A 72,089-nucleotide genomic window follows, 5' to 3' on the forward strand; every position below is an offset into this window, starting at 1 on the left:
ACTCATAATGAAACTGTCATGGTAACGTTAAGCGTGATGACCCTACGGGTTCGAGAACAATGTAGACATGACCGAGACACGTCTCTGGTCAATAACCAATAGCGGAACGTGGATGCTCATATTGGCTCCTACATATTCTACGAAGATCTTTATCGGTCAGACCGCATAACAACATACGTTGTTCCCTTTGTCATCGGTATGTTACTTGCCCGAGATTCGATCGTCGGTATCTTAATACCTAGTTCAATCTCGTTACCGGCAAGTCTCTTTACTCGTTCTGTAATACATCATCCCGCAACTAACTCATTAGCTGCAATGCGTGCAAGGCTTAAGTGATGTGCATTACCGAGAGGGCCCACAGATACCTCTCCGACAATCGGAGTGACAAATCCTAATCTCGAAATACGCCAACCCAACATGTACCTTTGGAGACACCTGTAGAGCACCTTTATAATCACCCAGTTACGTTGTGACATTTGGTAGCACACAAAGTCTTCCTCCGGTAAACGGGAGTTGCATAATCTCATAGTCATAGGAACATGTATAAGTCATGAAGAAAGAAATAGCAATAAACTAAACGATCAAGTGCTATGCTAACAGAATGGGTCAAGTCAATCACATAATTCTCCTAATGATGTGATCCCGTTAATCAAACGACAACTCATGTCTATGGCTAGGAAACATAACCATCTTTGATCAACGAGCTGGTCAAGTAGAGGCATACTAGTGACACTCTGTTTGTCTATGTATTCACACAAGTATTTTGTTTCCGGTTAATACAATTCTAGCATGAATAATAAACATTTATCATGATATAAGGAAATAAATAATAAATTTATTATTGCCTCTAGGGCATATTTCCTTCAGTCTCCCACTTGCACTAGAGTCACTAATCTAGATTACACAGTAATGATTCTAACACCCATGGAGCCCTGGTGCTGATCATGTATTGCTCGTGGAAGAGGCTTAGTCAGCGGGTCTGCAACATTCAGATCTGTATGTATCTTGCAAATTTCTATGTCTCCCACTTGGACTAAATCCCGAATGGAATTGAAGCGTCTCTTGATGTGCTTGGTTCTCTTGTGAAATCTGGATTCCTTCGCAAGGCAATTGCACCAGTATTGTCACAAAAGATTTTCATTGGACCCGATGCACTAGGTATGACACCTAGATCAGATATGAACTCCTTCATCTAGACACCTTCATTTGCTACTTCCGAAGAAGCTATGTATTCCGCTTCACATGTAGATCCCGCCACGACACTTTGTTTAGAACTGCACCAATTGACAGCTCCACCGTTTAATGTAAACACGTATCCGGTTTGCGATTTAGAATCGTCCGGATCAGTGTCAAATCTTGCATCAACGTAACCATTTGAGATGAGCTCCTTGTCACCTCCATATACGAGAAACATATCCTTAGTCCTTTTCAGGTACTTCAGGATGTTCTTGACCGCTGTCCAGTGATCCACTCCTGGATTACTTTGGTACCTCCCTGCTAGACTTATAGCAAGGCACACATCAGGTCTGGTACACAACATTGCATACATGATATAGCCTATGGCTGAAGCATAGGGAACTTCTTTCATTTTCTCTCTACCTTCTACGGTGGTCGGACATTGAGTTTTACTCAACTTTATACCTTGTAACACAGGCAAGAACCCTTTCTTTGCTTGATCCATTTTGAACTTCTTCAAAACTTTGTCAAGGTATGTGCTTTGTGAAAGTCCAATTAAGCGTCTTGATCTATCTCTATAGATCTTAATGCCCAATATGTAAGCAGCTTCACCGAGGTCTTTCATTGAAAAACTCTTATTCAAGTATCCCTTTATGCTATCCAGAAATTCTATATCATTTGCAATCAACAATATGTCATCCACATATAATATCAGAAATGCTACAGAGCTCCCACTCACTTTCTTGTAAATACAGGATTCTCCAAAAGTCTGTACAAAACCAAATGCTTTGATCACACTATCAAAGCGTTTATTCCAACTCCGAGAGGCTTGCACCAGTCCATAAATGGATCGCTGGAGCTTGCACACTTTGTTAGCTCCCTTTGGATCGATAAAACCTTTCGGTTGTATCATATACAACTCTTCTTCCAGAAGTCCATTCAGGAATGAAGTTTTTACATCCATCTGCCAAATTTCATAATCATAAAATGCGGCAATTGCTAACATGATTCGGACAGACTTAAGCATCGCTACGGGTGAGAAGGTCTCATCGTAGTAAATCCCTTGAACTTGTCGAAAACCTTTCGCAAGAAGTCAAACTTTGTAGACAGTAACTTTACCGCCATGTCAGTCTTCTTCTTAAAGATCCATTTTTTCTCAATTGCTTGCCGATCAACGGGCAAGTCAACCAAAGTCCACACTTTGTTCTCATACATGGATCCCATCCCAGATTTCATGGCTTCTAGCCATTTTGCGGAATCTGGGCTCACCATCGCTTCTTCATAGTTCGTAGGTTCATCATGATCTAGTAGCATGACTTCCAGAACAGGATTACTGTACCACTCTGGTGCGGATCTTACTCTGGTTGATCTACGAGGTTCGGTGGTAACTTGATCTGAAGTTTCATGATCATTATCATTAGCTTCCTCACTAATTGGTGTACGTGTCACATAAACCGGTTTCTGTGATGTACTACTTTCGATAAGGGAGCAGGTATAGTTACCTCATCAAGTTCTACTTTCCTCCCACTCACTTCTTTCGAGAGAAACTCCTTCTCTAGAAAGGATCCATTCTTAGCAACGAATGTCTTGCCTTCGGATCTGTGATAGAAGGTGTACCCAACAGTCTCCTTTGGGTATCCTATGAAGACACATTTCTCCGATTTGGGTTCGAGCTTATCAGGTTGAAGCATTTTCACATAAGCATCGCAGCCCCAAACTTTCAGAAACGACAACTTTGGTTTCTTCCCAAACCACAGTTCATAAGGCGTCGTCTCAACGGATTTTGATGGTGCCCTATTTAACGTGAATGCGGCCATCTCTAAAGCATAACCCCAAAACGATAGCGGTAAATCTGTAAGAGACATCATAGATCGCACCATATCTAGTAAAGTACGATTACGACGTTCGGACACACCATTACGCTGTGGTGTTCCGGGTGGCATGAGTTGCGAAACTATTCCGCATTGTTTCAAATGTAGACCAAACTCGTAACTCAAATATTCTCCTCCACGATCAGATCGTAGAAACTTTATTTTCTTGTTACGATGATTTTCAACTTCACTCTGAAATTCTTTGAACTTTTCAAATGTTTCAGACTGATTCTTCATTAAGTAGATATACCCATATCTGCTTAAATCATCTGTGAAGGTGAGAAAATAATGATATCCGCCACGAGCCTCAACATTCATCGGACCACATACATCTGTGTGTATGATTTCCAACAAATCTGTTGCTCTCTCCATAGTACCGGAGAACGTCGTTTTAGTCATCTTGCCCATGAGGCACGGTTCGCAAGTACCAAGTGATTCATTCCAAAAGTCCATCAGTATGGAGTTTCTCCATGCGCTTTACACCGATATGACCTAAACGGCAGTGCCACAAATAAGTTGCACTATCATTATCAACTCTGCATCTTTTGGTTTCAACATTATGAATATGTGTATCACTACTACCGAGATTCATCAAAAATAGACCACTCTTCAAGGGTGCATGGCCATAAAAGATATTACTCATATAAATAGAACAACCATTATTCTCTGATTTAAATGAATAACTGTCTCGCATCAAACAAGATCCAGATATAATGTTCATGCTCAACGCTGGCACCAAATAACAATTATTTATGTCTAATACTAACCCCGAAGGTAGATGTAGAGGTAGCGTGCCGACCGCGATCACATCAACTTTGGAACCATTTCCCACGCGCATCGTCACCTCGTCCTTTGCCAGTGTTCGCTTAATCCGTAGTCCCTGTTTCGAGTTGCAAATGTTAGCAACAGAACCAGTATCAAATACCCAGGTGCTACTGCGAGCTCTAGTAAGGTACACATCAATAACATGTATATCACATATACCTTTGTTCACCTTGCCATCCTTCTTATCCGCCAAATACTTGGGGCAGTTCCGCTTCCAGTGACCAGTCTGCTTGCAGTAGAAGCACTCAGTTTCAAGCTTAGGTCCAGATTTGGGTTTCTTCTCCTGAGCGGCAACTTGCTTGCTGTTCTTCTTGAAGTTCCCCTTCTTCTTCCCTTTGCCTTTTTTCTTGAAACTGGCGGTCTTATTGACCATCAAAACTTGATGCTCCTTCTTGATTTCTACCTCCGCGGCCTTTAGCATTGCGAAGAGCTCAGGAATCGTCTTATCCATCCCTTGCATGTTATAGTTCATCACGAAGCTCTTGTAGCTTGGTGGCAGTGATTGAAGAACTCTGTCAATGACACTATCAACAGGAAGATTAACTCCCAGTTGAGTCAAGTGATTATGATACCCAGACATTTTGAGTATATGTTCACTGACAAAACTATTCTCCTCCATCTTGCAGCTATAGAACTTATTGGAGACTTCATATCTCTCAATCCGGGCATTCGCTTGAAATATTAACTTCAACTCCTGGAACATCTCATATGCTCCATGACGTTCAAAACGTCGTTGAAGACCTGGTTCTAAGCCGTATAGCATGGCACACTGAACTATCGAGTAGTCATCAGCTTTGCTCTGCCAGACGTTCATAACATCTGGTGTTGCTCTAGCAGCAGGTGTCGGTGTCAAAACCGGCGGATCTCGGGTAGGGGGTCCCGAACTGTGCGTCTAGGCCGGATGGTAACAGGAGGCAGGGGACACAATGTTTTACCCAGGTTAGGGCCCTCTTGATGGAGGTAAAACCCTACATCCTGCTTGATTAATATTGATGATATGGGTAGTACAAGAGTAGATCTACCACGAGATCAGAGAGGCTAAACCCTAGAAGCTAGCCTATGGTATGATTGTATGTTGTGGTTGTTGTGTCCTACAAACTAAAACCCTCCGGTTTATATAGACACCGGAGAGGGTTAGGGTTACACAAGGTCGGTTACAAAGGAGGAGATATCGTATCCGTATTGCCTAGCTTGCCTTCCACGCCAAGTAGAGTCCCATCCGGACACAAGACGAAGTCTTCAATCTTGTATCTTCATAGCCCAACAGTCCGGCCAAAGGATATAGTCCGGCTGTCCGAAGACCCCCTAATCCGGGACTCCCTCAGTAGCCCCTGAACCAGGCTTCAATGACGATGAGTCTGGCACGCAGTATTGTCTTCGGCATTGCAAGGCGGGTTCCTCCTCTGAATACACCACGGAAGAATTTGAATACAAGGATAGTGTCGACCCTGCAAAATAAGTTCCACATACCACCGTAGAGAGAATAATATTTTCGCAAATCTAATTTGCTGACTTGTTTTGATAGCATGACGTTATGTCACGGCCCGGTGATTATTCGAACCGATTCCTTTAACTAGCCCCGCACATAACAAGAGGCGGTTTTTTGACACATCTTGTCAAAGCAGAGACCGTGTCCCCTTATTACGGGATTCTCATCAATATGGGCGTGGGTAACCCGCCATCGATTACGGCGCTTGGGGGATAAGCGAGTTTTACCAGGCTAGTGGGGGGCGCATAGTTTCTTCCACCCATATAAAGGGATAAGGATTCACCTTTTCATCCACGCCTTCTTCCTCCTTTGCTCATCCATTTTTGCACACTCGAGCTCTAGCGCCCAAGTCCGCACTTCCCACCTCAACCATCTCCAACCATGTTCGGAGCGGGAGGCACATGGATGGTCTCCTCCATCACGGAGGGAGACATCAAGAAGCTGCGCGGAGCCGGATACTTAGCCGCCAATATCACGCATCGGCTGCCCGCCGCGGGGCAGATCGTCCCTACCCCGGAACCTCATGAGAGGGTAGTTTTCCTCCACCACTTCCTCCACGGACTGGGGTTTCCCCTCCATCCATTCGTCCGTGGTCTCATGTTCTACTACGGGCTGGACTTTCATGATTTGGCCCCGAACTTTGTGCTCAACATTTCGTTGTTCATCGTCGTGTGTGAGGCTTTCCTCCGCATCCGACCCCACTTCGGCCTATGGTGAAAGACCTTCAATATCAAGCCGAAGGTGGTACGATGCCAACAAGCAGAATGCAGCGGAGCCATGGTGGGAAAGATGCCCAACATTATATGGCTTGAAGGCTCCTTCGTGGAGACAATAAAGGGATGGCAATCGGCGTGGTTCTACATCACCGAGCCGCGCGATGCCAAATGGGCGGCAGCCCCCGAGTTTCGATCCAGATTCCCTACACGGCTCACTTCTTGGAAAGAGAAGGGCTTGTCGTGGGGTTCATCGGTGGAGCTGGATGGACTCCACAAATGTATCTGGAGTATGGCAAGCAAGAAGCTCAAGCTTGTCAACATAGTCCAGGTTATGCTCATCTGCCAGATCCTCCCGTGTCAACAACGGGATTTTAACTTGTGGGAGTTCGACCCAGCCTGGCACCAAACTCTAAGCGAGCTCTTTGATACGACGCACAAGGACGTCTGGAATGTGCTGTTCAAGGGGGCCGAGGTCCCTCCTTCTCTCGCCAAGGACCGCGGACTAAGCGCAAAGCGCCTAGCGCGTTCGGTGAGTTCAATACGCCACGTAGGACATTTATTTCCCCTAACTTAATTATATGCGGGGTCTAATCTCCATGCCTTTGACATGACTAGGTGGAGACGTCGGGGCAGATTAACTGTCCGGCCCCTTTGCCCGAAGACACTGCGGGCGCTCTCCTGACGGAGATGCTGACTCCGGCTCCTTACAAGGTGCCGGAGAAGACCAAGAAGGCCAAGGGAACCCGAAAGAGTTCCCGGCGCCAGGTGTTATCGGACTCATCGTCCGATAACTCTGCGGCACACTCCTCCCCCGAGGACGAGGAGGAAGAGGAAGATGCTCCCCCTCCAGGCGGGGGAGATAAGAAAAGGAAGGTCGTCCCAACTGGGGGGCGAAGGGTCCAAGAAGGGAAGGATTCTCCTTCCGGACAGCTCCACCGCCGCCGATGAAGACGAAGACGAGTGGTTGCCCAGGGCCAAGCCCCTGGGGAGATCATAAGTATTTGGATACCAGAGTTACTCATAGAATTCCTTTGTCGCACTGCTTTCCCTAATGCCAAACATAATTATGCAGGCCGCCACGAGCCAGTATCGATGTATCAACAGACGGCTCCCTGGGCTCGTCGGACATGGACAGCGATCCAGTCCCAACCACCACCTCGCCTCATCCTGCTGACGACGCTGAGGTGCTGTCTCAAGAGGCACCGGGTCGAGGGGAGACAGTCCCGGAGGTGCCTCAAGGCGACCTTCCGGACTCCGGGAGCCAAGGGGACGGGGCCCCTGAGAGCTCCGAGTTTGGCCCTCAGCCGACACCGTGCCGGAACCTCCAGTGGTTCCGGGCTCGGTCAGGCGGCCTCCTTCCAAGAGGGGCAAGACGCCTGTGCCGGTGACCTATGTCCATCCAGAGGCGCCGGACAATCTGCTGGAAGCGCTTCGCAGCGCTTCCATCGACGAGGAGCACCGTACTATTATGAGTGCGGTGGTCCAGAAGGTTCGGTCCGCCAAGAGCGGATTGACTGAAGCCTGTGCCAACCTTCTAACAGGCTTTGAGGTAAGTGTTTTTTTTGAATATAGGAAAAATATTACCGCATAGACAGTAGCCCCTGATGCTTTGTTCGGTGTTCACAAAGAAAAGCCGAACAGAGGATCAAATAATATCACAGGAGTCTAATATAAGTATGTCAATATGTGTATGCAGGCCTCGCTGCTGGCGTCCGCCGCACTGACTGCGGAGGTTGCCGTACTGAAGCAGGACCTCGAGGGGTCCAAGAAAGAGCTCGGCCTTGCCAAGAGGCAGCTCGACGAGAACAAGGGTAAGTAATACCCTGTCTATAGATATATATATATAAAATGCGATTGCAAAATGACGGGATTATCATGAATTTTCCAGGGGCCGTGACCGAAGTGGCGACCCTAAAGCAAGTGCTGTCCGAGGCCGAAGATAAAGCGGCCAAGGAGCGCACCGAGCGAGAGAAGCACGAAGCTCGGGTGGGCGAGGTGCAGCAACAGCTCCAGGCTCTCGTGGCGAAGCACGAGGCGTTAGAGCTTGACTCAAAGACGCGGGAGTCTGAGCTTGCTGCGGCCCTCGAGAGCGCAAAAAGTGCCAAGGCCGAAGCCAAAAAGGCCCTCTAGGAGATCGACGCAATGAAGAAGATAGCGGCGGGTAAGGCTTTTTATATGCAAAGCAAGCATGTAAAAGTAAATTATCGATTACTTACCCGAATACGGAGCTGTCCAGGAGCATTCGCAGATTTGCCCCGCAGCGTGTCCGATGCCGCATAATTTTACCAGGCCGAGGATGGAAGGTCAACGGAGAAGCTGTTTTGGTCTCAGTATACTGAGGCCGAACACCCGGTGCCAATGAGCGACCAGCTGAAGAAGATGGTCGAGCTACATAAGGCGGCCGATCAGGCCATGAAGGCCATGAAGGTCCGGCTGGAGGTCGTCAAGCGATCTGTCTGCATTGAAAGTGCATGCCGGGCTTTCGCCCGTGTGAAATTGCAGTGGGTCAAGCTAGACGCCGTGAAGCTGATCAAGGAGGGGCCGCCGAAGGGCAAGGAGCACCGCCACCCCGAGATGTACTACGAGGGTGTTCTGCCGGGTGATATTTGAGTGAGACTTGCTCGTTTTATCTTGTATTTATGAAAACTTGTTTCATATGCGCTATGCAGCGCTTGTTTGAATTTAAAATATTGCCTTCTGTTTGGCTGTTTATCCAATCTGAGAGATGGCTAGTCCTCGGCTTCTGCCCCCATGCCACGAGTGCTGGGGTGTTCGGGATAAACCTGAGCACTCTTGTTCCCATGTTTGGGTCCTTCGAGGGAGGTGCTCAGCACAGCGAACAAGGCAACCGGACTAATAATGCTTTATCACTCTCACTTAGCAATAGAATTCTATAATTTTAAATTTCGATGAAGCCCCTGGTATTCGGAAGGCCGAATTCGGGGCGCGATACACGCCTTTAAGCCGGCCCCTCGCTCTAAGCGGCATAAGTCTTTAGGGACTCGAAAACCTCGCCGAACAGCGACCAGTCTCTTGCCTTATCATGACAGTCAGTTTTAGCTTTCTCTACTGAGGTGCTGAACCCAGAAGAACCGGGGCACAATCGCAGTAGTTCTCCTAGCGCTACCTTAGCCGATAGAGCGGAACGTAAGGTGCCAAAACATAGGAGCCGGGCAAACCCAACATTTGACCAAAGACATGATTCGGAGCTGATGCATATAATGCTATAAGTTCGGGGTGCCGCACTTGTGAAAGTGTTCGGACTTTTCACACCGTATTGTGGGGTACGTAAGCCCCTGGTGTATTGGCCGTACCAGAGTGTACGGTTGCAAGGCGTCATTAATGAACATATATATATATATGTATGTATGTATAACAAGAATGCAATAATAGTCGTAATGTCATGCATTGTTTATTCAAAAAATTGCGTTAAAGCAGAGTGATACAGATAGTGCGATAAGCAGAGAGTAGGACTATGTCCCTTCCAAGGGCAAGCTGAGGAATGATATTAAATCGAATATTTCGCTCGTTACTGTAATCCACCTGGGAATTCCGTGGTATGACGTACCTGTCTGCCTCCTTGGTTACTGCATCATGTGTTCGGCAATAGTGCTGCCAGAGAGTGTTTCCAGAGATTAAGGTCCTGAAAAAAAAGAGAAAAATAACCAAACGGGAAGCCCCTAGTGCGGTTTAAGCCGCGTCTTGGGGTGTGCCGCAGTTGTGCCCCCTCCCCACCTGTGCACATGGTATTTTTAATGCGTAATTATGTACGCGTGGCACGAGTTTCGCCGTTGGGATGGGATTGGGGTGGCCGCTGTATTTCTACGCGAGCTAAGATCGTGCCAGGCGGTCTATTTGCCGATTGCTCCGAGCGCGCTTGAAGGTGTCCGGGCTTTGAAGCGCCGAACTGGTTGATTGCCTTGAGAGGCTGCTTTGCGCTTCTGCTGCGAGGGCCATGGTGTGCTCCTCTGTTCGGAGAGAGCGCTCTGTGTTTCCATTGATTGTAATAACTCCGTGAGGTCCTGGCATCTTGATCTTGAGGTATGCATAATGCGGTACCGCATTGAATCTAGCAAATGCGCATCGCCCGAGTAGCGCGTGATAACCGCTGCGGAACGGGACTATATCGAAGATTAACTCTTCGCTTCGGAAGTTATCCGGGGATCCGAAGACCACTTCCAGTGTAATGGAGCCTGTGCAATGGGCCTCTACACCTGGAATGACGCCTTTAAAGGTAGTTTTTGTGGGTTTGATCCTTGAGTGGTCTATACCCATTTTGTGCACTGTGTCCTGATAAAGCAGGTTCAGGCTGCTGCCGCCATCCATAAGGACTCGAGTGAGGTGAAATCCGTCAATGATTGGGTCTAGGACCAGTGCGGCGAATCCGCCATGACGGATACTAGTGGGGTTGTCCCTTCGATCGAAGGTGATCGGACAGGAGGACCAAGGGTTGAACTTTGGGGCGATTGGCTCCAATGCATATACGTCCCTGAGCGCACGCTTCCGCTCCCTCTTGGGGATGTGGGTTGCGTATATCATGTTCACCGTCCGCACTTGTGGGGGAAACCTCTACTGTCCTCCGGTGTGTGACTGCCGGGATTCCCCCTCGTCATCGCTATGCGGCCCCTTGTCCTTGTTTTCGGCAATTAACTTGCCGGCCTGCTTGAACACCCAACAATCCATGTTGGTGTGATTGGCTGGCTTGTCTGGGGTGCCGTGTATTTGACATGAGCGATCGAGTATACGGTCCAAGCTGGACGGACCCGGCGTACTTTGTTTGAATGGCTTTTTCCGCTGACCGGGTTTAGAGCCTTTGAATCCGACATTGACTGCCGTATCCTCGGTATTTTCGCTGTTAATGCGGTGCTTATGTTTGTTGCGACGTGACCTGCTATTGCCGTCCTTGGTATCCGAGGTACCATGGTTCTTTGATATGTTATTACTGCGAGCCAGCCAACTGTCTTCTCCCGCACAAAAGCGGGTCATGAGCGTCGTGAGAGCTGCCATAGATTTCAGCTTTTCCTCACCAAGGTGCCGGGCTAGCCACTCGTCTCGGATGTTGTGTTTGAAAGCCGCTAAGGCCTCTGCATCCGGACAGTCGATGATTTGATTTTTCATTGCAAGGAACCGAGTCCAGAATTGCCTGGCCGACTCTTCTGGCTGCTGAATTATGTGGCTCAAGTCATCGGCGTCTGGTGGCCGCACATAAGTGCCCTGAAAGTTGTTGAGGAATGCGGCTTCCAGATCTTCCCAACAGTTGATGGACTCGGTTGGCAAGCTGTTAAGCCAATGCCGCGCTGGTCCCTTGAGCTTTAGTGGGAGGTATTTGATGGCGTGTAAGTCATCACCGCGAGCCATGTGGATGTGGAGGAGGAAATCCTTGATCCATACTGTGGGATCTGTTGTGCCGTCGTATGATTCAATACTTACAGGTTTGAAACCTTCTGGGATTTGATGATCCATTACTTCGTCTGTGAAGCATAAGGGGTGTGCGGCGCCTCTATATTGGGCTATATCGCGACACAGCTCGAATGGGTCTTGCCCGCTGTGTTCGGCCCGGCCGGATTTGCTTTTACTATATCCGGCGTGACGTTTATCGTCTCGCAGAGTGGTGCGCCCTCGTGATCCATAGATCGATCTTGCATGCTTTGCTTTGTCCTCCAATTTGTCTCGTAGGTCTGGCGTATCTCCTCATGCCTTTTTATTTGAATGGCGTCGGGGTGGAGGCTGAGTTTTTGGCTGGAATGCCTATCTATCGCAGCCATGAGGTGGCCGATCAGCCGTATCATACGCTTCTTCCTCCAGTCGAGGTAGCAACCTGCACTTTGGGTAACTCTTGAAGGGGCGCTCGAGTTTATATTCCTCGGCCGTGAGGACTTCAGTCCATCTGTCAGCTAGCAGATCCTGATCAGCTTGAAGCTGCTGCTGCTTTTTCTTAAGGCTATTTGCCGTGGCTATAAGCCGGCGTTTGAAGCGCTCTTGTTCGACAGGATCCTCTGGCACAACGAATTCGTCATCGCCAAGGCTTGCCTCGTCTTCGGAGGGGGGCATGTAATTATCATCCTCCTCCTCTTCATCTGCCGCTCTCTCAGGTGGGCTGGCTCCTCCATCCTCCTGCTCTAAATCTTGCTGGAGAGGATTGTTGTTGTCTTCGGCACTATGCGGAGTGTTATTATCTCCTGTGCCGGTATCACCACTTTTGTTATGGCGGGACTTAGAGCGGCGCCGCTGACGTCGGCGCTTGGGTTGCTTCTTGGAGGGGTCATCCTCCGCTATCTCGTCGCCATTGCCTTCTTTGGGTGTATCCACCATGTATATATCGTATGATGAGGTGGCTGTCCAGTGCCCCGTAGGCAGTAGTTCCTCTTCGTCTCCCGCATCATCGTCCATACCGTCGATGTCTTCGGAGTCGAAGTCGAGCATGTCGGTTAAGTCATCGACAGTGGCTACTAAGTGGGTGGTGGGTGGGTCGCGAATTTCTTCATCGTCCGCATCCCAGTCCTGCCGGACATAGTTCGGCTAGGATCCTCCTGACAAGGAGAGAGACCTTAATGAGTTCAGTATGTCGCCAAAGGGCGAGTGCTGAAAAATATCGGTGGAGGTAAACACCATGATCGGCGCCCAATCGGATTCGATAGGAACGAGCGCAGGCGGTTCGGAGTCCGTGGCCGGGGAAGGATCCGGCAGTTTATCAACACGGCTCTTGTGCAAGGTAAGGTCGATGTTCGGCTTGATCGCCGCTGAGGGTAAGGCCTCCGTGGCGGGGTCCATCCACCCGTCCGCGGAAGGCGCAACTAGCTCCGAATCGAGGGTCGGAGCGGCTGCCGGTGTGATCTCCTGAACACTGTCCGATGGTAGAGCTAAATCGTACTCATCGTGACCGCGTGTCGCACAAGGCAGAGGCTCAAATCCGTCGAAGATCAAGTCTCCGCAGTCATCGGCCATGTAGTTTAAGCTTCCAAACCTGACCTGGTGGCCAGGGGCATAACTTTCGATCTGCTCTAGATGGCCAAGCGAATTGGCCCGCAGTGCAAAGCCGCCGAACACGAAGATCTGTCCGGGGAGAAAAGTCTCACCCTGGACGGAATCGCTATCGATGATAGTAGGAGCCATCAAGCCTAATGGCGACGACACAGAGGAACTCTCAATGAAAGCACCACTGTCGGTGTCAAAACCGGCGGATCTCGGGTAGGGGGTCCCGAACTGTGCGTCTAGGCCGGATGGTAACAGGAGGCAGGGGACACAATGTTTTACCCAGGTTCGGGCCTTCTTGATGGAGGTAAAACCCTACATCCTGCTTGAATAATATTGATGATATGGGTAGTACAAGAGTAGATCTACCACGAGATCAGAGAGGCTAAACCCTAGAAGCTAGCCTATGGTATGATTTTATGTTGTGGTTGTTGTGTCCTACGGACTAAAACCCTCCGGTTTATATAGACACCAGAGAGGGTTAGGGTTACACAAGGTCGGTTCCAAAGGAGGAGATATCCATATCTGTATTGCCTAGCTTGCCTTCCACGCCAAGTAGAGTCCCATCCGGACACGAGACGAAGTCTTCAATCTTGTATCTTCATAGCCCAATAGTCCGGCTAAAGGATATAGTCTGGCTGTCCGGAGACCCCCTAATCCGGGACTCCCTCAGCAGGCCTGGCACCCAGCGGTGCTTCCAGGACGTAATTCTTCTGTGTAGCAATGAGGATAATCCTCAAGTTACGGACCCAGTCCGTGTAATTGCTACCATCATCTTTCAACTTTGCTTTCTCAAGGAACGCATTAGAATTCAATGGAACAACAGCACGGGCCATCTATCTACAATCAAACATAAACAAGCAAGATACTATCAGGTATTAAGTTCATGATAAATTTAAGTTCAATTAATCATATTACTTAAGAACTCCCACTTAGATAGACATCCCTCTAATCCTATAAGTGATCACGTGATCCAAATCAACTAAACCATAACCGATCATCACGTGAAATGGAGTAGTTTTCAATGGTGAACATCACTATGTTGATCATATCTATTATATGATTCACGCTCGACCTTTCGGTCTCAGTGTTCCGAGGCCATATCTGCATATGCTAGGCTCATCAAGTTTAACCTGAGTATTCTGCGTGTGCAAAACTGGCTTACACCCATTATAGATGGACGTAGAGCTTATCACACCAGATCATCACGTGGTGTCTGGGCACGACGAACTTTGGCAACGGTGCATACTCAGGGAGAACACTTTTATCTTGAAATTTAGTGAGAGATCGTCTTATAATGCTACTGTCAATCAAAGCAAGATAAGATGCATAAAAGATAAACATCACATGCAATCAATATAAGTGATATGATATGGCCATCATCATCTTGTACTTGTGATCTCCATCTCCGAAGTACCGTCATGATCACCATCGTCACCAGCGCGACACCTTGATCTCCATCATAGCATCGTTGTCATCTCGCTAATCTTATGCTTCCACGACTATCGCTACCGCTTGGTGATAAAGTAAAGCATTACAGCGCGATTGCATTGCATACAATAAAGCGACAACCATATGGCTCCTGCCAGTTGCCGATAACTCGGTTACAAAACATGATCATCTCATACAATAAAATTTAGCATCATGTCTTGACCATATCACATCACAACATGCCCTGCAAAAACAAGTTAGACGTCCTCTACTTTGTTGTTGCAAGTTTTACGTGGCTGCTACGGGCTTAGCAAGAACCGTTCTTACCTACGCATCAAAACCACAACAATAGTTTGTCAAGTTGGTACTATTTTAACCTTCGCAAGGACCGGGCATAGCCACACTCGATTCAACTAAAGTTGCAGAAACTGACACCCGCCAGCCACCTGTGTGCAAAGCACGTCGGTAGAACCAGTCTCGCATAAGCATACGCGTAATGTCGGTCCGGGCCGCTTCATCCAATAATACCGCCGAACCAAAGTATGACATGCTGGTAAGCAGTATGACTTATATCGCCCACAACTCACTTGTGTTCTACTCGTGCATATAACATCAACGCATAAAACCTGGCTCCGATACCACTGTTGGGTAACATAGTAATTTCAAAATATTCCTACGCACACGCAAGATCATGGTGATGCATAGTAACGAGAGGGGAGAGTGTTGTCCATGTACCCTCGTAGACCGAAAGTGGAAGCGTTATAACAACGCGGTTGATGTAGCCGTATGTCTTCACGGCCCGACCGATCAAGCACCGAAACTACGGCACCTCCGAGTTTTAGCACACGTTCAACTCGATGACGATACCCGGACTCCGATCCAGCAGAATGTCGGGGAAGAGTTCCGTCAGCACGACAGCGTGGTGACGACCTTGATGTTCTACCGTCGCAGGGCTTCGCCTAAGCACTGCTACAATATTTTCGAGGTTTATGGTGGAGGGGGGCACCGCACACGGCTAAGAGATCAATGATCAATTGTTGTGTCTTTGGGGTGCCCCCTGCCCCCGTATATAAAGGAGCAAGGGGGAGGAGGTGCGGCCAGGCAAGGAGCGCGCCAGGAGGAGTTCTACTCCTACCGGGAGTAGGACTCCCCCCTTTCCATGTTGGACTAGGACTTTGGAGGGAAAGAGAGAGAGGGGGGAAAGAAAAGGGGGGGCGCTGCCCCCTCCTTGTCCAATTAGGACTTTGGGGGGGAGGGGTGCGCGACTGCCCCTTGGCCTCCTCTCCTCTTCTTCCACTAGGCCCATTAAGGCCCATTAGGTTACCAGGGGGTTCCGGTAACCTCCCGGTACTCCGGTAAAATGCCGATTTTACCCGGAACACTTCCTATCTCCAAACATAGGCTTCCAATATATCAATCTTCATGTCTCAACCATTTCAAGACTCATCGTCATGTCCGTGATCACATCCGGGACTTCGAACAACCTTCGGTACATCAAAACATATAAACTCATAATGAAACTGTCATCGTAACGTTAAGCGTGCGGACCCTACGGGTTCGAGAACAATGTAGACATGACCGAGACACGTCTCTGGTCAATAACCAATAGCAGAACCTGGATGCTCATATTGGCTCCTACATATTCTACGAAGATCTTTATCGGTCAGACCGCATAACAACATACGTTGTTCCCTTTGTCATCGGTATGTTACTTGCCCGAGATTCGATCGTCGGTATCTTAATACCTAGTTCAATCTCGTTACCAGCAAGTCTCTTTACTCGTTCTGTAATACATCATCCCGCAACTAACTCATTAGCTGCAATGCTTGCAAGGCTTAAGTGATGTGCATTACCGAGAGGGCCCATAGATACCTCTCCGACAATCAGAGTGACAAATCCTAATCTTGAAATATGCCAACCTAACATGTACATTTGGAGACATCTGTAGAGCACCTTTATAATCACTCAGTTACGTTGTGACGTTTGGTAGCACACAAAGTGTTCATCCGGTAAACGGGAGTTGCATAATCTCATAGTCATAGGAACATGTATAAGTCATGAAGAAAGCAATAGCAATAAACTAAACGATCAAGTGCTATGCTAACGGAATGGGTCAAGTCAATCACATCATTCTCCTAATGATGTGATCCCGTTAATCAAACGACAACTCATGTCTATGGCTAGGAAACATAACCATCTTTGATCAACGAGCTAGTCAAGTAGAGGCATTCTAGTGACACTCTGTTTGTCTATGTATTCACACAAGTATTATGTTTCCGGTTAATACAATTCTAGCATGAATAATAAACATTTATCATGATATAAGGAAATAAATAATAACTTTATTATTGCCTATAGGGCATATTTCCTTCAATTACTGCCAAGCAATTCATAGAAAAGCGCAAAGTTATGACGATATCTAAGGCAATGATCATGAATATCGGCATCACATCCGTGTCAAGTAGATCGAAACGATTCTGCATCTACTACTATTACTCGACACATCGACCAACTCCTGTCTGCATCTAGAGTATTAAGTTCATAAGAACAGAGTAACGCATTAAGCAAGATGACATGATGTAGCGGGATTAACTCAAGCAATATGATGAAAACCCCATCTTTTTATCCTCGATGGCAACAATACAATACGTGCCTTGCTGCCCCTACTGTCACTGGGAAAGGACACCGCAAGATTGAACCCAAAGCTAAGCACTTCTCCCATTGCAAGAAAAACCAATCTAGTTGGCCAAACCAAATCGATAGTTCAAAGAGACTTCCAAAGATATCAAATCATGCATAAAAGAATTCAGAGGAGATTCAAATAATATTCATAGATAAGTTGATCATAAATCCACAATTCATCGGATCTCGGCAAACACACCACAAAAGAGTATTACATCGATTAAATCTCCAAGAACATCGAGGAGAACTTTGTATTGAGAATCAAAGAGAGAGAGAAGAAGCCATTTAGCCACTAGCTATGGACCCGTAGGTCTGAAGTAAAATACTCACGCTTCATCGAAGAGGCAATGGTGTTGTTGTAGAAGCCCTCCGTGATCGATTCCCCCTCCGGCAGGATGCCGGAAAAGGCCCTAAGATAGGATCTCATGGGTATAGAAGGCTGCGGTGGTGGAAAAGTGGTTTCATGGCTCCCCTGGATGTTTTGGGGGGTATAAGAGTATATATAGGAGAAAGAATTATGCCAGGGGAGCTAAGAGGGGCCCACAAGGTCGGGGGGCGCCCCACCCCCTGGGCGCACCCTCCACCCATGTGGCCGCCTCGAGGCTCCTCTGACTTGCACTCCAAGTCTCCTAGGTGTCTTCTGGTCCAAGAAAAATCATGGCGACAGTTTTATTCCATTTGGTATTCCTTTTTTGCGAAACTCTAAAACAAGGAAAAAACAGAAACTGGCACTAGGCTCTAGGTTAATAGGTTAGCCCCACAAATCATATAAAATAGCATAATAATTCGTATAAAACATCCAAAACAGATAATATAATAGCATGGAACAATAAAAAATTATAGATACGTTGGAGACGTATCACAAAGCACCTCTCACATTGCAAGAAAAATCAATCTAGTTGGCCAAATCACATCAATAGATCGGAGAGAAATACAAAGCTATCTTAGTCGTGCATGAAAGAGTTCAGAGAAGAATCAAATAATATTCATAGATAATCTGATCATAAACCCACAATTCGTTGGATCTCAACAAACACACCGCAAAAGAAGATTACATCGAATAGATCTCCTAGAACATCGAGGAGAACATTGTATTGAAGATCAAAGAGAGAGAAGACGCCATCTAGCTACTAGCTATGGACCCGTAGGTCAGTAAGGCTAATGTAGAAGACCTCCGTGATCGAATCCCTCTCCGGCAGAGTACCGGAAAAGGCCCCAGATGGGATCTCACGAAGAAAGAAACTTGCGGCAGCAGAAAAGTACTTTTGGTGTGCCCTCTGGTCTACAGGGAATATTTGGGTATTTTATAGAATAAAAATAGGGTTGAAGGAGATCACCCCTGAGATTGTGGCTATCCCATGGCTCTTTTGGCCTCCTCCCGAAGCTTCCAGGGTGTCTTGTGGTCCAAGAAAAATCGTCAAAAAGTTTCGTTCCATTTGGTATTGATTTTCTGTAAAGACAAAAACAAGGAAAAATCAACAACTGGAACTGGGCATTAGGTTAATAAGTTAGTCCCGAAAAATGATATAAAATAGCATAATAATGCATATACAACATCCAAGATTGATAATATAATAGCATGGAACAATAAAAAATTATAGATACGTTGGAGACATATCATATGCCTCGGAGTTACACTTCCGTAGGATTTGTTCCTGTTCATGCTCAGGTACACAATGCCTAATAATACCATCTACTCTTTTTTTATATAGATGTGGGTCATCCCAAAACTAATGTCTTAAATCAAAGAAGAAACATATCTTTTGTTGATATGGGAAACTAGGTAGTATATATTTAGCAACAATGTAATTAGCATAGTCCACATACCAAGGAGTATTACGAGAAGCATTTATAACAAATAATTGTTCATCAGGAAAACTATCATCAATAGGCAGTGGGTCATTAAGAACATTTTCCATTCTAGACAGATTATCAGCTACGGGATTCTCAGCTCCCTTTCTATCAATAATATGAAGTCAAATTCTTGTAGCAGAAGGACCCACCTAATAAACCTAGGTTTAGCATCTTTCTTTTCCATAAGATATTTAATAGCAGCATGATCGGTGTGAACAATTACTTTAGAATCAATAATATAAGATCTAAATTTATCATATGCAAACATAACTGCTAAAAAAATCTTTCTCAGTAGTACCATAATTTGTTTGAGCATTGTCTAGAGTTTTACTAGCATAATGATAACATTTAATTTGATATCAACTCTTTTTCTTAGAACAACACCAACATCATAATCACTAGCATCACACATAATTTCAAATGGTAAGTTCCAATCAGGTGGTTGAACAATGGGTGTAGAGATTAAGTCTTTTTTAAGTATTTCAAAGGGTTCTACATAATCATCATAAAAAAATGGAACATCTTCTTGCAAATGATTAGTAATAGGTCTAGAAATCTTAGAGAAGTCTTTAATGAATCTCCTGTAAAAACCAGCATGATCAAGGAAACTTCTTATACCTTTAATATCTTTAGGACATGGTATTTTCTCAATTAAATCAACTTTAGCTTTGTCTACCTTAATACTCTTTCAGAAATTTTATGCCCAAGTACTATACCTTCATTGACCATAAAGTGGCACTTCTCTCAATTCAAGACAAGATTAATTTATTCACATCTCTGCAAAAATCGATCAAGGTTGTTTTAGCAATCATCGAAAGAAGTCCAGTAAATGAAAAAATCATTCATGAATACCTCAACAATCTTTTCACAAAAATCAGAGAATATAGCAGTCATACATCTTTGAAAGGTAGCAGGTGCATTATATAAACCAAAGGGCATACGTCTATAAGCATAAGTTTCAAAAGGACAGGTAAAAGTAGTTTTATGTTGATCTTCTTTTGACACAGGTATTTGAGAGAAACCAGAGTACCCATCAAGGAAACAGAAGTGTGTATGTTTAGACAATCTTTCTAACATTTGATCAATAAAAAGAAAAGGGTAATGATCTTTTCTAGTAGCTTTGTTTAATTTTCTCAAATCAATTACCATCCTATAACCAGTTACAATTCTTTGTGGGATGAGTTCATTTTTATCATTAGGAACGACAGTAATGCCTCATTTCTTAGAAACACAATTCTTTGTGGAGCCAACGTCTTACGGAAGGGTTTACATAGTCTACTAAAACCTTAATTTTAGCTATGTTTTCCCTATGTATAGTGTACTGTATATGAAATATACCTAAGTATACAAGCTTTTCCCCGAAATAATGGGTGTACAAATGGTCACCCATATCCTCAGCTACCCCCGCCCATGTGCGCCGGCTACTGCATCAAGTGACGCACTCTCCGATGCTCTCACCAAACAAAGATCCTCCATCTCTGTGTAATTGTTGGTTCATTTTCTAAGTTTTTCTTGGCTAGCATTGAACTCCTCCTCCTCAAGCTTTTCCACATCATCATTACGGTCACCCCTCTTCCACCTCCGCTTCTATACTCGAATCGGATTGGTCATGTAGAGCACTCATTATGTTCACCTCGTTCTTCTCCAACAAATCTGCATATGATGTATGAACATACCTTCAAAATCCAAAGGACGAAACACTAAGCAAACGAATCAAATTCAGCACACACCGGTAAAAAGGGAATTTTTATACCTCTCCGGCGTTTCCTCGAACATGTTGTGGATGTCGGTGAAGTGGTCGGTATCGCGTGGTACATAAGCCGCTGGATTGGGTGGAGGAGGTGCTTGTCCTTGAGACACCACCGCCTTCTTCCTCGGGCCCTTGGCTTGTGATTTCGGCCGTCTGCCGGAGAGGGTGGAGGAGGCGCCCATCCTCGAGCCAGCCACCGAGACCGGAGGGGGAATGATGGAAGAAGTTGGTGGGGCGGGGATGGCTCCATGGACGACGTGGTTGCCTGTCGCTTCCACTTCATGCTGATGGTGGAAGAAGTTGGTGCAGCGATGGGGAAGCCGACCGCGGGATGCACGGAAGGTCGAAGCGGCACCAATGGGGTTGGCGAGGCATGAAAACCGACGAGCGGTGGCTGCGGGTGCTCCATGCCGTTGATTGGGGGCGTGGTGACACGAGAAGGCGTGGGGCCGGGGAGATCGGCGGCGACGGCGGCTGGGGGGTGGCTAACATATGCGGCAGGAGCGCCAAAATGGCAAAATATACCACTGCCATAAAAAATCGGGACGGACCATTTCGCAGGACCTGCGCCGGGCGATTTTTCTCCCGGTCCGGTAAGCGGTTATTACAGTGGCTGGGGCGTTTTGCAGGATGTGATAGAGATGCTCTAAAGCGACAGTTTGGGACTGTGTTTGCGGCAGTGGTTTAACCGTGTGCGACGGACGGTTCTCCCCACTGTCCTATATATAGGTCTCTGGTCTCGCTTCCGAGCTCCTCCGTAGAAGCGCGATTTGTTTGACGTAGCCAGTGCCCAGTGGCGCAGTGGTAGCTAGCGAGCGAGCGTGTGCCACGACTCCATCACAAGCTATACGTACGTGTCTAAGCTAGCATCTATCTCTAGGTCGACCATGCTGGCCTTCGCCGAGGGCACGAGCTGCACGACCACCGATCCGCCTCTGGCGGACAGCTACCGCGCGCTGCTCTGCAGAGGCGAGCTCGAGGGCGTCGGCGCTGCGTCGGCGCATGCGGTGGAGAGCCTGGCCATGCTGGAGCGTGATCTGCCGATCATCGACTTGGAGCGCCTGGCGAGCCGCGACTCGAGGGAGAGCAAGGCGTGCGCGGACGCCATGGCGAGAGCGGCGTCAGAGTGGGGCTTCTTCCAGGTGGTCAACCACGGCGTGGGGCGGGACCTCCTGGAGGAGATGAGGCGGGAGCAGGCGAAGCTATTCCGCCTGCCGTTCCGTACCAAAGACAAAGCCGGGCTCCTCAACGGCTCGTACCGGTGGGGCAACCCGACGGCCACGTCGCTCGGGCAGCTCTCGTGGTCGGAGTCCTTCCACGTTCCGCTCCCCAGCATCTCCCGGGAAGACTGCGACTACGGAAAGCTCAACTCCTTGAGGTAGAGTACGTGCGTAAGCATGCATGCAAGCCCGTATGCATGCATGATTACTGTAGGTCGTCTGATGGCTGATGGGCAAGAGTTTTGTTACGCGAGCAGGGGAGTGATGCAGGTGGTGGCGGACGCGATGTCGCGTGTGGCGTACACGGTGGCCGGGACTCTTGCGGAGAACCTCGGGCAAGAGGCAGGGGGCGGCGAGCCGGTGTTCCCGGCAGGGTGCGACGGGACGACGTGCTTCCTGCGGCTGAACAGGTACCCGGCGTGCCCGTTCGCGGCGGACTCCTTCGGCATGGTGCCGCACACGGACAGCGACTTCCTCACCATCCTCTGCCAGGACCAGGTCGGGGGCCTACAGCTCATCAAGGACTCCCACTGGGTCGCCGTGAAGCCCCGCGCCAACGCGCTCATTGTCAACGTCGGCGATCTGTTTCAGGCGTGGAGCAACAACAGTTACAAGAGCGTGGAGCACAAGGTGGTGGCCAACTCCAAGGCGGAGCGCTTCTCCGTCGCCTACTTCATGTGCCCGTTGTCGGACTCGCCAGTCGGCACATACGGGGAGCCCTCGCCGTACAAGCCGTTTACCTTCGGGGAGTATAGAAGGAGTGTGCGGGATGATGTCGAGAGAACCGGGAAAAAGATTGGACTCCCCAACTTTCTCAAACGTTCTACCGTTCACGGCCTCGATGACGACATCATGGACCTCTCTTCTTAACTGTGTGAACTCAGTCTCACCGTCCGCAGTTCGGAATCAGCACACCTCAATGATACATATGCTTCTGCCTATTTTAGAAAGAAAAAAAATCAGACGACCTTGTGACATACAGGTAGTACAACGGTAGAGCCGTCGACTACAATGAATGTACCAAGATATGGTACCATTCGGTTACAATTTGTTAGGGATCCTAACCGATCGTGGTACCATTCGGTCGCACAAGAGAACGTTCAAGCCCAAGTCACACGGGTGGCTACTGGCTAGACCGGTAGTGGGATGGTGGTGGCGACATGCTGCCAGATGGCCTCTGTAGGTTTTGTCATTGATGTATATTATGGTGACTTGATACATGAGAAACATTCATAATCATGGTTCAGCGATATAGACATCTATGTTGAATCTCGTCAGCAAATATCAGTGTCATGTTGTGATTGTTGGTCTTGATAAAACCACCATGCACGTCAAATTTCTAACAAAACAGAAGAGGCACCTTCGCATCTTACCACCACTAACTCATAGTACTTGCTGGCACTGCATGGTCTGTCTGACTCCAGCTTACGATGACAAACAATTTTACCATCAATTTGGTCTTACTTGTCTTTTAGCAAAGTTGCCAGGGGTCATTTCACTGTCGAAGAGTTTACAATGCACACATTATCGAGAGTGATCCAGAGGAACAATTGTCATGAAGCTTTTCACACAAAGGGTGCGATGCAAAAATAATTGCACCAAACTCCCTATGGGTCCTTGTGCTTGTCGCTGCCTTGGAGAAGTTAACCACAAAAATTAATACCTAAAGCTCCAAGAAGGCACCATTGCAGCTCACCTGTTGTGCAGACCTTAGACTTGGGCCACCGTAAGGGACAAAACCATTGCTGCTAAGAGCATCTCCAGCCGTTCGGTCTCCCAGGGCGTCGAAAAAGAACCCCCTGGGGGCAAGCTGGCGCTAGATTGTCTCAGCCGCTCGCCCCAGGGTCGTCCCAGACACGTATTTTTTTATTTTAAAACATCTGAATTCGGCAAAATTTGGCCAAATTCGGCATAAATTCGGCTAACTTGACATTCAATTTCAACATGTTCGGCGTTTACATAAACTATTAAAAAAACAACTACAGGGCGAAGAAGTCGCTGAGCGCCGCGAAGTCGTCGACGTCGCCGTCGTCCTCGTCGTCGGCGGCGGCCTTCTCCTTCTTGATGGCGCGGCCTCCCCTGCTGCTCCCCTGCCCGGCGTCTCCAAGGCGGACCGGTGGTGGCGGCGCGTCGTCGTCGTCGCTGTCGTCGAGGACGACGACGCCTCCCTCGTCCTGGCCGCGGTGCCGGGCTTCGAAGCGCTCGAAGGCGGCGATCTGGTGTTGCAGCTCCATCTGCGTCTAGTTGTCGCGCGCCCACTTCATGGCCGCCTCGTCATCGATCTCCTCCTCCTTGACGCCACCAATGAGCCCGGGGAGCCCCGACTCCCGCTTGACGGTGGCGAGCCCCGGCTCCGTCTTCGGTTTGATGAAGCACGGAGGTGCCGAGGAGGAGGCGCGCCAGCCGCCCTCGTTAATGACGATGCCGGCGCTGCGGGTGCGCCGACCGAGCGGCGTCTCCGCGGCAGGCTCGGGCTTGACGCCGAAGAGTGCCGGCGAGCCGGTAGAGTGGGAGGAGGAGGAAGAGCCGAACCTCCTCAGCACCCACGGCCCGGCGCTTCGGCGAGGGGGGGGGGGGGGCGGACGCCGCGGCAAGGTTTGCCAGCGGCGGGTTGTTGCCGCCCTCGAGGTACTCCAGCACCCCGTGCAGTGTGCGGCCGAGGACGCCCCACCAGAGGCGGCGACCGTTGCTGTTCTTGATGCCCCCCACTACCAGCGCCCCGTTCGTGGACGCCAGCCGATGTGCCTGCCGCCGCTGGAAATACTCCGTCCACGCCGCGTGGTTGTCGGCGGCGTACTGGGGAAGGGCGCGCTACTCCTCAGTCAGGGCCGACCGCACGCGGTCGACCTCAGCGGCGAAGAAGTCGGGGCGCGCGTCGACGTCGGGCACCGGCGGGATGGGGACGCCGCCGTTGCTGAGCCTCCACCCTCAAGATGGCAACGGGGATGGAACCCATCGGCTTTTGCCTTCCCAAACCCATCCCCACAAGAAAATCGTAAACCCGTCCCCGTCCACGTCATCGTGCGCGGGGCTAGTTTTTCACCCGTCCCCTAAACCCATCGGGTTTTCTAAACCCACGGGGAACCCGCGGGGAAATCGACATATATAAGGAAACATAGAAACAAAGAATAATATTTCGACAACAAAATGATATCACATTTCAGCAACATAGATAATCAAATTTCAGCAACAAACAGGAGCATATTTCAGCCATACATGGTTAAACAAGATGTCCAATTACATAAGTTCTAAAATATAATTCTTGGTTCAAAAATCAAAAGCACAAATGAGACGAAATAGTCCAATACATAAGTTTTGAAATAGAATTCATAGTTCACAAATCACTTCAAATGAGGAATCATCATAGCATCTTTCACATCTCCAAATCTCCAAAAGACTATCTTCAAAGCTTCCAAAGCCAAATCAAAGTGCCAAGTCCTAGAGAAGATCAAAATGCGCTCAAGCTTGGTAAAAAAATGTATTTTGCCGGGTTTGTCGGGTTTCGGGTTCGGGGACTACCGAAACGGGTGCAAACCCATGAAACGTGTCGGGTTGTATAATGTGCCCAACAACAGCCCCGCGGGGATGAAAAGATGCCCATCCCCGTCCCCTAATAGGGTAAAAACCCGCGGGGATGCGGATTTCGGGGCCCCATTGCCATCTTGACTCCACCCTGTTGGCCCGGCGCGCATGTCCGGCGGCCCCGGGATGTTGGCCTCAAACAGAAGCCATGCCTCCGACGACTGGAGCGAGCGGCGGCCGAAGCTGTTGGCCGCCGCGGCGTCGCCGGGGAAGCGTTCGGCCATCGCTGGAGGGAAGGGGAGGACGGGGGAGGTAGAGCTCGGCGGTGCGGACGGGAGAGAGTAGAGCTCGACGGAAGCTGGTTTGGGCTCGGGATGGTGTGGCCAGCGGCGAGGGGGAGCGGCGGGTCTTTATAGCCCGCGCCGTGTGTACGCATAGCGGGAGGGGAGGCGTCGCCGCGCCGCCCGTGATGCGCCGACCCGTGAGGAATCAATGGAAGGCTGACCGACGGCAGCCTTGCCATTGATTCCCCGCGGGAAACCGAGGCGCGCTGGGGGAAGACGAGGCGTCGTCTCGCTGACGCGGCTGGCCCGCGGCTCTTTCGCGCCAAAACCGTTCGCCCCGGCGCCCCCCTACCCCCAGCGCGCCGGGTTCGGCCTGGGTCCGCCGGCGTCAGTTTCGGCGCAAGCCGGCGAAAAACGGGCTACTGAAGACACGACTGAGCCGTTTTTTGACGCCAGCGCGGCAAAAACGCCTGAGAAGAGCCTGTTGAGGACGCGGCTGGTCGCCTCATACCTTTTATATCCTTGAGTCGCCACCTTCCCATGATCGAGTGATGGGAAAACGTTAGAGTCCCCTCTACACCTCTACCTTCCGCAATCCCTACCTGGACTGCTCCCAGAGAAATGCCGCCACTGACGTGGTGACAAACTCATGTACAACATCTCTGAAGCCACTGCCAACACCAGATCTAGTTGTAAATTGGGTTGGAAGCGTTGAACCCTTTGTCTCGGGCCGCATGTTTATATATAGTGGCAATGCCTTGGAGTATAAGATAGAGATCAGGAGATCGATCTCAAGTTAGTTCGGTACAGGAGGTTAACGAGGAGAGGAAAACAAGATAGAGATAGATTACAATTTGAATGAAACTATCCTATTCTAACACTCCCCCTCAATCTAAACCTCATGATCATCGACCAAGGTTGAGATTGTACTTGAACTCGTCTAACCTCCTCATAGTGAGAGGCTTTGTGAATCCATCAGCGAGTTGATCTCCGGTAGGAATGAACTGAATTTCGAGAAGCTTCCTAGCTACTCTTTCTCTGACAAAGTGGAAATCAACTTCAATATTCTTTGTGCGTGCATGAAAAACAGGATTGGCTGACAGATATGTTGCACCAATATTATCACATCATAATCTGGCTGCTTTTGGAGTCTTAATTCCAAGTTCATAAAGCAGTGTTTGTATCCACATTACTTCAGCTGTGGCATTTGCCAAAGCTTTGTATTCAGCCTCAGTACTTGATCTAGAGACTGTAGCCTGCTTTCTTGCATTCCATGACACAAGATTGGATCCCAGAAATACAGCAAACCCACCAGTTGACCTTCTATCATCAATACATCCTGCCCAGTCTGCATCAGAGTAGGCAGTAACAAGCATAGAGGAGGACTTGGTAATTTGAAGTCCAAGTCCCGCTGAAAACTTAAGGTACCTCAAAATTCTTTTAACTGCAGTCCAATGAGTAGTACTAGGAGCATGTAAGTACTGACATACCTTGTTGACAGCATAAGAAATGTCACAGCGTGTAAGTGTCAAATATTGCAATGCACCCACAACACTCCTGTAATTTGTTGCATCCTCTGACCCAAGTTGCTCTCCACTTTCAACAGAAAGTTTTTCAGAAGTTGAGATAGGTGTACTCACAGGTTTAAATTTTTCCAAGCCTACTCTCCTGAGTATATCAGCTGTGTATTTCTCCTGTGTCAGAAGTATACCATCTCTTATCTGCTTGACCTCAATACCAAGAAAATAATGAAGATCTCCCAAGTCTTTGAGAGCAAATTCCAACTTGAGATCTTTAAGCAAACAAGTGGTGGCACTTGAACTTGAGCTAGCAACAATAATATCATCAACATAGACTAGCACAAAAATTGTGACATTTCCTTTATTGTAAAAGAACAAGGATGTATCTGCCTTGGATGGTACAAACCCAAGTTGTTGTAGTTGCATGCTCAATCGCGAATACCAAGCTCTTGGTGCCTGTTTTAAGCCATACAGAGCTTTATCCAATTTACAAAGATAGTGTGGTGTACCTTTGTTTTCATAACCTGGTGGCTGCCGCATGAACACCTCTTCCTTAAGAACACCATGAAGAAACGCGTTCTGAACATCTAGCTGTCTTAAACTCCAACCTCTGGAAACAGCAATAGACAAGACAAGTCGAATGGTGGCTGATTTAACAACTGGACTAAAGGTATCCTCATAGTCAATTCCAAACCTTTTCTTAAAACCTTTAGCAACTAATCTAGCCTTGTACCTGTCTATACTTCCATCTGACTTCCTTTTTATCTTGTACACCCATTTACAATCAATAATGTTCATTCCACTTTTTGATGGTACTAGGTGCCATGTTTTATTTTTCATAAGTGCATCATACTCACTATCCATAGCCTCTTTACAATCTTTGTGAGCAAGGGCATCAATAAGATTAACTGGTTCACCAGTAGTAGTGAGAAAAGCACGTTTTTTATCATACCTAATGGTGCCATCTTTGTATTCCTTTTCCTTAGTAATACCTGATTGTGACCGTGTATGGCGTCGAGGAATAACTTGCGCAGCAGAGGAGGCCACCACAGAAGATCCAACGTCCTGCACCGCGGGATCGCGCGCCAGATCTTCTGTGGGCAGGATCGGCCTCAGGATTGTGCCACCAGCAGCAGCGGGCCGCGTGTCGCCTGGGGATTCCGCACAGGGTGTCGTGCGCACCGGGGTCCGTGGGCCGGATCCAGCCACGGTCGCCCGGTCGGGCGGCTGGTCGGCCACCCTCGCGGACCGTGGAGTCGTGGCGAGCGATGATTCGCTCCCGGTCCCGCCCGTGCTGGTGGGCTCCGCACCGTCGCTATCGGCCACCGAGGCACGCGCCGTCTCTGCATGCAGGCGGACAGGATCCTCCTCGGATCGTGCGCCAATGATTGCGCTGGCGCTGGCGCCAGGATCCGCCTGGGATCGCGCGCCAGATCGCCTGCTGCCGCCAGAATCCTCCTCGTGATCTGCAGCACCTGTTTTGGCTGTTTCTGGACACATAAAATTATGAGCTGCATCTGTACAAATATCATTAGAACTGCAATTTTCTGTGGATTTGTTCACATGGTCAGCTTCAGGTAATTCACCCCCGTGATCAGATAGAGTGTCAAGATCCGGAAGAAGTGCTATTTCGGCACGAAGAAGAGCGCCTGCATTGGGATGAAGTTTGGCAAACGGAAAGAGAGTTTCATCAAAGATTACATCTCTAGAAATATATATACGTCCGGTGGAAATTTCTAGGTATTTGTATCCTTTGTGCAGATTACTATAGCCTAGAAACACACATTGAGTGGAACGAAATTCAAGTTTGTGATGATTATACGGACGTAAGTTGGGATAGCAAGCACACCCAAAGATTTTGAGGGAATTGTAGTCTGGTTTTTGGTGGTAGAGACGTTCCAAGGGAGTAGAGTTGCCAATGACTTTACTTGGTAGACGATTAATGAGATATGTTGCTGTAATAAATGCTTCATCCCAATATTTTAGAGGCATAGACGCATGAGCAAGTAGAGAGAGGCCAACTTCAACAATGTGACGGTGTTTGCGCTCGGCAAAACCTTCTGTTGGTGAGCATGAGGACAAGACACATGATGCTAAATCCCTATGCTACAGAAGAAAGAGTTGAGTTTTTCATACTCCCCTCCCCAGTCACTTTGGACTGTGAGAATTTTTCTGTTGAGGTGTCTTTCAACCAGTTTCTGAAATTCTTGGAAGATAGAGAAAACCTCAGATTTATGTTTGAGTAAATAAATCCAAGTGAATTTGCTATAATCATCAATAAAACTAACATAGTATTTATTTCTTCCAAAAGAATCTCTTGCATGACCCCATACATCACTGAAAATAAGCTCTAAAGAAGCATGAGACACACTATTTGACTTGGGATAGGGAAGTTGGTGGCTCTTGGCACACTGACAAGCTTCACAAACTGACTCACTATTTTGACTATGTGACAAAGCAAGTTTGTCTTTATTGACTACTTGCTTAACTATGATTGATGATGGGTGTCCTAATCTTTGATGCCACCTTTCCAAGGAGGGTTTAGTGGCGGAATAAACTTGATGCCGGTTGCGACTGAAAGCTCCGGATGTGATGGGGTACAGCCCTCCAACGCATCTACCGTGATGAAGAAGTTCCCTCGTCGCCCGGTCCTTTATAAAAAAGTAACGAGGGTGAGTTTCAAAGAAGACGTTATTATCAGTGGCTAGACAAGACATGGATGCAAGGTTTTTATCAGCTTGTGGGACATGAAGGACGTCTTTAAGAACTAGATCACGTTTAAGGTTGGGGGAATTAATGTAAGCTTGTCCAATGTGACAAATATCCATACCTCCACCACTTGCCGCAGTGTGAATCTGGTCGCCACCGTGGTATCTCTCACGAAGTGCAAGTTGTTCTAACTCGCTGGTGACATGATCTATTGCACCAGAGTCCATGTACCAGACGCCGTCTCCTCCTCCTCCTTCTTCACGTATGGCTGCAGCAGCATGACGAGCGTCGGGGACGAAGTCTTCATCATACCTATGCCAGCAGTCCATGACCTCATGGCCTGGCTTTTTGCACAGCTGACAGCGAGGGCGGCGATTTGAGGAGGAGCGGCGGCTGTTGTTGTTGTTGAAGCCGCCACCTCCCATGTTGTTGTTGAAGCCGCTGCCTCCGGAGTTGTTGCCACCACCAGAACGAGCACCCTCGCCCTGGTAGTTGCCACGGCCACGCCCGCCGCCGTTGGAGCTGCGGTTCTATCCCTGGTGACCGCGCCCACGGCCGCGCCCACGAGCCGCCGAGTTGACGGAGGACTGCCTGATGTTGGTGCCGTGGAGGAGGGTAAGGCGAGCATCAAAGCTCAGGAGTTGGCTGTACAGCTCCTGAACCGAGACTGGCTCAACCCTAGCAGACAGAGCGGACACAACTGGATTGTAGTTCAGATCGAGGCCCGCCATGATCTTGGAAACGATCTCTGGATTGGGAAGAGGAACTCCGGTGCAGCACGCAACTTCATCTGTAAGGGTTTTAATTTTGCCAAGATATTCTGCCATGGACATATTACCTTTCTTCAGGTTCGTGAGCTTGATGCGAGTGTTGATGGCCTGACTCTGGCTCTGGGCGGCGAACATGGCGTTGATGGCGTTCCAGACCTCTGCTGGCGTCTGAAGGGTGGCAACTTGAGCGAGGATCTCACGGGACAGAGATCCCATCAGATACCCCTGGGGTTGCTGCTGCTGCGAGTACCAGAGGGTTCGGGCGAAGTTGACAACCTGTTCTTCTTTTCCATCTTTGGTGATGGTGAGGGTGGCCGGTGGTTCCTGGCTCTTCCCATCAGGGTGGTGCTCCATCTGTGCGCCTCGGATTTGCGGGAGCACGACGGCCTTCCATAAGAGGAAGTTTCCCCTTGTTAGCTTCTCCTGTGGGGGCGGTCCGAGAGGGATAGAGCTACTGCTAGATGATGAGGCGAAGGTGGAGGCCGTGGAGGAGGAAAGTGCGCTCGTGGTGGAAGATAGGGCTGCGGAGGAAGACATGCTCTCGGCCGCGGGAAGGTAGCTAGATGCGATCTTCGATCTGAGAGGAAGATGCTCTGATTACCATGTAAATTGGGTTGGAAGCGTTGAACCCTTTGTCTCGGGCCGCATGTTTATATATAGTGGCAATGCCTTGGAGTACAAGATAGAGATCAGGAGATCGATCTCAAGTTAGTTCGGTACAGGAGGTTAACGAGGAGAGGAAAACAAGATAGAGATAGATTACAATTTGAATGAAACTATCCTATTCTAACACTAGTATCAATGTGAGGGAGATGGTGCAAGAAAACGCACAATTCTATGAGAATGTCATAGTAGCGCCACCCTAAAAGACAAAGATGCTTGCTAACTCCTAGGGTCGAGATGGCGGGAGTCGGGGCCCTCTTGTTGCTGAAACGACACCATGGCCATGGAAGCACTACTGACGAGGAACTCTAATCATATCATCAGTATGAGTCAGCACCAAAATAACCCTCCCCTAGTCACTGGTGATCACAATTTTATTTGATTAATCCAATATAAAAACCTATGCACAACCTCAAAAGTGTACAAAAGATTATCGTCTTTTATATAATCACCATGAAAGATGGACCTCGAATTCTTATGATCCGATTTCTATAATCACCATGAGCTAATAATCAGCTTACTCTCTAAAGCACACCTAGTCTCTTGCACCTTGCTTAAAGTTGCTCGGCTTTTCACCATCTTTGTTGCTTGCAGGAGGATTCGTCTAGCATCCTCAACATGTCTCCAGCTTTTCAGAAAACAGAGCATATATATCTTCACATCCTGTTTGCTGCCATTGACCGTAAGCAAGTAATGAGATGAATCTTCCTTCCTTGTCATGTACTCTCTCCGTTTCAGAATATAAGGCGCATCGATTTTTGTGGAAGTCAAACTAGAACAATGACGCTCATACAGATTACATGCAAAATGACAAAGCTACTGTACATATGGACTGCAACTTGTACAACAGTCAGCCATTTGGGTGGTTAGCTACAATTTTGTCATATCCATAAGTTGTGTGAAACTGTACAACAACATATCAACGCATTTCATCTGTCATGACATAAAAAGTACAAAATATTTGCATTGGAAAATAGTTGTATTTTTTTGCGTGGAGGATGCTTTGAATTAAATAGTCACCTACTCCAGATACGTAAATTTGAATTAGCTAGTATTCGTACATAAATTTGATAGTACCGAAGAAGACATTTCATCCCTTGCGAAAAAATAATAATCATTTACTATAGCTCTATGGGCACATGATGAGCTTCACGTGCAAAGGCAACCTTCCCTATCGATCCTGCCGCAGGCATCCATCTGAATTGACACTCAGGAAATGGGCCGAGCTAGGGCAAGCTATGTGCTGCCGCCGATGTGTACGTGGCGAAACATAGTCTCCTCAAATGGGCCAGAAAGTTTTCTTGTGTGTGTGGTGTGGGTTCGCTGCCAAAAGAAGTGCCATTTGCTGCACGCCTCTGTTTCCGAATATGTTCGGCTGTTCAAGTAGATTTCTATCTATACGACGCACGTATGAGTAATGGCCATACAATTTCAAAAGGCCTCTGTCGTTGTTGGGTGACACTTCCCTCTCATTTTTCCTTTTATTTTTGGGAAAAGTTGTCCCTGCATTATATTCAAAGAAGGCACTCGTATATTGCACCAGTGGGCTAGAATATACACTTCATCGGCACCAGTAAAGGACGGGGAACTAAAGTAGCATAAATTTTTACAGGGTGCACGCAACCATGTGAAGGATGCAGCATGTCATGTGGCCTTGAATTGGACCGGTCGAACGCTCGAATCAGCCTCGGATAGTGCCGCCGGAATCTTTGAATTTTCAAAACTTGCCTCTCTTGGCACTTCTTTTCTGAAAGTTGCCCGTCTCTACCATTATTATTTTCTTGCGCCCAAGCATCTCAATCTCGTGTTATGTGGCCTCTGGGGTAGACGTTCACGACATGCATGGGAGTTTGAAGTCCACGTCCACGACATGTTCCCGCGGAACACGATCTGAGGACGTGTTGGGCGATTTTTATGGTAATAATTGGGCTGATGCACGGTCCAACTAGTAGTTTGTGTACCAAAAATGCATAGGGGCATGCACATACCTTTTTTTTCAAGCCTATTCGACCAGTCCTTTATCGCCTTCTTTATTTTCAACCATGTTCACCTTTATCGTGCTTAGACTCACTCCAAGGCTTCATCATTCTTTCATCTTCTTCTTTCTCTATTTATTTTCCTTATGTGCAATTACTTTTCTTGACTTCATGAACTCATCAGTTCGTCGTGTTCAGTTTGTTTGCAACTTCATGCCATCGTTTTCCAATGAACACTTTGTACACTCTAGTTGCGCATCCTCTCCTTGTTCCGTCGGATTGAAATTGATCGACTCTTTTCCCACTATCCTTACCGCGGTACGATAGATTATGCCATCTCGCACATTAATCTTTCTTCTATTGTGACTTGATTAGTTGCATATACCACTGCAATCGCACTGTTTCACCCACACTTGTTCTTCTTCCATTTGATCTTTCCGTTAGTGGTAGCCTATTAGATCTTGTTTTGTTATGTTCTGCGAAACTTGCCATTCATTTATTTTCTATCATATTTTCCGTTAACTGTTAATTTTTATGTTGCCACCTTGCCAGACATAAAGTATCAAATTTAGTTTCTGCCTTTCAAAGTTTCTCTATGTGGCACCCCGGCTTAGAGGAACCGAAACACCTCGTGTTCAAGCCCAGAGATCAAGTCTTATAGAATAAGGCACTGCTTGACATAGAACAAATTAGCTCTTATTACCAATAATATAGGTACAAGGGTTCAGATATACAAAGGATTACAGGGGCACGGCGGCACTACACCTTTATCACCGAGTGGCAAGTTGCAAAGCAGCAAGGCAGAAAGCCGTCTTGAATTCGTCAAGCTGCACACAATTGTAGGGGCTCTATCCTTGATATCTGGAAGGTACAGATAAGCCCGTGTCCTCCATTTACAGGCATCCCAAACTGAAGCAGGCCACGAAGCATCGCTGTCGGGTTAAGGGTGGGAAGCTGGTTTTTTCCCGTCGGTGCAACCACCCTACTCGAAGCCCCTGGCTCATTGCTTGACTAGAGGTTTGTCTCTATTTTGTACCACAGGTTGTTCGTAAGATGCAGTTCCATTATCCTTACATGTGCTTTCATATAATCAAATAGCTGCTATATAACAGCTGGCAGTTTCGAGCATGGCAGAAAGCCGTCCCGAACCCATGGATAGCGACAAAGGCAAAGGGCTCACAGGGTTTTAGGTGTCTAGCAGGTTGAGCGAAGTTGGGCATACAAGTGCTAAGACATGTATTTAGAATTGTTGCATCTGTTTATGTAAAAGTCGAGTTGTGGCTTAACATGATGTGATCATGAGATTATCATACAGTGACTATCAATATGTATTATGTTGCTAGCTCAGTTTGTGTATTTGGTGTTGTGGTTTACCTGTTAAGAGGTGGTTGGTCGGTCTCGTAGTTTTCATGTGCCCACTGGACGTCGCCGAATGTTTTCGCGCGGTCCGAATACACATATGCATTTGATGTTCGGTTGGTTTAGGCGGCTTGCCTTTGTCCCAATGTCCGGCTTTGCCGAGCGTCCACGCGCCAGTGCTTACCAACTCGGGACAAAACAGGGTTAATTTCACTCAACCCTCATAGGCGGCTAGTCATGCCCATAGCTATCATGTCGTTGGACGACGTCTGAATTTCCCGAGTGGTATAGATGGATCCAAGGTATGGATGCCATGCGAGTAGGTGGTGTCAGCTTTTCACATCAGCAGAGGCGCCCTTTGACCGCCTTTCGTCGTCCGCCCACCGCTACTCTTACCTCCTTAATGGCACCCATTAAGTGACCTATAAGAGGTCGCCGTTGTACCCTCTATCGCCACAATCCTTTCTCCAGCACCAGTGGGTGCTTTCCATCCCAAGGAATAATGGGATGAGGCCAATCGTCAATAGGTTGAGCTAGGGGCATCCGTCTACCGTAATGCGTCCACACACACCAACGATTTTCCAGCCAAACACACGGTTGTCTTCCTTGCATGGTGGAACATTTCGCTTGTCAAAAATGCCAAAGTATTCAGAAAGGAGAGACCATATTTTGCTAGGTGGAGGAGTGGGTTCATTCATGATATTTCTCTCCTAGCTCATAGAATCAAGCAGAGGCAAAAGGCAGCACTACAGAGATGTATTAAATATCTGCCCCCATAGAGTAGAGTTTCTTTATGTGCTTTTTATTTATTTTTCATGCTACTACCTTTGTGAGTGTTTTGTAGACTTTTAAATATGTTTTATTTCTCAAGTAATAAAATGTTGTGGGGCGCAAGCCATGGAATTTCCATGGTAAAAACATGGTTGTATCTTTGTGATAATACAGTCAACCGTAGTGAGAATGTCTGGTGCAGAGACAGGGTGCCCAGAGACTTAGTACTACCCAGCAAACACAAATACAAGAGAACATCCACACCCTTCATATGGGAGTCAAATAACCCACACCTAAAAACCAATGAAAAAGGTAGCCCAGACATGTAGAAGGGTGCTTGAACGCATGGGCATGTACGGGGAGTGGCCGAGCGGATTGAACACAACTTCACGCGGACAACGGACGGAGAAAGCTAGATGGATGGAGCAAGCATAGCTCCACCCAAACGTTGTCTCGATAGTATTAGGAGGATGGATAGCCAGGAACCGAAGTGAAAGTTCGTGGATGTCGCCTAGAGGGGGGTGAATAGGCGCTTTAAAATAATTACGGTTTAGGCTTGAACAAATGCGGAATAAAACTAGCGTTTAATTTGTCAAGCACAAAACATAAAATAACTAGGCTCACCTATGTGCACCAACAACTTATGCTAAGCAAGATAAACAACTAGGTGATAGCAAGACATATAACATGAAACACTATGGCTATCACAAAGTAAAGTGCATAAGTAAAGGGCTCGGGTAAGAGATAACCGAGGCACACGGAGGCAAAGATGTATCCTGAAGTTCACACCCTTGCGGATGCTAATCTCTGTTTGCGGTGGTGTGGAGGCACAGTACTCCCCAAAATGCCACTAGGTCCACCGTAATCTCCTCACGCCCTCGCATAATGCAAGATGCAATGATTCCACTGAGGGACCCTTGAGGGAGTTCACTGAACCCATACAAATGGCAACCCTTGGGGTCAGTCACCGAACCCGTACACTTTGGCAACCCTTGGGGGCGGTCACTGGAACCTGTACAAATTGCTCGGGGAAATCTCCATAACCTAATTGGAGAGCCCGACGTAAGCATGAAGCTTTACACCACAATGATTGAGCTCCGAGACACCACCAACCGTCTAGGGCACCAAATCACCCAAGAGGCACAAGCTCTAGGGTACCAAGCACCCAAGAGTAACAAGCTCTCAGACTTCACTTCCACATATCACCGTGGAGAACTCAAATCTATGCACCAAATGCAATGGCAAGGGCACACGGAGTGCCCAAGTCATTCTCTCCCAAATCCCACCACAATAACTAATGTTATGGAGGAAAATGAGAGGAAGAATGAAGAGGAGGACACGAATAATTCCAAGATCTAGATCCAAGGGTTTGCCCTCACAAAGAGGAGAAATTGATTGGTGGAAATGTGGATCTAGATCTCCTCTCTCTTTTCTCTCAAAAACTAGCAAGAATCCATGGAGGGATTGAGAGTTAGCAAGCTTGAAGATGGTCAACAATAGGGAAAGAACACGAACTCGAAGGCTTGAATGCAATGGGGAAGAAGACTGATGACCCACAACTATAGAGGATCAACTGTATCTCTTTTCGATAAGGAAGAGTGTCGAACGCAACGAGGAGCAGAAGAAAATGACAAGTGGTTTTCAGCAAGGTAATGTCTGCAAGTGCTGAAATTGTAAGTAGCAGAGTAGTTTAATAGCAAGATAATTTGTAACGAGCAAGTAACGATAATAGTAGCAAAAGTGCAGGAAGGTAGCCCAATCCTTTTGAGGCAAAGGATAGGCCAAAACGGTTTCTTATGATAAGCAAAGCATTCTTGAGGGTACACGGGATTTTCATCTAGTCACTTTCACCATGTTGGTTCGATTTGTGTTCGCTACTTTGATAATTTGATATGTGGGTGGACCGGTGCTTAGGTGTTGTTCTTACTTGAACAAACCTACTACTTATGATTAACCCCCCCTCCCCCCCCCCGCAAGCATCCGCAACTATGAGAAAATTATTAAGAATAAATTCTAACCATAGCATTAAACTTTTGGATCCTATTGGTCCCTTGCGGAATAGCGCTTAAACTGGGATTTAAGATTCTGTCACTCTCGCAACCCATCATCTAATTGCTACGCCACAATGCATTCTCTTAGGCCCAAATATGGTGAAGTGTCATGTAGTCGACGTTCACATGACACCAATAAGGGAATCACACCATACATACTATCAAAATATCGAACACATATCAAGTTCACATGATTACTTGCAACATGATTTCTCCCGTGACATTAAGAAAAAAAGTAACTACTCACAAATAATAATCATGCTCAAGATCAAAGGGGTATTAAATAGCATATTGGATCTGAACATATAATCTTCCACCAAATAAACCATATAGTAATCAACTACAAGATGTAATCAACACTACTAGTCACCCACAAGCACCAATCTATAGTTCCAGTAACAAGATTGAACACAAGAGATGAACTAGGGTTTGAGATCAGATAGTGTTGTTAAAGATGTTGATGGAGATTGCCCTCCCCAAGATGGGAGAGTTGTTGGTGATGATGATGATGATTTCCCCCTCTGGGAGGGAAGTTCCCCCAGCGGAGGGCAAAAGTGCTCCTGCCCAAGTTCTGCCTCGAGACGGCGGCGCTTTGTCTCGAAAGTCCTCTCCCTATTTTTTCTAGGTAAAAATGACTTATATACCATAAGATGGGCACCGGAGGTGGGCCTGGGGAGCACAACCTAAAAGTGCGTGCCTGGGCTCCCTGGCACGCCCAGGTGGGTTGTGTCCAGCTGGTGGGCCCCCTCTAGTACATATTTGCTCCAATATTCTTCATATATTCCATAAAAATTCTCCGTGAAGTTTCAACCTATTTGGAGTTGTGCAGAATAGGTAGCCTGCCGTAGCTTTTTCCAGGTCCAGATGTCCAGTTGCCGGAATTCTCCCTCTTTGTGTATACCTTACATATTATGAAAGAAAATGTATTAGAATTACTCCAAAAGGCATTATTATGGATAAAAAATCATAAATAACAGTAAGAAAACATGATGCAAAATGGACGTATCAACTCCCCCAAGCTTAGACCTCTCTTGTCCTCAAGCGAAAACCGAAATTGAAAAACATGTCGACATGCTTAGAGAGAGAGGTGTCGATAAAAACAAAATACGGACATAGAAGCATCATGTTCATTATCATAACAACAACAAATTTAAACATAAGACTCTTACCATAGAACTTTTATCACAGACTTCTCATGAATAAGTGACAATTCATCACACTATCGAAGTATAAAGCAAAAACTCTATTAGAAACCAACAAACTATGTTCTCAGTCAACTTTGCAACTACAATTCATCATCTTTTCAGGAAGGGTCACGTGTCAGAGCCTTTAGGAAAGTCCACATACTCAACCATAATATAGTCTTGTATGATTGCTAACACCCACCGCATACCCAGGAGCAAACCGTTTCAACCGGACACATAGAAAGATAGGGGCTTATAGTTTCGCCTCCCAACGTATTCACCTCGAGGGTGATGTCAACAATAATAACTCATGCTATCTGTATTCAACTGGACATATGTGCCTAGATCTTTCCTCACCACATGATGCTTGCCAAAAGAGAAAAATAAAAAGCAATAGAGAGAAGACTTTGACTCTTTTCATAAAAGTAAATACATAAAAGTAAAAGATAAGCCCTTCGCAGAGGGAAGCAGAGGTTGCCATGCGCTTATTTTTTTGTATGCTCAACCCCTTACTGCAAAAGAATGTCATGTTGCATTGCCCCTTGTGATAGCGACCTTCATTATGCAGTTTGTTGCTTTTATTCTTCACCATCACAAGTTCGTGCAACGGTCAATTTTCTCTTACACTAAATGATCTCACACTTTTAGAAGCAATTTTTATTGCCTTTTTGCACTGATGACAACTTACTTGAGGGATCTTGCTCAATCCCTAGGTAGGTATGGTGGACTCTTGAAAATAAGATTTGGGGTTTAAGGGTTTTTGGATGCACAAGTAGTATCTCTACTTAGTGCGGAATTTTTGGCTAGCAAAGGTAGGGGGCAAGCACCACATGTTAAACGATCTATGAAAATATGACTTCTATGTGAATATAAACAAACATGAATCATTAGGTTGTCTTACTTGTCCAACGTCAACAATTTTGGCATATAATATTTTGATGAGGGCTCACAATCACAAAAGATTTCTAGGATAGTATATTTGTATATGAATCTTCTCTTCCCTTATTAATTCTTTCATGAGTTGCATCATTGACTAATGCTATGTTTGTCAATCTCTACTAAATTTTTCTACTTATACTTTTCCTTATGTGGTGTCATCACCTACCATAAGATTAGCATATGATCTTTTTCATTTATTTCCTTTCTTTCATTTATTTTCTTTCTTTTAATTTATTTCCTTTCTTTTAATTGCAACATGAAAATAAAGAAAGCAAAAACTCAAACTAAACTTTATTATATATCTCGCACACGATTACAAGGATAGATCACTAAGCAAACCCTCGAAAAGAAAGGATCATACTAAACTTTTATTCATCTAAAGCAAAAGATCGAACTAAAGTAAGTAAAGGCAAAAGATAGTGGGGATGATACGATACCGGGGCACCTCCCCCAAGCTTGGCAGAAGCCAAGGGGAGTCCCCATACCCGATACTCAATTATCTTTTAGTGATGAAGAAGAAGGTGGTGATGATGAAGAAGGGATCTTGTCCTCGGATTTCCATGGCAGAGGTCCACCATCATAAGAGGAAGAGTGAGTCTCACGGGTCCTGCAACCGACAGCCAAACTCATACCTTTAAACCTTGCCTCATATTCAAAGACTTGGTTTTGGAGATCGTAAATTTGGCTTTGGAGGAAGTTGATTTGCTCGTTGAGGGTGAAGACGATTTCCTTCAAAGGCTTGCCATCCACCTTGAGATAACGGGAAAGATCCGCGATTATGAGGTGATTAGCATTGAGTCCACGCTCCACCATCCCCTTGCAGCGGAAGACATCTTGTTTCATAGCTTCAAGCCTGGCCTCCATGGTTCCTGTCCCCTTAGGACCGGTTACATCGTGGAGGTGAAGCACCCCCTCATGCATCTGAATGACTTGAGGGTGTTGCACCACCTCCCGCAAATATGGGTTGATGACGTTCTTGAAGAACTTGTCCTTGGAGGAGCTTGAAGCGGCCATGATAGATGGGATCTGACAGAAAACAACAAGAAAAGAAAATAGAAGATTTCTCCGCGATATAGTGGTCAATAGGTTCGGGGGGTATATAAAGATTTTTTATCTTGTGAAACAAGCAAGCTGTAAAAAAATGGAGTCCGGAAGGTACCCCAGTTGGGCACAACCCACCTGGGCGCGCTTGGCAAGCCAAGTGCGCCCTGGTGTATTGTGCCCACCAGGATACGCTTACTGGAAGTTCTTAATTTCTTGTTTTTCTAAATATTCCAAAACCGCCAAAAAAATTTGTGGTTTTTCCAGAGTCCGTTTACTTACCGTATCATGTACCCCCTTATTTTCACAATATGGAGGGTCCCAGAAGGACTCTTTTATGTGTTCTTCCGGTGTCAAAGTTTGGATAATATCACTTTCAACATTAATGGGTGTACCTGAGATATAATGTTTTATTCATTTCTTCTTAACAACCTTCCGGTTAGTACCTTCAACATTATTTACTTTGATGGGTCCAAAGCGATAAACCTCCTCGATGACATAAGGGCCTTCCCATTTTGAGAGGAGTTTTCCTGCAAAGAATCTGAAACGGGAGTTGTACAAAAGAACATATTCTCCTACTTTAAACTCACGCTTTTGGATTCTCTTATCATGCCATCTTTTGACTTTTTCTTTAAACAACTTGGCATTTTCATAAGCTTGGGCTCTCCATTCATCTAATGTGCTAATATCAAATGAGCTCTTTTCACCGGCAAGTTTGAAGTCATAGTTAAGTTCTTCGATTGACCAATATGCTTTATGTTCTAATTCAAGACACAAATGACAAGCTTTTCCATAATCCATAAGGAGACATACCCATGGGATTTTTATATGCTTTTCTATAAGCCCAAAGTGCAACATCTAATTTCTTAGACCAATTCTTCCTAGACCTATTGACAGTCTTTTGCAAGATTAATTTTATTTCTCTATTGCTAATTTCAACTTGACCACTAGACTGAGGATGATAAGGTGATGCAATTCTATGGTTAACATCATACTTGCAAGCATTTTACGGAAAGCACCATGAATAAAGTGTGTACCACCATCATTCATTAAGTATCTAGGGACTCCAAACCTTGGGAAAATAACTTCCTTAAGCATTTTAATGGAGGTGTTGTGATCAACACTACTGGTTGGAATAGCTTCTACCCATTTAGTAACATAATCAACAGCAACCAAAATATGTGTATACCCATTAGAGGAAGGAAAAGGTCCCATGTAATCAAATCCCCAAACATCAAATGGTTCAACAGCAAGTGAATAATTCATAGGCATTTCTTGACGCTTACCGATATTACCTATTATTTGGCATTCATCACAAGATAAGACGAACTTACGGGCATCCTTGAAGAGAGTAGGCCAATAAAATCTAGATTGCAATACCGTGTGCGTAGTTCTATCTCCAGCATGATGCCCTCCATAAGCTTCGGAGTAACATTTCCGTAGGATTTGTCCCTGCATGCTCAGGTACACAACGTCTAATAATACCATCTACTACTTCTTTATAAAGATGTGGGTCATCCCAAAAGTAGTGTCTTAAATCATAGAAGAATTTTTTTTTCTTTTGTTGATATGTAAAACTAGGTGGTAAATATTTAGCAACAATGTAATTAGCATAGTCAGCATACCAAGGAGTGTTGTGAGCAACATTTATTGCAGCTAACTGCTCATCAGGAAAACTATCATCAATAGGCAGTGGGTCATCAGGCACATTTTCAAGTCTAGACAAGTCATCAACTACGGGGTTCTCAGCTCCTTTTGTACCAGTGATATGTAAATCAAATTCTTGTAGCAAGAGAACCCAACGAATAAGTCTAGGTTTAGCATCTTTCTTTTCCATAATATATTTAATAGCAGCATGATTGGTGTGAACAATTACTTTTGAATCAAAAATGTAAGATCTAAATTTATCACAAGCAAACACCACTTCTAAGAATTATTTTTCAGTAGTAGCATAATTTCATTGAGCACTGTCTAGAGTTTTACTAGCATAATGAATAACATTTAGTTTCTTACCAACTCTTTGTCCTAGAACAGCACCAACAACATAATCACTAGCATCACACATAATTTCAAAAGGCAAGTTCCAATCAGGTGGTTGAACAATAGGTGAAGAAATTAAGACTTTCTGGAGTGTTTCAAAGGCTTCTTTACAATCATCAGCAAAAACAAAAGGAATGTCCTTTTGCAAAAGATTTGCAAGAGGCCTAGAAATTTTAGAGAAGTCTTTGATAAATCTCCTATAGAAACCAGCATGACCTAAGAAACTACGGATACCTTTGATATCTTTAGGACATGTCATTTTCTCAATTGCATCAACTTTAGCTTTGTCCACTTCAATACCTCTTTTAGAAATTTTATGACCCAAGACAATGCCTTCATTAACCATAAAGTGGCACTTTTCCCAATTCAAGACAAGATTTGTTTGTTCACATCTCTGCCAAACTTGATCAAGATTTCTTAAACAATCATCAAAATACTTCCCATAAACAGAGAAAGCGTCCAGGAAAATCTCAACAATCTTTTCACAAAATTTAGAGAATATAGCAGTCATACATCTTTGAAAGGTAGCAGGTGCATTGCATAAACCAAAAAGGCATACGTCTATAAGCATAAGTTCTGAAGGGACAAGTAAAAGTGGTCTTTTCTTGATCAGGTTGAGAAATAGGTATTTGTGAAAAACCAGAATATCCATCAAGGAAGAAAAAGTGTGTGTTCTTAGAAAATCTTTCTAGCATTTGATCAATAAAAGGTAGAGGGTAATGATATTTTCTAGTTTCTTTGTTTAATTTTCTAAAACCAATTACCATTCTATCACCTGTAACAATTCTTTGTGGAATAATTTCATTATTATCATTAGGAACAACATTAATGCCTCCTTTTTTAGGGACACAATGAACATGACTTACCCATCTGCTATCAGCTATAGGATAGTTTATACCTGACTCCAGAAGTTTTAAAATATCTGTTCTTACCACTTCCTTCATTTTTGGATTCAACCGACGTTGGTGATCAACAACGGGTTTAGCATCAGGTTCCATATTAATTTTGTGTTGACATAAGTGGGACTAATGCCCTTTAAATCATCAAGAGTAAACCCAATTGCAGCTCAGTGCTTCCTTAGAACTTTCAATAATCTTTCTTCTTCATGTTCTGAAAGGTTAGCACTAATAATAACAGGATATATCTTCTTTCTATCAAGATAAGCATATTTCAAAGTGTCTGGCAATGGTTTTAATTCAAACACAGGATCACCTTTAGGTGGAGGAGGACCTCCTAGAGTTTCAATAGGCAAATTGTGTTTAAGCAGAGGACGTTTTTGAAACAAAATCTTATCTATTTCATTTCTTTCATGCATATGTAAATCATTTTCATGGTCTAGCAAATATTTTTCTAGTGGATCAGTAGGAGGCACAACAATAGAAGCAAGACCAACTAATTCATCCTTCCTAGGCAATTCTTTTTCATGAAGTTTTCTACTAAACTTGGAAAAATTAAACTCATGAGACTCATCACCAAAACTAACACCGACAGTTTGTTTCTCACAGTCTATTCTAGCATTAACGGTGTTCAAGAAAGGTCTATCAATGATAATGGGACAGAAGTCATCTTGTGGGGAACCGAGAACAAGAAAATCAGTAGGGTATTTTATTTTCCCACACAAGATCACTTCAACATCTCTAACAATACCAATTGGTGATATAGTGTCTCCATTAGCAAGTTTGATAGGAACATCTATGTCTTCTATCTCTGCGGGTGCTATGTCATTCATAATTTCTTGATATAAGGAATAAAGAATAGCACTCACGCTAGCACCTATGTCACATAAACCATGATAACAGTGATCTCCTATTTTAACTGAGACAACGAGCATGCCAACAACAGGTCTGTGTTTATCCTTTTTATCAGGTTTGACAATTCTAGAAGCTTCTTCACAAAAGTAAATAACGTGCCCATCTACATCTTCTTCCAAGAGATCTTTAACCATAGCAATACTAGGTTCTACTTTAATTTGTTCATGAGGTTTAGGTGTTCTAATATAGCTTTTGTTCACCATAGTTGAAACTTTAGCATGTTCCTTTATCCTAACAAGGAAAGGTGGTTTCTCAATATAAGCAGTAGGAACAACTGGATCTACATTATGAATTATAGTTTCTTCTTTAACTAGTACTGGTTCTTTAATTTCTTCTTTAATAGGTGGGTAATATTTAAACCACTTCTCTTTAGGGAGATCAACATGAGTAGCAAATGATTCACAAAAGGAAGCTACTATCTCAGAGTCAAGTCCATATGTAGTGCTAAACTTTTGAAAAGCATCGGTATTCATAAAAGATTTAACACAATCATACTTAAGTTTAATACCTAACTCTTTACCTTCGTCGAGTTCCCAACCTTCAGAGTTGCGTTTAATTCTTTCCAAAAGATCCCACCGGAATTCAATAGTCTTCTTCATAAAAGAACCATCACAAGAAGTATCAAGCTTGGTTTGATCATTACGAGAAAGCCGAGCATAAAAATTCTGGATAATAATTTCTCTTGAGAGCTCATGATTGGGGCATGAATTTAACATATACTTCAGCCTCCCCCAAGCTAGAGAGATACTTTCTGCTTCACAACGCAAAAAATTATATATAATTCCGATCACGATGAACTAGATGCATAGGATAATTCTTTTGATGGAACTCCAACTTCAACCGATTCCAAGTCCAGGATCCAATATCATCGCATAGCCTATACCATGCCAATGCTTTTCCCCTTCAAAGATAAAGGGAAAACCTTCCTCATAACTTCATCTCCGGGTAAACCTGCAAGCTTGAACAATCCACAAATTTGTTCTACATATATCAAGTGCATATCAGGATGTTCGGTTCCGTCACCTGCATAAGGATTAGCTAGCAGTTGTTCTACCATACCCGAAGGAATTTCATATTCAATATTTTCAGTAGGTGTAGTTGGTTGAGGGTTAACTAATTGTGGTTCCAGTCGAGGTGAAGATATCCTAAACAAACCCCTCAAAGGCTTGTTTTCCATAGTAACAAGTGATGATAAATTTCAGCACACTATATAAATGTTTCCTTACCAATTTCCACTTACCTAAGGTGCTTCACTCCCCGGCAACGGCGCCAGAAAATCGCCTTGATGACGCACAAGTATAGGGGATCAATTGTATCTCTTTTCGATAAGTAAGAGTGTCGAACCCAACGAGGAGCAGAAGGAAATGGCAAGTGGTTTTCAGCAAGGTAATGTCTGCAAGTGCTGAAATTGTAAGTAGCAGAGTAGTTAGATAGCAAGATAATTTGTAACGAGCAAGTAATGATAATAGTAGCAAAAGTGCAGCAAGGTAGCCCAATCCTTTTGATGTAAAGGACAGGACAAAACGGTTTCTTATGATAAGCAAAGTGTTCTTGAGGATACACGGGATTTTCATCTAGTCACTTTCAACATGTTGGTTTGATTTGTGTTCGCTACATTGATAATTTGATATGTGGGTGGACCGGTGCTTAGGTGTTGTTCTTACTTTAACAAACCTCCTACTTATCATTGACCCCCCCCCACAAGCATCCACAAACTACGAGAAAGGTACTAAGAATAAATTCTAACCATAGCATTAAACTTTTGGATCCTATCGGTCCCTTACGGAATAGCGAATAAACTGGGGTTTAAGCTTCTGTCACTCTCGCAACCCATCATCTAATTGCTACTCCACAATGCATTCCCTTAGGCCCAAATATGGTGAAGTGCCATGTAGTTGATGTTCACATGACACCACTAAGGGAATCACAACATACATACTATCAAAATATCAAACACATATCAAGTTCACATGATTACTTGCAACATGATTTCTCCCATGACCTCAAGAACAAAAGTAACTACTCAAAAATAATAATCATTCTCAAGATCATAGGGGTATTAAATAGCATATTGGATCTGAACAGATAATCTTCCACCAAATAAACCATATAGTAATCAACTACAAGATGTAATCAACACTACTAGTCACTCACAAGCACCAATCTATAGTTCCGATAACAAGATTGAGCACAAGAGATGAACTTGGGTTTGAGATGAGATGGTGCTGTTGAAGATGTTGATGGGGATTGCCCTCCCCAAGATGGGAGAGTTGTTGGTGATGATGATGACGATGATTTCCCACTCTGGGAGGGAAGTTTCCCCGGTGGAATCGCTCCGCCGAAGGGCAAAAGTGCTCCGGCCCAAGTTCCGCCTCGAGACGGTGGCGCACCATCCCGAAAGTCCTCTCCCTATTTTTTTCTTGGTCAAAATGACTTATATACCAGAAGATGGGCACCGGAGGTGGCCCTGGGTGGGCACAACCCACCAGGGCGTGCCTGGGCTCCCTGGCGCGCCTAGGTGGGTTGTGCCCACCTGGTGGAGCCCCTCTGGTACTTATTTGCTACAATATACTTCATATAGTCCAGAAAAAATTCTCCGTGAAGTTTCAGCCTGTTTGGAGTTGTGCAGAATAGGTAGCCTGATGTAGCTTTTCCAGGTCCAGATTTCAACAGCCAAAATTCTCCCTCTTTGTGTATACCTTGCATATTACGAGAGAAGCATTAGAATTACTCGAAAAGGCATTATTATGGATAAAAACATCATAAATAACAGTAAGAAAACATGATGCAAAATGGACGTATGAAAGACCCCTTTTTATAGGCCTCTCCAAATCCAACTATTATGCACACAACCCGTGCACAAGCAGTAGTAGCGCTCGGGCGAGCGGTACTTCTGCCGGCACGGAAGATTCAGCCGAAATGAGCACCTGAGAAAAACAAGGAGGTGGTAGTGCCGCCGAAGTGGTACTACTGCTCCCGCCAGCAGTACTACTACCCACCACTGCCACTCAACGTCCGCGCAGAGGAAAGCCGAATCTAGAAACTAAAATATAAGCGGAGGTACCTGCAGTAGTAGAAGGCCGGAAGTACCGCGCAAGCGGTACTACGGCGCACTACTACCACTTGACTACCGCTTATCCAGAAACTGAAAATAAGCGGTAGTGCCCACAACACTGGAACCGCTGAAGTACCACGCAAGCAGTACTACCGCTGCCAGGGCGGTACTACTGCTAAAGAGCAACAAAAAGGCCTAAGCAAAACAGATGGATGAATGAACGCCTGAACTTCCATAACTTTAGCAAATGAGCTCCGAATTAAGCAAACTCAAGCTTGTTGGATAGATGACGACGAGTACTATCAAAAAATGCCAAAGGTATAGAGATTTGAAACCCCTACGAATGAAGAACCGGTAAAAATCCAAAGATCGAAAACATCATAGAAGATACATGTGAACTCCGTTTTCAGTGAACTCAAGCTTGTCATGAAGATGACCATAAGCTCTAAAACTCAGAAAGACAAACACCAAACAAGAACCAAGAAACTTGATGCAAGGATGCAATGGTTTGAGCTCTCTACGAACGATACGATCCAGCTACTTACTTGAGAGCCCCCCTTGATAGTACGGCAATCGATCCTATAACCCGGTCTCCCAACTACCACCATGAGACTGGTAAAATAGAAAACCTATCAAGGGCAAACCTTTGCCTTGCTCAACGTCTACTTGAGCTAGATGATGAAAATCTTGACTTCCTCAAGTTGGACCTCCTTTCTTGATTGTGTTGGCTTGATGAAGACTAGTTAATTGCTCCCCCATACTCCACTATGGGTGAGCCACTCTTCGGCACATCTTCACAAGTCCATTTCCACCATAATGGACGGCAAGATTCAAGAAATTGGTCTCTTCATGATGCACCACTTGAACTTGCACACCGCAATCTTGATGACGATCACTTGATGTCATCGTCCATGGGTTGTATGAGGTCTTCCTCTTGATGCATGCCCATGGAAACATACCTAACACCATGCAAAACTCTCACATAGACCACGGGTTAGTACATGATACGTCCATTTTGCATCATACTTTTATATCGATATTTATTGCATTATGGGCTGTTATTACACATCATGTCACAATACTTATGCCTATTCTATCTTATTTTACAAGGTTTACATAAAGAGGGAGAATGCCGACAACTAGGATTCTGGGCTGGAAAAGGAGCAAATATTAGAGACCTATTCTGCACAGCTCCAAAAGTCCTGAAACTTCATGGAAGATGTTTTCAGAATATATAAAAAATACTGAGCGCAAGAAATTCACCAAGGGGGCCACACCCTGCCCATGAGGGTGGGCGGCGCGCCCTACCCCCTAGGCACGCTCCCCTACCTCGTGGGCTCCCTGGTGGCCCTCCGATGACCATCTTCTGCTATATGGAGTCTTTCGATGAGGAAAAAAAATCATAAGCCATCTTTCCGGACGAGACTCCGCCGCCACGAGGTGGAACCTTGGCGGAACCAATCTAGGGCTCTGGTGGAGCTGTTCTGCCGGGGAAACTTCCCTCCGGGAGGGGGAAATCATCGCTATCGTCATCACCAACGCTCCTCTTATCGGGAGAGGGCAATCTCCATCAACATCTTCACCAGCACCATCTCCTCTCAAAACCCTAGTTCATCTCTTGTATCCAATTCTTGTCTCCAAGTCCGGGATTGGTACCTGTGGGTTGTAGTAGTGTTGATTACTCCTTGTAGTTGATTCTAGTTGGTTTATTTGGTGGAAGATCATATGTTCAGATCCTATATGCATATTAATACCCACTAGTAGAAAAAGGGTCAAACGTGAAGCACATTAGTGTCGGTTTGTATTTGAGCCGGTACTAATGGTACCATTAGTGCCGGTTCGAACGGATTTGCATTAATGCTGGTTCGTGTTGAACCTTTAGTACCGGTTCGTGGCACGAACCAGTACTAAAGGGGTGGTGGCAGGCTGGCGTCAGGCCGGGGCCCCACGATCACCTTTAGTACCGGTTCGTGGCACGAACCGGTACTAAAGGTCTAACCTTTAGTACCGGTTCGTGCCATGAACCGGTACTAACGGGGTCTGACCTATAGTACCGGTTGGAGACACAAACCAGCACTATAGGGCAATTTTCAAACTTGAAAAAATCATAACTAAATCATCCTAATTCAGAAAAATACATATAATATATCAAAATTTGCAGAACAAAAGGATTGATCCGCTGAAACAATCAGTTTTCCGTTTCGACAATTTTTTAAAATCACAAAATTCCAAAGGGAAATAGAGTTTTTGGGCGTTTTAGACGTTTTTTTGGACGTTTTTAGCATTTAGTGCTAGGGTTTACATTTCAACGTTTAGGGTTAGGTTTTATGGTCTAAACCCTTAGTTTTTACTGTTTAGCATAGAGTTTCTGACGTTTTAAGTCCCGGGTTTAGGGTTTAGGACAATTTTTGAAATGACAAATTGTAAAAGGAAAAAAGATATGCTCTAATTTATGTTTGTTTGAATTTCGGTTAAATCTTGTCAAACCGGTCAAACAACTAATTCAAGAAATATAGAGTGTTACTAAATAATTATGCAATAATATTAGTGTTACTAAATAAGTATCTCAGTTTTTTTGAATTTTGTTCAAATCTGGTCAAACTATGGTCAAACTGTGGTCAAACTATGGTCAAACTACTTATTCAAGAAATATTAGTGTTACTACATAATTATTCAAGAATATTAGTGTTACTAAATAATTATTTCAATTTTTTGAATTTTGGTCAAATCTGGTCAAACTATGGTCAAACTGTGGTCAAACTATGGTCAAACTTATTCAAGAAATATTAGCGTTACTAAATAATTACTCTTGTTTTAGAATAATAGTTTCAAACTCAAACGGTGAAATGTGTGACTTCATGCTCAAGCTAAACTCCTGAGGGTTAATAGGATTGACATCTTACAATTGTCAGGAAAACAACAAGTGCAGACTCGGAAACGAAGGAGAATAGAACCTGAAAGTTAAGCGTGCTCGGGCTGGAGTAGTGAGAGGGATGGGTGACCGGTCGAGAAGTTAGATGATTTAGAATGAGTGATCCACACTTCAGCAGTTAAGAGAGGTGATTAGAGACTAAATCATCAAATAATTGAGAAAAATTAAAAATAAAAGAAATCAATTTTTTTTCCAAAATTTCCAAAAAAATAATTCAAAAAAAACCTTTAGTACCGGTTGGTAACACCAACCGGTACTAAAGGTCCCCCGTACCAGGGCGCGAGCTCACGCCACGTGGTGGCACTTTAGCGCCGGTTCGTGCCGAACCGGTACTAAAGGGGGGGGGCCTTTAGTGCCGAAACTTTAGTGCCGGTTCCATAACCGGCACTAAAGGCCCTTACAAACCGGTACTAATGGTCCATTTTCTACTAGTGACCTGTCGGTGTCAAAACCGGCGGATCTCGGGTAGGGGGTCCCGAACTGTGCGTCTAAGGCGGATGGTAACAGGAGGCAGGGGACACGATGTTTACCTAGGTTCAGGCCCTCTTGATGGAGGTAATACCCTATGTCCTGATCGATTGTTCTTTATGATATGAGTATTACAAGAGTTGATCTACCACGAGATCATAGAGGCTAAACCCTAGAAGCTAGCCTATGGTATGATTGTCCGTTGTCCTACGGACTAAACCCTCCGGTTTAAATAGACACCGGAGGGGGCTAGGGTTACACAGAGTGGGTTACAAGGGAGGAGATCTACATATCCGTATTTCCTAGCTTGCCTTCCACGCCAAGGAGAGTCCCATCCGGACATGGGACGAAGTCTTCAATCTTGTATCTTCATAGTCCAACAGTCCGACTGTCCGGAGACCCCCTAATCCAGGACTCCCTCAGTAGCCCCTGAACCAGGCTTCAATGACGATGAGCCTGGCACGCAGATTTTGTGTTCGGCATTGCAAGGCGGGTTCCTCCTCCGAATACTCCACAAAAGATTTTGAAACACAAGGATAGCGTTTGGCTCTGCAAAACAAGTTCCACATACTACCATAGAGAGAATAATATTTCCACAAATCCAATCTACTGACACGTTTGATAGCACGACATCATGTCATGGCCCGGTCATTATTTGAACCGTTTTTCTCAACCAGCACCGCACATAACGCGGGGCGGTTTTCTTGACACGTCTTGTCAAAGCAGAGATCGTGTTCCCCTTATTACGGGATTATCATCAATACGGACATGGGTAACCCTAGCGCGCCATCAATTACCGGTCGAGAAGTTAGATGATTTAGAATGAGTGATCCACACTTCAGCAGTTAAGAGAGGTGATTAGAGACTAAATCATCAAATAATTGAGAAAAATTAAAAATAAAAGAAATCAATTTTTTTTCCAAAATTTCCAAAAAAATAATTCAAAAAAAACCTTTAGTACCGGTTGGTAACACCAACCGGTACTAAAGGTCCCCCGTACCAGGGCGCGAGCTCACGCCACGTGGTGGCACTTTAGCGCCGGTTCGTGCCGAACCGGTACTAAAGGGGGGGGGCCTTTAGTGCCGAAACTTTAGTGCCGGTTCCATAACCGGCACTAAAGGCCCTTACAAACCGGTACTAATGGTCCATTTTCTACTAGTGACCTGTCGGTGTCAAAACCGGCGGATCTCGGGTAGGGGGTCCCGAACTGTGCGTCTAAGGCGGATGGTAACAGGAGGCAGGGGACACGATGTTTACCTAGGTTCAGGCCCTCTTGATGGAGGTAATACCCTATGTCCTGATCGATTGTTCTTTATGATATGAGTATTACAAGAGTTGATCTACCACGAGATCATAGAGGCTAAACCCTAGAAGCTAGCCTATGGTATGATTGTCCGTTGTCCTACGGACTAAACCCTCCGGTTTAAATAGACACCGGAGGGGGCTAGGGTTACACAGAGTGGGTTACAAGGGAGGAGATCTACATATCCGTATTTCCTAGCTTGCCTTCCACGCCAAGGAGAGTCCCATCCGGACATGGGACGAAGTCTTCAATCTTGTATCTTCATAGTCCAACAGTCCGACTGTCCGGAGACCCCCTAATCCAGGACTCCCTCAGTAGCCCCTGAACCAGGCTTCAATGACGATGAGCCTGGCACGCAGATTTTGTGTTCGGCATTGCAAGGCGGGTTCCTCCTCCGAATACTCCACAAAAGATTTTGAAACACAAGGATAGCGTTTGGCTCTGCAAAACAAGTTCCACATACTACCATAGAGAGAATAATATTTCCACAAATCCAATCTACTGACACGTTTGATAGCACGACATCATGTCATGGCCCGGTCATTATTTGAACCGTTTTTCTCAACCAGCACCGCACATAACGCGGGGCGGTTTTCTTGACACGTCTTGTCAAAGCAGAGATCGTGTTCCCCTTATTACGGGATTATCATCAATACGGACATGGGTAACCCTAGCGCGCCATCAATTACGGCGCTTGGGGAATAAACAATTTTACCAGGTAAGTGGGGAGGCGCATCGCCTCCTCCGCCCTTATAAAGGGACAAAGATTCACCCATTTTCACCCACGCCTTCTTCCCTCTTGCTTATCCATTCTCGTGCACTCGAGCTCCAGCGCCCAAGTTCGCGTCTTTCTCCTCAAACCACTCCAATCATGTCCGGAGCGGGAGGCAAGTGGATGGTCTCCACCATCACGGAGGAGAACGTCGCAAGATACGGGAGGCCGGATATCTGGCCGCGGATATCGCGCACCGGCTGCCCGATGCGGGGCATATCGTTACTATGCCCGCACTCCATGAGAGGGTAGTTTTCCTCACCCACTTTGTCCGCGGACTGAGATTTCCACTTCACCCGTTTGTCTGTGGGCTCATGTTCTTCTACGGGGTGGACTTTCATGATCTGGCCCCCAACTTCATCCTCAACATCTCGACATTTATCGTCGTGTGCGAGGCCTTCCTCCGCATTAGGCCCCACTTCGGCTTGTGGCTGAAGACCTTCAATGTTAAACCGAAGGTGGTGGTCGGCCAGCAAGCAGAATGCAGAGGCGCCATGGTGGGCAAAAATGCCTAACGTCACCTGGCTCGCATGCTCCTATGTGGAGACCATAAAGGGGTGGCAATCGGGGTGGTTCTACATCACCGAGCCGTGTGACACCAACTGGGTGGCGGCCCACGAATTTCGATCCGGAATCCCCACACGACTCACCTCCTGGAAAGAGAAGGGCCTGTCCTGGGGTTCCTCGGTAGAGCTGACCGGACTCCAGACTTGCATCAAGAACATGATGAGCAAGAAAATCAAGCTCGTCAACATGGTCCATGTCATGCTCTTCCGCCGGATTCTCTCGTGTCAACAACGGATATTCAACCTGTGGGAGTTCGACGCGGCCAAGCACCAGTCGATGCGAGAGCTCTTCGACATGATGCATAAGGACGTCTGGAGGGTGCTGTTCAAGGGCGCCGAGGTACCTCCTCCCCTTACCGAAGACCGCGGACTCAGCGCAAAGCGCCAAGCCAATCCGGTAAGTTTTCATATCTCACAGGATATCTATTTGCCCCAGTTTAATCATGTGCGGGATCTAAGCTTTCCATGCCTTTCACAGGAATGGGTGAAAACAGCGGAGAAGATCGATTGCCCCGCCCCCAGCCTGAAGATCCTACAGATGGTCTCCTAATGGAGATGCTGGTTCCAGCACCTTACGAGGTGCTGGTGAAGAAGGCCAAGAAGAAGGCCGCAGGGACCCGAAAGGGTCTCCGGCGCAAGGTTGTATCGGACTCATCGTCCGATAACTCCGACATGCCCTCCTCCCACGAAAACGAGGAGGAGGAAGAGGAAAGTTATCCCCCCCAGCTGGGGGAGACAAGAAAAGGAAGGCCACCCCAGCTGGGGAGGCCGAAGGGTCCAAGAAGGGAAGGACCCTCCTTCCGGACTGCTCCACGACGGCCGCCCACAGCGATGACGAGTGGTTTCCCAGGGACAATCCCCTAGCGAAGTCATAAGTATCCGGATATCATAGTAATTCATAGTATGTTTTATTGTGATGTTTCTCATTACGCCGCACATGATTATGCAGTCCGTCCCGAACTCATCTCGACGTTGATTCGTCGGACGGTTCATTGGACTCATCGGATATGAATAGTGATTCACTTCCGACCGCCTCCACCCCTTGCCCTACGGACAACGTCGAGGTGTTGTACCAAAAGGCACCGAGCCGAGGGGAGGTAGTCCTGGGGGCGCCTCGAGGCAACCTTCCGGACCCTGGCCGCAAAGGGAGCAAGACTCCCACGGGCTCCAAGTTTGGCCCCCAGCCGAATACTGCCCAGAACCTTCGGTGGTTCCAGACTCCGGCAGGCGATCCCCCGTTAAGGGGGGCAAGCCGCCCGTGCCGGTGTCCTTTGTCCATCCAGAGGCACCGGATAACTTGCTGGAAGCGCTTTGCAGCGCTTCCATCAACGAAGAGCACCGCACTATCATGAGTGCGGTGATCGAGAAAGTGCAGTCCACCAAAAACGGACTGGCCGAAGCTTGCGTCAGCCTCCTAATAGGCTTTGAGGTAAGCAACCAAAATATAAGAAAATATTACCTCATGGACAATAACCCCTGATGCTCTGTTCGGCGTTCGCGAAGAAAGGCCGAATAGAGGATCAAATGATAACTCAGGAGTCTAATCAGAATATGTCTATTTGTATGTGCAGGCTTCACTGCTGGCTGCTGCCGCACGTACTGCGGAGGTCTCTGCACTGAAGCAGGACCTGGAGCTGTCCGAGGACGAGCTCGGCCTTACCAAGAGGCAGCTCGAGGAGAGCAAAGGTAAGCAATACCTTGTCTATATATAAAAAGGAAGTTCTAGTGTAAAGTAATAGGATCATCATGAATTTGCCATGGGCCACGACCGAAGTGGCGACCTTGAAGAAGGCGCTGTCCGAGGCCAAAGACAAAGCGGCCAAGGAGCGCATTGAGCGGGAGAAGCAAGAAGCCCGAGTAGGCGAGGTTCAGCAAGAGCTCGAGGCTCTCGCCAAAAAACACGAGTCCTTGGAGCTTGACTCTAAGACGCAAGAGTCCGAGCTCGCGCAGGCGCTTGAAAGCGCCCGGAGCGCCAAGGCTGAAGCCCACAAGGCCCTCCAGGAGATTGATGCGGTGAAGAAGATAGCAGCGGGTAAGGCATTCATTATGCAAAGCAAGCATGTGGAGGAAACTTTCCTTTTACTTACCCGAGTTCGGAGCTCTCCAGGAGCGTTCGCAGATCTTCCCCGCAGTGTACTGGATGCCGCGGAGTTCTACCGAGCTCAGGAGGGGAGCTCGACGGAAAAGTTGTTCTGGTCTCAGTATACTGGTACCGAACACGCAATGCCCTTGAGCGACCAGCTGAAGCAATTGGCCGAGCTTCACAAGGCGGCCGAACAGGCCATGAGGGGCCTTATAGTCCGGATGTGGCCTGGCGAGCCCCTGTCCGGCAACTACTTCGGTCTAGTGAGGCGGCTTGTGGATGCCTGCCCACGGCTTGAAGTCATAAAGCGGCCCGTTTGCGTCGAGGGTGCGCACAGGGCTTTTGCTCGGGCGAAGGTGCACTGGGCGAAGCTGGACGCCGTGAATCTAGTGAAGGAGGGGCCGCCGGAGGGCAAGGAGCATCGCTGCCCCGAGATGTATTATGAGAGTGTCCTTAAGGGTTCCCGCCCTGTGGCAGATGAATGTGCCAGTGATGTAATTTTTGAATGAACATGCTCATATGATCCTGTAATGTGAAACAAGTTCATCTGCGCTATGCAACACTTTTTTTAATTTAAATTATTACCTTATGTGCGGCTGTTTAGAAAATCTGAGAGTTGGCCAGTCGTCGGCTTCTGCCCCCATGTAACTAGTACTGGGGTGTTCGGGATAAACCTGAGCACTCTTTACCCCAATTTTGGGTCCTTCAAGGGAGGTGTTCCGCACAACGAACCAGGCAATCGGACTATATGGATTTATCACTCTCACTTAGCCATAGAAGTCTACAATTTTAAATTTCGGCGAAGCCCCTAGTATTCGGAAGGCCGAATTTGAGGCGCTATACACACCTAAGCCGGGCAAGGCCGACTCCTCACCCGAAGTGGAAAAAGTCTTTAAGGACTTAAGACCTCTCGAACAGCGACCAGTCTCTCGCCTTATCATGATAGTCAGTTTTCGGCTTTCTCTACTGAGGTGCTCGTCCGGAAGAACCGGGACACAATCGCAGTAGTTCTCCCACCGCTACCTGAGATAATATAGCGGAACGTAAGGTACCAAAGCATGGGAGCTGGGCAAACCCAACTATTGACCCAAGACATGATTCGGAGCTGATGCATATAATGCTAAAAGTTTAGGGTGCCGCACTATCAAAAGTGTTCGGACTTCTCGCGCTGTATTATGGGGTAAACGAAAGCCCCTGGCGTACTGATCGTACCCGAATGTATGGGTGTGGGTTGTCGTAAATGGACATATAAGAAAAAAGGGGATGAATAATGCAATAATTGACTAATGCTATGTAATGTTATTTAAATAATACGTCTGATAACCCACAAGTATAGGGGATCGCAATAGTTTTCGAGGGTAAATTATTCAACCCAAATTTATTGATTCGACACAAGGGGAGCCAAAGAATACTCTCAAGTATTAGCAGCTGAGTTGTCAATTCAACCACACCTGGAAACTTAATATCTGCAGCAAAGTGTTTAGTAGCAAGGTAATATGATAGTAGTGATAATGGTAACAAAAGGTAACGGTAGTAAAAACAATGTTTTTGGTATTTTGTAGTGATGATAGCAATAGCAACGGGAAAGTAAATAAGTGAAGAACAATATATGGAAAGCTCGTAGGCAATGGATCAGTGATGGAGAATTATGCCGGATGCGGTTCATCATGTAACATTCATAACCTAGGGTGACACAGAACTAGCTCCAGTTCATTGATATAATGTAGGCATGTATTCCGAATATAGTCATACATGCTTATGGAAAAGAACTTGCATAACATCTTTTGTCCTACCCTCCCGTGGCAGCGGGGTCCTTATGGAAACTAAGGGATATTAAGGCCTCCTTTTAATAGAGAACCGGAACAAAGCATTAACACATAGTGAATACATGAACTCCTGAAACTACGGTCATCACCGGTAAGTATCCCAATTATTGTCACTTCGGGGTTAATGGATCATAACACATAATAGGTGACTATAGACTTGCAAGATAGGATCAAGAACACTCATATATTGATGAAAACATAATAGGTTCATATCTGAAATCATGGCACTCGGGCCCTAGTAACAAGCATTAAGCATAGCAAAGTCATAGCAACATCAATCCTAGAACATAGTGGACACTAGGGATCAAACCCTAACAAAACTAACTCGATTACATGATAGATCCCATCCAACCCATCACCGTCCTGCAAGCCTACGATGGAATTACTCACGCACGGCGGTGAGCATCATGAAATTCGTGATGGAGGATGGTTGATGATGACGATGGCGATGGATTCCCCTCTCCGGAGCCTCGAACGGACTCCATATCAGCCCTCCCGAGAGGTTTTAGGGCTTGGCAGCGGCTCTGTATCATAAAACGCGATGATTTCTTCTCTCTGATTTTTTTCTCCCCGAAACTCAATATATGGAGTTGGAGTTGGAGTCGGAGAGGCAACAGGGGGCCCACGAGGTAGGGGGCACGTCCTAGGGGGGTAGGCGCGCCCCCACCCTTGTGGAAAGGTGGTGGGCCCCTTGGCCTTCATCTTTGGCAGGTATTTTTCTTATTTTCTGAAAAGTGGCTTCGTGAAGTTTCAGGTCATTCCGAGAACGTTTGCTCCTGCACATAAATAACACCATGGTAATTCTGCTGAAAACAGCATCAGTCCAGGTTAGTTCCATTCAAATCATGCAAGTTAGAGTCCAAAACAAGGGCAAAAGTGTTTGGAAAAGTAGTTCCATTCGAATCGTACTGGTACAAGTAGTGCAATAAGCAGAAAGTAGGACTATTCGAAATGTCCTACCCAAGGGCAGGCTACGTATGGATAGTACAAAGCGGGTATATCAATTATTATTAGAGACCACCTGGGGGTTCCCGTGTACATCTGAGCTTCTTGCCGCCTTGGTTGTTCCTTCCCGTAATGTGTCTGGCAATCGTACTGCCGGAAAGGGCTTCCAGAGAGTTAGGTCCTAAAAGAGAAAAAAATGATAAAGGTATACAGCCCCTAGGGCGGTTAAGCCGCATTGCGGGACGTGCCCTAATCGTGCCCCCGCCTATGTCCATGGTATTTTCAGTGTGTAATTATGTATGCGCGGCACGGATTTTGTTGCTTGACCGGGACTGGGACGGGGGCCGAATTGCTAGGCGAGCTCTGCGCGTGCCAGGCGATCCTGTTGCAGCTTACTCTGGACTCGCTTGAAGGTGTCCGGGGGCTGTATCGCCGAATTAGTGGTTTGCCTTAAAAGGTTGCTTTGTGCTTCTGCTGCGAGGGCGCGGTGTGCTCCTCCGTGCGGAGCAAGCGTTCTGTGTTTCCGTTCACTGTTATGACCCCCCTAGGTCCTGGCATCTTGAGCTTGAGGTATGCGTAATGCGGTACTGCATTGAATTTTGCAAATGCGGTTCGCCCGAACAGTGGATGATAGCCACTGCGAAATGGGACGATATCGAAGATTAACTCCTCGCTTCGGAAGTTGTCCGATGATCCGAAGACCACTTCCAGTGTTATTGAGCCCGTGCAATGGGCCTCTACACCTGGGATGACGCCCTTAAAGGTGGTTTTGGTGGGTTTGATCCTCGAGGGATCGATACACATTTTTCGCACTGTATCCTGATAGAGCAGATTCAGGCTGCCGCCGCCGTCCATAAGGACTCGAGTGAGGTGAAATCTGTCGATGATGGGGTCTAGGACCAGTGCGGTGGATCCGCCATGACGGATAGTAGTGGGGTGGTCCCTGCGATCAAAGGTGATCGGACAAGCGGACCATGGGTTGAACTTTGGGGCGACGGGCTCCATCACATAGACGTCCCTTAGTGCACGCTTCCACTCCCTCTTGGGAATGTGGGTTGCGTATATCTTGTTCACCGTGTTCACTTGTGGGGGGAACCCCTTCTGTCCTCCCGTGTTCGGCGGCCGGGGCTCCTCCTCGTCATCACTATGCAGCCCCTTGTCCTTGCTTTCGGCATTTAACTTGTCGGCCTGCTTGAACACCCAGCATTCTCTGTTGGTGTGATTGGCTGGCTTGTCGGGGGTGCCATAGATTTGACACGAGCGATCCAGTATGCGATCCAAACTGGACGGAGCCGGAGTACTTCTTTTAAATGGCTTTTTCCGCTGACCGGATCTAGAGCCTCTGAATCCGCATTGACTGCCGTATCATCGGTGTTATCGCCATTGTTGCGGCGCTTTGGTCTGTTACAACGTGGTCTGCCGTTGGCATCTTTGGTATCCGAAGTGCCCGGATTCCTTGATGTGTTGTTGCTGCGAGCCAGCCAGCTATCCTGTAACATCCCAAAATTCTAAATTTTGGAATGTTATAATAATTAAAATATATTTGATTGATTGATGAGTGATTGATTGAGTGAAATTTATTAGAATTTTAAACTTTTGAAGTTTTGTTGAGAGGGAATAAAAAGGACTTTCCAAAAAAAGTTTCCGTTTGAAAATATTTGAATTTGGAAATATTTCAAACTTCATGCCACTCAATGATCCTCATGATTCCTTCAATGAAAGAGAGTGGGAAGTAAAGAAAAATTTCATTTTTAAGTTGTCATTTAATTTTTGTTTTGTTTTTAACTCAAAGTGGCATTTGAGTTTTATTCAAAAACTTTTCTGACAAAGAACACTTGAACAAAAGTGTTGAGAGGGAGTAAGATGACACCCCAAAAATGTTGGAATAAATTTTCCATAGAGTTTTGAAAGTCATTTTGATTTTTGTTTGAATTTAAAAAAATGACTCTTCAAAAAGTATATTATTTGCCCCTGGAAAATATCCAATTAAATTGGGCTTATTTTTCTGATCATTTTGATATATAATACTCCTATATTTTGTTTTCATTTTATTTTCTAAAATGATTTTTCTTCGCAGGTTATTCAAAAAAAGGGAAGGTACTTTTTTTGGGGGCCAAATCCGGCCCGGTCCGAACCGAATCATCTCCTTCCTCCAGTCAAGATACTCACGATCTACAGCCACCGCCGGAGCATCGCCAGAATCGCGGGATTCGCGAAATCCCTCGCCCCCTTCTCCAAGACGACCTCCCCCCCTATAAATAGCCACCTCGCGCATCCATTCCCCCACTTAGTCCCTCCTCTCCTCGCCCCACGTCGCCGAGCCGCCTCGCCGGAGTTCGCCGCCGCCGCCATTTGCTCCGCCCCACCCACCGCCGGCCCTCCCCGCCACCCACCGCCGGCCCTCCCCGCCACCCACCGCCGGCCCTCCCCGCCACCCACCGCCGCCACCAGCTGCTCCGCCCCGCTCCGCCGCCCCCGCCCGTCCCCTCGCCTCGCCCGGAGGACCACCGGAGCCACTCCGCCCGAGCCCCACGCCGGAACAGCTATAGTAATCCGGCCTGCCTTTTTTTTGTTCTGTTTTTAAAACAGAATAGTTTCAATCTTGTAAACTCCGCAGTTAATTATCTACGAGGTAGTTTTGAGTGATTCCAACTGCCTTAGATCACAAATTTTATGAAGTTTCTGTTAGTTCAATTGTATTTCATATTTGAGTAGTTTAAATTTGTGTTTGTATGAATTTTCTCAAATCACTAGATTTGAGCTATTTTGAGTTAGGAATATTATTTTTGACCGATTCTTTTTGCTACTGGTTACTTATTAGACTAGCTACGCAGTAGTGTTTAGTTTGCATGTTAGTGAGTTAGTTAGATTAGCTTTTTATTGTAAATAGTATTGTTTACTCTGTTTTAGTACTGTTTGTAGTTTAATTATTATTAATTAGTTTTAATTAGTTTCTTTTGCTAGTTTTTGCCGAAATTTTTATTATTGATAATTAATATTCCAGTAATTCTGAAACTAAGAAAGACTAATGAGAAATTCGAAAAATAGGAAGGACGCTAGGAATAATAACATCCAGGGCTGGACGCCAATACCAACAACGTCCTAAGCTGGACGCTCTTAAAAACAGCGTCCACTATGTTTGGTTCGACCAGACCCTGTCCGGCTATCTCCGGCCTTCGACTTGTACCCTCAGCAACTTCCGCAGGACCAAAGCTAGACTCTGCCACCTCTAGCCCGCCGAAAATGGCACTCTACCAATGCACCACCCTCATTTCGCTCCTTGTTATCCCTCTTTGCCAATTCCCATCGTCGTGCCTCGCTCGCAATGGTGATCCGCTAAACCCCCGTTGCTGCCGGGGCCATGGCTGTCCATCTCCGACAGCCATATCCTCCTCAGCAAGGACCGCCCCGACCTCTTCCCTGTTATGCTCCGAGCCATCTCTAGCAACACTAACTACTAACATGTCAGCGTGAGCCCTCTCTCCACCCTTTTCGCTCTCCTACACTAGGCATGCGTAACCGTGTGAGTGGATGCGTTTTGAATTTGTGCGTGAATATCTGTGCATGTTGGCATGAACTCGAGTTGTTTTCTACCGAAAAAGGCTCACACCCCGCTTTATAGATAATGCAACGATCATACAACTCGACACCACACCATATACACCCGAGACAGGATATAACAATGCAAAATAACAGCGACACCACCACAACCCACTCCAAGATCACAACAAGAATACAAAGAGTGTCCTGCAAGAAGCGATTGGAGTACTCCACCATGACAGAGGTGTCACAAAGAGACGACGTTGCACCCGATGAATCATGGACTCCAAGACAGTGCCTTCAGGAAGGGCACCTCACCGGAGCACCGCCACCGCCAATTCAAAAAAATCATAGGTTTCATGAGCAAACCGAAGGAGGAGAGTAGCCGCAACGCCGCCTTCACGAAGGTAACCACGTCTATAGTTGCCGCTGCCATTGGCCTGGTGCAAGCCAAACAAGGATTACCCTATCGCACGCACTCTCCGTCTCCGAGACCACTATTGGTCGCTGAACACCGGACACCATGCCGCCCGGACGCCCATGGCAGAGGTAGCTGCCCGCAGCCAGCTCCAGCCATGACCCACGCCGCCGCACCTAGCAACCTGTGCCGGTCGCAGCCTGCGCTGCCCGTGCCACCATGCCGCCTGTCACACCACCGCCACAACACCATCTGTAACCGCTTCGGCGCACCAGCACGCCCGTTTTCTAATGCGGTGTCCATGCCTGCTCGATCTGGCCCAGGCTTGACCTCCTGTGCATGGAAGACAAAACTTCCCCGTCGCCTCCTACGCCGACCGGGCTTCGCCCGACCACGCCCTTTTTCAACGATTAGGGAGGAGGGAGAGTGGGAGGGGGAACCCCGACGACGGTGGCTAGGGTTACCCTCGATAGCTCACGGGAGCGACGCAGAAGGGAGAGGGGAAAGAGGGGAGGCCTCCTGACTAGCTCACCACTCGAGTTGTTTTCTTAGTAGCAAGGAGTGTACCGGAGCACACTGTCCATGGTTGAATTGCTGGAAGCTTTCTCCCTCAAGGCAGCCCAGAAAGCAATCACAGCTTAGGTGTAGAATGCACAATTAGACTTTCTTGCGACAGTTTTAGTAGCTAATGAATTAGAAATACATACATTCATGTGTGTTAAGACTATTTCTCCTCTAATTTGGCAAAAGCAAACTGGTCTAGAATGGAACAAATGGGCATTTCAGTGATTTGTTATCGATGCCTCACAACCATCACAAAAAAACCAAAGCTCACATATTAAATCTATTAGAGGAAATACTCTCAATATAGTTAAAACAAGAGCACCTGACCGAACCACATAACTGGACGTTGTTTATAACAGTGTCCAGCAGTGGACATCATTCGCAATAGTGTCCAGCCTGGACGCCGTTGTCAATAGTGTCCTTCCTATTTTTCAAATTTTGGCCAAACCATGATCAATTTTCTAATTGTTGCGGTACTAATTACTAGTAATAAAAAATCGGTAGTTTTCGCCATTGTGTCATATATTCTATTGTTTAATAGTAGGTGATTTCTAGGATTTATTAGACTTAGTATTCTTGAGGTTCTAGGTGTTGTTTGTTGTATGACTAGTTGCTAGCAATAGGAATAGTGTTAGAGGTTCTAGGTACTGTTAGAATTTTATTATAGGAAAAATACTTTATGTTACATAGCGAATAATTATTTTTACCTTGTGTTAAGTATTTTTTGTTTTAGGATTTTTACTTGTTGTTAGGTAGAGTTGTTGTGGTGTAGATTAGCCCTATAAGTTTATTTGAGTGATTTGGAGTTTTATTTGGTTTTTACGTTCGATCCTATTTTGATTTCGTTGTTATTTTGATTGTTATGATTGAGTGCTAGAATGATTGCTTATGTGAATACTATGCTTGCTTGTATAGATTTCATCGGAGAGTGACGACTAGTTTATCAAGTTTTTAAGAGCGATAATATCTTCACCAACTGGCTAGGCAAGTTCACTTTGACCATGTTTTCCATACCTATGTTTATTTGCATGTGGTATCACCCTTTTAACAGTCTCTCCAGTAGTGTTATTGAATCTTGTAGTTGAGTAGAATGCATGAGGTAGGAACCATCTCCCTGTTACCAAACCCGAGACGTTATATATTTTTAATGCTACGCTATAGTAGATGGGGTTTGGTATGAGTGCATGAGAGTGGTGTGAAGGAGGACTCTACGTCAATGGCGACAACTTCATGATGGCACCGGCAAGGACTGCATCTTCAGGACTCCTCAAGATTTTGAGACTCGAGACAAGAATTCAATACACACTACTGGGTGAAGGACGGTTGACGGGCACCCTGGAGAAACCAGTGGTTGGCCGGGATGCATGGAGAAGCTCCATGACATCTTGCGGAAAGCTTCACCCAGACTCAAAGAGACGGAAGGATACTTCATCCCCGGAAGCTTACCTATGCAACCGCAAGTCACTATGGGCTCTGGCTTGGTTGACCTTAGTGGTGACTCTGGCTGGGACGGTGCTAGCAGATGTAGAACTACGGTAGGATTGGATGAGCACCGGACAGTGGTCAGAGGAACTCTTCGGAAGACCATCTTGTTCTCGAACACCCTGAAGTGCGAGAATGTAAAGAGAGGGATCGAATCTTGCGGGTAAAGTGTACAAACCTCTGCAGAGGGTTAAAACCTAATCGATTAGCCGTGTCCCCGATTATGGACAATTTGAGCCTCTGGACTTGGATCTATCTCGGAACTCTCAACACCGGACTGCTAAATTAATTGTGGGCAACTTATGATGATTTGGGCTATGAGACATCAGTTGGCGGAACCATGTCATGATAGAAAACTCCGTAGTACAGACTCCGGATAATTCCTTTGATGTAGGGAAAATAAAACCAGCTTTTACGCAAACAAAACTCAGATACAGAGCCACAAAGCCATACTGCATATAGTATAGTTTATCATCTGTTTTCTCTTATGGTGATCTTGCGGTACATTCAATGTACTGACCTACACGGCTGCAACGTATCATGTTGCAGGATTTTGTATACAACGAGCGAGTTTCCTTGATTGGGTTACGGTCTACACTCAACCTGCCGATGGCGTTGATGGGACTCCACACCCGTTGATTGTTTCTGCTGAGACTTATAAGGTATATATCAGTTTTACGTTATTTACACATGTGATTGCACTTTGATAGATACATTCATGTACTGTGTGTGCCAGCATACTGATCCAGGGATGGCACAGATACACAGAGGCTTGACCGTCTGAGGTCGGGTCGCTATAGATATGGTATCAGAGCACATGTCGACTGTAGGACGTGACCCTAGAAATCGGAAAACTCCTAGGACAGGAAATCTCTAAAACTTTATTTTCAAAAGAATCCATTACTTCTCATCTTATCTGATTTTATCAAATATTCTCTCTTACCTCAAATAGTTAGAATGTACCCCTTTCCCTTTTGACCACACGGAGGGTCAACTGAAGCCGCTCCAAGAAGGACAATATGTCGGACAATCGATGACCATTTCAGAGTAAACAAGATTTGACCATGCATTAGAAGAGTTGAAGCTACACCAGTTGAAGACTCCGACGACTTGAAGAATCATAAGAATTATTTGACCATTAGAGGACCAAACCCCTATTATACACTTACGTTAGATGCGACGATTTGTGAGCTATCATTTGTTTGATGTTTTTCCGACAGCCACAAAATAAAACTCGTCTCTTCAAAACTATTGTTTGTATGATGTGTATCCCTCCCCACCTCTCTCTTATCTCACCCTAAAACCCTTGGAACCAGTAGATGATGAATGAAGTTGGACTGGTATTCTTTGGACCGAAAACCTAGCCGGAGGCAGAGCTATGGATTCAGAACATGGAGAATCACTTCGGGAGCAATTTGGTTTCAAGGAAGAATGAAGTATCATACGCTCTTCAGTACTTTGAAGGAAGTGTTGCAACATGGTGGCAGATGCATCAAGCTATACAGGGATAGAATGGAGCAAGGACATGGGAAGAATTCAAGAATACTCTGACAAGATCCCATCTTACCCGGAAGCACCATGATACCCCAAGAAATAAACCTTATGCCTGCAAGATTTGCGGAGAAATAGGACACACCCAGGAGGAACACAAGGATGGATGCCCTCATTGTGAGGAGAAACACCCAGCTAAGGAATGCCCAACTAGTCAGGTGACTTGTTTCTTGTGTGAAGGAACCACCCACTACCCAGCTCAGTGTCACATTTACCCCACGGTGCAACAAACTATTCAGAAGCAGGAAGAAGGAATGAAAGAAGCCCTCCGAGAAGTTATGAAAGAACCTGTGATTAAGGAAAGTGTTGAAGACCCTGATGGAGAAAGCCTCAACAGATTTTACTCCAATGCCTGTTATTCATGTGGAGAAGGACATTTTTCACAGTATTGCACCAAGGAAAGAGAAGATTATCTGGGATACTTCCCGACAGAAGCAGTGGAGTTTGATCCACAGGGAATAGAATGTTTGATCAGAACGAAGACAACCAGGAAGAGAAAACAAAGACACCCTCAGAACAACCCAATTTCTGCCAAGAGGGACAAGAGTCATATTACCTGTTTTGAATGTAAGGACGTCGGGCATAATGCCAATGATTGTCTCGAAAGGAAGCAAGGTACTCAAGGAGCGGGCACCATCACCAAGAAGCCTCGAGACATGCCGGAAGTTATTTGTTTTCGTTGCAAGGAAGCAGGACATCTTGCTAGGGATTGTTCAAATCATGAGAAATCTGGAGCTGAGTAGTGGAGGTGTTGATATCAGTAATAAGGGTAGTATGGAAAACACTTTTCATGAGAATGCGGGGTTGAGTTATGTAATAGATTACTCAGAGATTGTAATAATTCATGACTCACTAAAGTTGATATGTCATATGCTGAAAGGCTTTAAGGAGTTGTTATGTTTTATCTTGGAAATTAATATTCTGGGTGAACATGGAAGAAAATGAGTTGTGATACATAAACTGGATGTTGGAAATTGAGTTTGAAGTTCTGTTTGGATGATATGAATGTCTACCCAAGGAGATATGTACCTTATTCTGAGCACCATTTTTGTTTTACATCTGCAAATGACGACCCTTTATGAGTCTTTCCTTAAGGGTCCGAAAACGATCATGACCCTAACAAGTGATCATGATTACCCAAAAACCCTGAAGGACATGATGAAGCATATTCACCTTGAAGGAGATGCAGTCTACAAAGGCTATCCCTTCATGCAAAAGGGAGTGGAACTTTGGTATGTGGAGGTACACCTCCACCGTATGAAAGGTGTTTGCCCAAAGACGATGGGGTAGTACTTTTTCATCTCACGTGTACCACAAGCAACTTTCTTTGACGCTGTTCGTGAAGCAGCCATGGAAGCCATACGCCAGATCGGAGATATACTTGAAGCAAGACTCCGTTATACTCAGGAATACCTAAGCGAAGTGCATGCAGAGAGGATGGAGATGAAGCTCAAGGCCACCACGATGAAAAGGAAGATTGAAGATTTCAAGGAGCATGTCGCCCAATTCCAGTGGGACTGAAGGATCCTCAAGGAGGAAAAATGAATAAAGTGGGAAGTAATTCTTGACCATACCAAACCATGTGGATGGTGGCATTTGTAATAAAGTATTTTTTTGGAATTTGGATTTATGAAAAATGGTTAAGGAGGTAATAAAAGATTTGATATGAAAAAAATATGATTTATGGATGAACTAGTGCATTTCATTTAAGTGTGGTATTACTTTGTAAAGCCACAGAATCAATGAAGAAAAAAGGGTGTTGTTCATGACGGTCCATAGAAAGGAGCCGGATGAAATACGTTGGAGTTTGATTATGATAGTTACCCCAAGAGTATGACAAAATGAAGTACTATTGGATTTAAAGGAGGTTTAATGTTGGAATATGGAACAATGGTAACTCCATGGATGAGTTAACACTATGCAAGCGCTGAAGTGGACCCATAACCCACATGCCCAGGATTTGACAAAGGCACAAGCACAATCTTGTTGAAGGAAGAATTCTGGAAGAAGCTGTGAATTGATCAGCAGACATTACATAGGATGTTACGTAAACCCCGAGATTGTGAAGAACGATAGATATTTTGTTCAGCTTGCAGAATCAATGGATTTACCCAAACCCAGTTCGAGGACAAGAGAAATTTCTGCTAAGCTTGTGAGGATGCCCGACTGTTAGAAATACGAGATTCACTAAACCTTATACAGGGTAATGATCTGGGTGCGGAATGAATTGATCACCATACCGACTTACTCTTATCATTCACTCTTGATATTTGGAATGGTAAATCTGAGAGACTTACCCATAGTAAAGTGACGACGCTCATTGAAGCCTTGCTTAAGCCTTAGAATGGTATGATGATAAACCCATGTACATGGCAGCTGTTGCCAATCGTATATTATACGATGAGAATGAAGCCAAGGCCTTTTTTCTGCAGAAACCATTAATGGTATACCACCATGAGTATTTCGATAGTTGTCTAGAATGGACACAGACCTATCAGCTAAGATCCAGTCTCGGACGAACTTCATCTTTGACGAAGCGACCAAAGATTTTGAGGAAAACGCTATGCTTCTGACAGAAGAGTGTTAATGAAGGAGCTATTGTAAGATATGTGAAGAGATAGATATTGTCGGCACTCCAGAGGAAGTATCTGAGTTTATTGGAACTGTAACCTTGCTTTTAAGTGTGGTAGCACCCCTGAACTTTCCGGCCAAAAGATTTGCTAGAAGACCCCCAACCCTAACCTTTTCTTGCTAGCCTCTTCGAATCTCGAGGACGAGATTCATTTTAAGTGTGGTAGTTCGTAACATCCCAAAATTCTAAATTTTGGAATGTTATAATAATTAAAATATATGATTGTTTGATTGATTGATGAGTGATTCATTGAGTGAAATTTATTAGAATTTTAAACTTTTGAAGTTTTGTTGAGAGGGAATAAAAAGGACTTTCCAAAAAAAAGTTTCCGTTTGAAAATATTTGAATTTGGAAATATTTCAAACTTCATGCCACTCAATGATCCTCATGATTTCTTCAATGAAAGAGCGTGGGAATTAAAGAAAAAAAATTCATTTTTAAGTTGTCATTTAATTTTTGTTTTGTTTTTAACTCAAAGTGGCATTTGGGTTTTATTCAAAAACTTTTCTGACAAAGAACACTTGAACAAAAGTGTTGAGAGGGAGTAAGATGACACCCCAAAAATTTTGAAATAAATTTTCCATAGAGTTTTGAAAGTCATTTTGATTTTTGTTTGAATTTTAAAAAAATGAATTTTCAAAAAGTATTTTATTTACCCCTGGAAAATATCCCATTAAATTGGGCTTATTTTTCTGATCATTTTGATATATAATACTCCTATATTTTGTTTTCATTTTATTTTCTAAAATGATTTTTCTTCGCAGGTTATTCAAAAAAAGGAAGGTATTGTTTTTTTGGGGCCAAATCCGGCCCGATCCGAACTGAATCATCTGCTTCCTCCAGTCAAGATACTCACAATCTACAACCACCACCGGAGCATCGCCGGAATCGCGGGATTCGCGAAATACCTCGCCCCCTCCTCCAAGACGACCTCCTCCCCCTATAAATAGCCACCTCGCACATCCATTCCCCCACCTAGTCCCTCCTTTCCTCGCCCCACGTCGCCGAGCCGCCTCGCCGGAGTTCGCCGGAGCCGCCGCCGCCATTTGCTCCGCCCCACCCACCGCCGGCCCTCCCCGCCACCCACCGCCGCCACCAGCTGCTCCGCCCCGCTCCGCCGCCCCCGCCCGTCCCCTCGCCTCGCCCGGAGGACCACCGCAGCCACTCCGTCCGAGCCCCTCGCCGGAACAGCTACAGTAATCCCGACCTGCCTTTTTTTCATTTTGTTTTTAAAACAGAATAGTTTCAATCTTGTAAACTCCATAGTTAATTATCTACGAGGTATTTTTGAGTGATTCCAACTGCCTTGGATCACAAATTTTATGAAGTTTCTGTTAGTTCAATTGTATTTCATATTTGAGCAGTTTAAATTTGTGTTTGTATGAATTTTCTCAAATCACTAAATTTGAGCTATTTTGAGTTAGGAATATTATTTTTGACCGATTCTTTTTGCTACTGGTTACTTATTAGACTAGCTATGCAGTAGTGTTTAGTTTGCATGTTAGTGAGTTAGTTAGATTAGCTTTTTATTGTAAACAGTACTGTTTACTCTGTTTTAGTACTGTTTGTAGTTTAATTATTATTAATTAGTTTCTTTTGCTAGTTTTCGCTAGTGGGTCATATGTTCTATTGTTTAACAGTAGGTGATTTCTAGGATTTATTAGACTTAGTATTCTTGAGGTTCTAGGTGTTGTTTGTTGTATGACTAGTTGCTAGCAATAGGAATAGTGTTAGAGGTTCTAGGTACTGTTAGAATTTTAATATAGGAAAAATACTTTATGTTACATAGCGAATAATTATTTTTACCTTGTCTTAAGTTTTTTTGTTTTAGGATTTTTACTTGTTGTTAGGTAGAGTTGTTGTGGTGTAGATTAGCCCTATAAGTTTATTTGAGTGATTTGGAGTTTTATTTGGTTTTTACGTTTGGTCCTATTTTGATTTCGTTGTTATTTTGATTGTTATGATTGAGTGCTAGAATGATTGCTTATGTGAATACTATGCTTGCTTGTATATATTTCATCGGAGAGTGACGACTAGTTTATCAAGTTTTTAAGAGCGATAATATCTTCACCAACTGGCTAGGCAAGTTCACTTTGACCATGTTTTCCATACCTATGTTTATTTGCATGTGGTATCACCCTTTTAACAGTCTCTCCAGTAGTGTTATTGAATCTTGTAGTTGAGTAGAATGCATGAGGTAGGAACCATCTCCCTGTTACCAAACCCGAGACGTTATATATTTTTAATGCTACGCTATAGTAGACGGGGTTTGGTATGAGTGCATGAGAGTGGTGTGAAGGAGGACTCTACGTCAATGGCGACAACTTCATGATGGCACCGGCAAGGACAGCATCTTCAGGACTCCTCAAGATTTTGAGACTCGAGACAAGAATTCAATACACACTACTGGGTGAAGGACGGTTGACGGGCACCCTGGAGAAACCAGTGGTTGGCCGGGATGCATGGAGAAGCTCCATGACATCTTGCGGAAAGCTTCACCCAGACTCAAAGAGACGGAAGGATACTTCATCCCCGGAAGCTTACCTATGCAACCGCAAGTCACTATGGGCTCTGGCTTGGTTGACCTTAGTGGTGACTCTTGCTGGGATGGTGCTAGCAGATGTAGAACTACGGTAGGATTGGATGAGCACCGGACAGTGGTCAGAGGAACTCTTCGGAAGACCATCTTATTCTCGAACACCCTGAAGTGCGAGAATGTAAAGAGAGGGATCGAATCTTGCGGGTAAAGTGTACAAACCTCTGTAGAGGGTTAAAACCTAATCGATTATCCGTGTCCCCGGTTATGGACAATTTGAGCCTCTGGACTTGGATCTATCTCGGAACTCTCAACACCGGACTGCTAAATTAATTGTGGGCAACTTATGATGATTTGGGCTATGAGACATCGGTTGGCGGAACCATGTCATGATAGAAAACTCCGTAGTATAGACTCCGGATAATTCCTTTGATGTAGGGAAAATAAAACCAGCTTTTACGCAAACAAAACTCAGATACAGAGCCACAAAGCCATACTACATATAGTATAGTTTATCATATGTTTTCCCTTATGGTGATCTTGCGGTACATTCAATGTACTGACCTACACGGCTGCAACGTATCATGTTGCAGGATTTTGTATACAACGAGCGAGTTTCCTTGATTGGGTTACGGTCTACACTCAACCTGCCGATGGCGTTGATGGGACTCCACACCCGTTGATTGTTTCTGCTGAGACTTATAAGGCATATATCAGTTTTACGTTATTTACACATGTGATTGCACTTTGATAGATACATTCATGTACTGTGTGTGCCAGCATACTGATC

The 72,089-nt window shown here is 45.7% G+C and overlaps 1 protein-coding gene across 1 annotated transcript; it reads left to right on the top strand.

Annotated features, from left to right (window-relative positions):
* The first annotated feature begins 21,653 nt into the window (after positions 1-21,653).
* LOC125554158 (gibberellin 2-beta-dioxygenase 6-like) lies at positions 21,654-22,856 on the top strand. The gene is made up of 2 exons (XM_048717756.2): positions 21,654-22,144; positions 22,244-22,856. Exons 1-2 carry the CDS (start codon positions 21,654-21,656, stop codon positions 22,854-22,856), a joined length of 1,104 nt encoding a protein of 367 aa, XP_048573713.1.
* Positions 22,857-72,089: the final 49,233 nt, after the last annotated feature.

This window comes from Triticum urartu, chromosome 4A (genome assembly GCF_056163025.1).
Source record: "Triticum urartu cultivar PI428250 chromosome 4A, HENAU_Tu73, whole genome shotgun sequence".
Lineage (NCBI taxonomy): Eukaryota > Viridiplantae > Streptophyta > Magnoliopsida > Poales > Poaceae > Triticum > Triticum urartu.

Bases quoted from the DNA above. Each gene is read 5' to 3' on its own strand.
- LOC125554158 (XM_048717756.2), top strand. From the start codon at position 21,654: ATGCTGGCCTTCGCCGAGGGCACGAGCTGCACGACCACCGATCCGCCT. The intron at 22,145-22,243 runs GTAGAGTACGTG...TTACGCGAGCAG, and splicing joins GGAAAGCTCAACTCCTTGAG to GGGAGTGATGCAGGTGGTGG.